This window comes from Trachemys scripta, chromosome 1 (assembly GCF_013100865.1).
Source record: "Trachemys scripta elegans isolate TJP31775 chromosome 1, CAS_Tse_1.0, whole genome shotgun sequence".
Taxonomy (NCBI): domain Eukaryota; kingdom Metazoa; phylum Chordata; order Testudines; family Emydidae; genus Trachemys; species Trachemys scripta.
Genome location: NC_048298.1, coordinates 114,016,783 through 114,072,044, shown reverse-complemented (window position 1 = coordinate 114,072,044; position 55,262 = coordinate 114,016,783). Strand labels below are relative to the sequence as shown.

Here is a 55,262-nt window from a genome sequence, read left to right as displayed (position 1 = left end):
TTGTTTAAATCTTGCCTCCTATTTGGAGTCCTGAAAGCCCTACAAAGGGGGCAGCAGTGAAATTCAGATTCAAATTTCTCCATCGGGGCTAGGATCTGGTGGGTTGGCTCAAGTCCTATCATACTGTATGCATTTTACTACTTAGAACAAACTGGCATTTTTAAAAATCTCGTTTTTCACTTTGTATGGATCTTTCCTTCCTCATGTGGTTTCCACAAGGTACCTCATTCTGAATTTCAGATTCAGAATAGGCTTCCATCATGTCTTTACCCGCAGAAATCTTGTTCAGCTAAAAATGTTAGTAGCTTGCTTTGGAAAATGAGATTCTGCTGAAACACCAGGGTCCCACAGCCTATCCTAAAGAGGCTTTTTGATGTTGAAATCACTGTTTTATTTATATATGCCCCTTCAAAATCAGGTCAGGAAGCTGCATCTACTGTAAATTAGATGCTCTGTTTAATTTTTAATCAAAAAACTCTTAATGTATCATAGTACATGGCAGGCGCTTATGAATCATGAATCTTGCTGAAGGAGTTATGATCTGTATCTCATATAATTCATTACCTCACCACCCCACACATCCTCCTTTCTACTGTATGGTATCTCTTTAACGATCTCTCTTTGCTAAATATACACCTCAATAGGCTGATGTTATTTATAACCACCCAGCAGAGAGTCTGCATTTTAAGGTTATCATATAAAAAGACTCAGTAACACCAGTTACTTCCTCATTACACACACAGCATTCCATGGTCTTAAGCAGCAATAAACATTTTGTAGGATTGGGGTGCAATGTGTACCATGCGTCTCAGTTCTGATGAAAAATAAATCCAAATAAAGTCCCTAAAAGGCCAATAATTTTCTATTTATAAGTACTGTATTATTTTACCACAGTTTGCATAATATCCTCAATATATTAGCTCTTAAAATGAGGTTTTATTCTGAAAATGGACTACAGCGGGTTTTAACTCAACAAAACCATTCTCCAGCATGTCATAGCTGCTTACTATATAGGTAGAAATAAGTTTTTAACACTGTATTGGATGTAAACATCTCCTTTTGCTAGCTAAGTGCCTTCCACCTAAAGTCCAAGAGGTCCTTGAGAGCTACATTTTGTGAGGAGAGTCCTTGTCCTTCCATACAGGGACTACACTCTGTGCCTATGTTGGAACTGCCTCTGTAATCATGTAAGATGTTCCGTGGAAGTTGCAAGGGCAGGAACATCATCAATCCCTGCAGGGTAGAACCAACCAACTATACCTATATGAGGGTGGTGTCAACACTGTACATGAAAATATGATGATTAATAACAGGTGAACTTGTAATGGCTGTAACATATCAGAGATCCCCCTCCGGAGATCACCTGATAGTAAGATGGCAAGTGACAGCAGAACAGCGTTTACAGTTGTATGCTAATCAATAAAACCAAGAAAGGATCTTGCAAGTAAATGGCTCATTCTGGAATATGTACTGTATTTGTAGGAAACAACTTTAATTGTTTCAATAGTAGAACCTGGCCTCCCAGTCCAGAAAAGAGAGGAATGACCAGTCTTGAAAACAGTCTCTCTTTGCTGATGGTCTAACCCCTCAATCTTACTCTCCATTAAAGGAAAGGTAATTCACACTGGAAAGAACTGCATTTTCTAGGTTTACGCCAGTACAAACACAGCACTTCAATAAAAGTAATTTAGACTAGGGTGTGGGGATGGGCAGTGATGGGAAGGAAGAATTATATACATACATATATACACACATACACATATACATACACACACATCTGTATGAAGGATAACAAGATGACAACACTGCAATTTTATGGGGAAGTGACAGACATCACAGCAGCTAGCTAGTCATGGGTGAACCTCTGAAGATCTGATACAAAGAAAACGAAGTCAATAGCAGTCTTTCCACTGGGTCCTTATATGCTCAAAAGTAGTTAGGCTCCGTACTTCCATTGTTTAGGGCTTAGTAAAGATAATTCTGTACTTTACATTTGTATGACATTGTCCATGTAATGATTTGAAAGTACTTCACAAGTCTGCTGTGAATCCTAATTCATTCATATTTTTGAAGTATATTATACATATTGAAGAGAAGAGGAATTAGGTTAAGTGAAGTGTCTATGGTCACACAGTAAGTCAGTGGCAGAGTCAGGAATAGATTCTCTTGATGACTAGCCATCTGTTCTAACCAACAGACATTGCCTTTCTCTCATACTTGAAAGCATGGCCACTTAGCCTATCAACATGAGATTTCCAGAGCCAGAAGGTTTGACTATCTCAAAAGATTTCTGTTACTTCCTGCTTCCAGACTGGCTATGAACAAAAACAGAAACAGCCTCTCTGTTTTGAATTTCTACTTACTGTCCCAGACAGAAGCCTTAAGCACTGAGGCAGGCAAACTTTCAAAACAATGAATTAAAGTTAACATTTTTTATAAACTCCAGAATGGTTTCTTTCAATTTGACATGAGTTCAGGAGCGCTTTTTATTTTATACAAACTGCTTTGCCAATCCCCAAAGCTAACCAACACCCCTAATCTCATCAACACAAACTGCGGTCATATTTCACAATAACCTGGAGGTCAAAATCCTAGGACTATGAATTTGTAATGCAGCATAACGTTGAAAAATAAATGACAAGCTAAGACTAGCTTTTTATCTGCAATTGTTAACAAGGGAAACTTTAATTCTTAGGGGAAAAAAGTGTATGTTTAGGTATATTAGGCCCTACTCCAGCAACACTTATGCTTTGTTACATCAAGTTAAGCATATGCTTTTATGCACATGCTTAACTTAAAGCACTAGTAGTTCCATTAAATTTAACAGGACTGCTCATGTGCTTTAAGTTAAGCATATGCTTAAGCTTTAAGGGATATGTTGCATCAGGACCTTAGTCATCCTTTATGCACAAAACACATACTACAATTTATATTAAAGTTGTGTACATTCTTATTATTCTCCTGGATGTATTTTCACTGGAGACACTTATGTAACCAAAAAAGTAATAAATTCATCACAGTATTTGTATTGAGGTGCCATTTGTTTACAGAATATTAATAAAAAAAAGATCCCAGACCTTGAGTTTTAATGGAATAATACTGCAAGGAGAGGGAAGGGGCAGGGGGGAGAAAGCAGTAGAACTCAGCACCAATGGTCATTTTTCTCTAGAAGGGACAAATCCTCTCTCTAATCTATTTCCCCACCCCCACAGAACAGTCCTACAGAATTGTATAGACATTTGTCCACAATTGTTGGGGTGTTTGGCTGGTATTTTTGTTTGTTTGTTACCATCCTATAGAATGCAATACAGAAATATATCCCTAACTATGATGTTCTATAGGTGGACTAGAACACCCCAAACATTTAAAACTATAGATCCCCATTATATTTCTATAGAACCCTATAGGTTCACTCCATATTAAATTCTAAAGGATTTTTCTTTAAGGGAGCCTCTCACTGCTAGTAGTGGCAAGCCTTTCTGTAATGGATTTAACAACAAACACCTTCCCTGCTCCCTCCACCCCCACAAAAAAAAAATCTACTCTAAGCAGAGTCCCCTATAACCAGAAAAGGGAAAAGACAAGACGACTCTCTGAGGTTGACTAGGGATCTCACTTTGCCAATCTAACTAAAATAGGGAGCAATAAGGATCTTGTATATATAAACACTTAGGCCTGGTCTATAGTTAAAAATTAGGTTGACATAGCTACGGCACTCAGGAGTGTGAATTTTTCACACCCCGAGTGCCATAGTGAAACTAACCTAATCCCTGGTGTAGACATGGCTAGGTCAACAGAAGATTTCTTCCACTGACCTTCCTACTGCCACTCAGGAGGGAGATTATCCACATTGATGGAAAAACCTCTTCTGTTGCTGCAGGAAGCATCTGCATTATGGTGTTACAGCTGTACCGCCCATAGTGTAGACACAGCCTTAGTTCACAGCAAACTAAGGTATAAATCTACCCTGCAAACTAAGGTATAAATCCACCCCACCACGCACTAAGGGCTTAATCCTCACTAGTGCACCAGCATATTGCACACTAACCAACCCACGGGGTCCCTGTGGGAGCACATTAAAAGTTCCCTACTGCCTGTTAATATAGTACTGCTGGAAACAGGATTACATTAACTCACATCAGGGAACTCCATGCACCAACAGGGTCCACATACAAGCCAGTTCGTGCACAACACTCTGGTGCGCATTAGAATTTACACCTCAGCTAGTATGCACTCAGAGTTCTGTAGTGTGCGTTGATCAACCCCTCTTTGAAATTGAAGTAGATTCAATCGCATTATGGACCTTTTAGTGCATGGTAGCAGGGTCCACTTAGTGTGTTAATGAGGGATAGATTTACACCCCAGCTTGCCACAAAGCAAATGCTTATGTAGGCAAGCCCTCAAATACTGCAGCACTGGGCGCTAGTAGAAAACTGATAGAGAAATAAAGGCAGGAAATAGTAGAAGAGCAAGTCAAGGCCTAAGAACCAACAGTGGGCGCCTGACATTTTCCTTTCACCCTCCCTCAAATCTCCCATCCTTAGTAGCAGCAGGGGGGAGAGGGAGACTATGAGCCTTTACGATTATTTGCCTTTCTGTGTTTAATTGACTGTATTAAAACAGGATGGGCAGAACAGCACTCATACAAAGTAGAGTGGCACCATAGCCGAGCTTCCTACCTCAGGGACTCATTTTTTTAAGATTCCAGTTAGCAACGTGAAAACTAGGGGAAAATACCAATATTTGGGGAAGAGTGTCTCTAGACCCATCTTGGCTTATAAACGTAGCCATGGGCAGGAGGCAAAGATGCAAAAACATCCCACTATGGGCCAAAGCAAGAAGAGGAATTAACAGGAACGAGTGGTTCAAGTGATGCTTGTCACAGGATGACCAGGTCTTTTAAGAGGGTTGGGGCTCAGCCAGCTGGAAGATGTAAAGGTCAACTCAAGTTTTGTGGGGAGAGTGCAGGGAGAGATTCAAAGGAGCACTGTATGAGCTACCCTGCACAGGGAGGCTCTCCTTAGCTCCCAGGCAGAGGGCCCGGAAGTGCAGACCTGCAGGGAGCACACAGGCTCCTGCAGGAGGCCCTAGCCTGAGTCAAGGGAAAGGGCCCGCTTATCTGTAGGATTTATGTTGAACTGTTTTGATTTGGAGAAATAAAATTCAACCCTAAAGAAAAAAGCTTGACCCCCTGCTATTGGGAAAGTTATTGGATGCATCACCCAATGTATTGGCCCAGCAGCTTACAGTCTTTAACAAGCCCTAGCAGTAAAAAGAAATTCAGAAGCAGTAATTGAAAGTCTTGATCTTAAAATCACTTTGGCTGCAGACTTGATCCTAAGGCCTCCATTGTCACTTCATCAATAGACAAAATACAAGGAAAACTCAACTGAATGTGTACAGCAACCAGAGTGGACAGAAAGAAGGTTCACTGCCCTAGAGGATGACACACTGCAGGTTCAATGAAAATTACCTCATACCTGGGAGGTGGCAATGTTGGGGAGGCATATGAAAGATACAGAAATAGAAGGAATAATTTGTCTATTTTGTGGAACTCCAGAAAAGAGCTGAATGCCCCCTCTGAGACCATTCCTTGAAAGGTGGCTCTCTGAGGGCTTCAATCACGAATGCAAGCCTAATCACCTAAAAATCTACCTTAATCATTGCGCATTAATTCCGACCCAACCCCAACAACAAAAGGCCAAGAACTGTAAGAGTGCAGCTCTATAGCTCCCCAGATACAGCAAGCTGTCTTAGCAGCATTACAGCAAAGGAAGAAGTGGGACTATGAAAAGAAAAACATTTCATTTAAAGACTTTTCTGTCCACTACAAAAGGAAAGGATGCCATAGAGAAGTCAGAGAGAGATGCTTAAAGTATTCTCTCCTAAACCCCTATGTCCTAAAAGCACATGTTGGTAATGTGCAACATTCATTTTGCGAACCCAGTGCAATGGCACCTTTTTGCCCACCAGAAGATAGCTGAGGCCTTGCAGATTTGCAGAAGCCTGCTATTTGAAAGCAGAGAATGACACTTGAGTAATAGATCATATTAGTAGCAATTCTCAGTTGTGGGGTTCCCCATTTACTGTTCTCCTCACGCCTTGGCTACACTGGCAATTCACAGCGCTGTACTTGCTGCGCTCAGGGGTGTGAAAAAACACCCCCCGAGCGCAGCGCTGTAAAGCGCCAGTGTAATCAGCGCCTGCAGCGCTGCACGCTTGCTCGCAGTGCTGCAAGCTATTCCCCTCGGAGAGGTGGAGTACTTGCAGTGCTGCGAGAGAGCTCTCGCAGCGCTGGCGGCGCGACTACACTCGCGCTTCACAGTGCTGCGAATCCGCGAGTGTAGACCAGGCCTCAGTCTTATGAAGTCATTTACACCAGTGCAAAGTAAGTCTCTGACCTCTCTTTCAGATCTACCTCTATCTGACCTCTTTTTCAGAAGAAACAAAATAATTACTGAGTCATGTTGAATGGGAGCTCTCATACCACACCCCAAATCATCTGTTCTGTTCTTTTGAAATTCTTATTCTCGGAAGGGGGAGGGTGGGTTAATTAATGGGCGGAAGCTGATTCCTGATCGGGTGGTGAAATGTTTGATGGGTGTCTAGATGGAAAATGGGAACTTCTTTTTCTTGGGAGGAGGAGGAAATGTTGGTGGATAAGAGTTTAAACAAAAAACAAAAAAAGGATTAGGCTCCAGATGTAGTTTCACTATTCTAAGGAAGTTCTGGATCCTCTCATTTGCTGTTGATATGCTGCATTATTGTATGTGTTAAAGACTGTTTGAACCCTTTTTTTTAAAAACCATGTCTGTTACCTTATAAAATATAGGGGTTTTTTTTTTTTTTGGTTTTTATTAGTTTCTGAAGGGAGCAGAAAAAACTCCACACACTAAAAAATTCCCCATCAATTAAGCAAAAAGTTGTTGATAGCTGAGGTACCATTAGATTCAAAATAAACTATTATAAAAACTAAAAAGGGCCTTTAATTTTGTATAATCAAAATCTCATATTTTGATTTTCTCTTTTGTGCTATGGCAGTGGCCCTAAACAGTGATAACTGCCCAATACCAAACAACAGGTTTTGGGGGCATTTTCACTGGGTCCTGAGCATCCACCCTACACTTTGGGGATTTCTAAAAGGGATAGGAGTATATACTAACTTGCCAGGATTGTGCGTGATAATTCCCAAGCTCTGTGATTTAATCACACACCAATTTCTACAGTGACTGTTTTCTGGGTATAATTTTGTGACTATGAGTCCGATTCTGCCCTCACTTACATCTGTGTGAATGTGAATAAGAAACAGCTCCATTGAAGACAATGGAGTCAAAAACAGCTTGGGAACAATATCAGGCCCATTGTGTCCCACAGTTTCCATTTTATTTCATTTCCAACAAACACTTTAACTAGACATGTGTAATTTTTACATTTGAAAGCCAAGTTAGGAAATTGCCACTAAAGTTTGTTTATCTTATACATGCTTATTACTGTCTGCCAATGGGTATAGTGGTTTTATTGTATTAGGCAAGCCTACTACCGAGTTAAAGAATGCATTTGGTCAAGAGGCTGCTTCCTTAAACAGAGTTGTGTGGAATTGCATTGGCAAGCTGCAGTATTTATCTGAAAACAGTTGCTATAATGTCTTATTATTTATAACTATTTAAATTTCAACAGATTGCACAGGATTTAGACACACAACTCCCATTGACTTCAACTGAGCTATTGAAGCTTAGCGTTCTCAGCATCTGGATAAAACCTTAAAAACAGTAGGATATTCCTACTCTGATTTACACCAATGTACGTCAAAGTAACTTCAGTAAAGCTAATGTACTTACACTGGCGACCAGTCATTCAGACAGAAGAACAGAGGTTCTGTCTGCCGAGTCCATTATACCGATCTTAAAAGCACAGTATCTCTAAATGTTTTGGGCCAAAATTTCCCTTCCCTATGTTGTTCTGCAACATTCCATGGCTGCACAAAGGCTCCAATGCTGCAGCCGACAGACTCAGTGGTGCTCCACTGAGGCCTACGGGGTCAAGCCTGAATTGTAAATTGCACGATCAAGGCCTGAGATCCCATGATATGTGCTTTGGAAAATATCAGTGAGAGACCAGGCTAATGACAGTGAGACAAGAATCAATGACAGATGTTTCTGAGGTGCTTGAAATTAGGGTGACCTGATGTCCCGATATGATCGGGACTGGCCTGATATTAAGAGGTTTGACTTGTATACACAACTATACCCACCATCTGCGGGGGGGAAAAAAAAAAAGAGTGGCCCAATTTTCATACTTGCTATCTGGTCACCCTATTTGCAATTCAGTTTAGTTGTGAAGTGCTTGGGAATGACAGGAACTCTATACCCGTGTGGTGCTTCCCAGGGGTACCCAGGCTTGTGAGGCACCTAAGCCTTGTCTATACCTGCTATGGATCAGCTCCCTGAAACCATCAGCATCTGGCAACCCAAGCACTGCCTTCCAGGTCTCCACCAGCCTCTCTCTCGGTACAGGTTAGCCATGAGTGGCGGGTGAACGTGCCCTTGGAAGAGGCTAGCCCTCAGCCCCTCCCCCTCTGCCTGAGGCCCCTCCCCTTCTGCCCTCCTTCCCCACTGGAACCCAGAGCACACACACATACCCCGTGGCCACTGGCGCGCCCCGAGCTCCAGCGCTGGGCAGGCAGTGCGACTGGAAAGCCTCCAGCCCTGGAGCACTGGGCAGAAAGTGCAGTTCCAGAGCCAGGAAGACAGGTGGCGCGGCCCCAGCCCGGGGGTCTTGTGCGCACCGTGGCCCCCAGCCTGCCTGTCCCAGCCTCTTGGCCACAGAAGGGAACAGCAGGCAGGATGGGGCTGGAGGTGGAGCATGGGCAGGGCCACGCCAGACTGTTTGGGGAGGCAGAGCCTTCCCCTGCCTATGATACCCACTGCCCATGAGGTTAGCAATAGGCACACACCAACTCCCGAGTCCTCCAAGCATCCCTCTGGAGTGCTCAGCCCATTCCACTGAATACGCACAGAACTCTTAGATCTGCTATTCCCAAAGGAATAGCACACAGCAACTCGACAGAGTCCATTCAGGATCACCCCATTGCTTAACACACAGCATTTTGTGTGTGCGCATATGTGAAATGAGAATACGTTTATTATCAAAGACAGTACTGTATTTACCATGGTTCAAAGGGGCCCCAGCCTGCTCTTCTCTGCCCCCCCGCCCGCTCCTGCGGGCGCAGTGGGCAGAAGCTGGGTCCTGCCGGCTCCTGCTGCAGGGCAGGCTTTGCTGGCAGCCAAGCTCCCTCTGCCCCCGCCTCTTCCCCTAAGCATACTGTGTTCCTGCCCCTTCCCCTCCCAGTGCTTCCCCGGCCGCCGAACAACTGTTCGCTGGCATGAGGGAGGGGGAGAAGTAGGCCGCAGCGTGCTCACTGCTCAGGGGAGGAGACAGAGAAGAAGCAGGGGCGGGGCCTTGGGGGTAGTGGTGGAATCAGGGTATATCCCCTCCAGCCCCTGCCGTGAGCCACTCAGGGCAAGGAGCACTCCCACGACCCCAGCCCACACCCCAGCCCTCTGCCTTGACTCCTGCACACACACCCAACCCTGACTCATGCATCCCCCCCATATCCCCATCCCCACCCCCACCTTGAGCACCAAATGGGAGCTCCTGCACCCTTCGCACCAAATTAGAGCTGCCCCAGGTAAGCGCTCCACACCCCAACCTCCTGCCCCAACCCTGAGCCCCCTCCTTCACCCTAGCTCCTGGCCAGACCCTGCACTCCAACCCCCAGCCTGCTCCTGTACCCTAACTCCCTCCCAGACCCTGCACCCCAAGCCCTATGCTCAGTGCACCCCCACCCTCAGCTAGACAACTTATACACAAAGTTATTCACAGATGCTACAGTGATAGGTATGAATAGAAACCTATAAAGAGATCTCTTAGAGCTTTTATGGAATCATAAATGCATGTTAAAAACCCTCTGGCCTAGAGATATAGGAGCAGTATAACATTTGCATTCATATTACTTTGAATTCTATAGTGGTATAATTCCCCCTTTTCATTCATCTTTTCCCTCCTTATCCTCCAAACATATATCCAAGGAGGGGGCCAAATAACCTGCATAGACACTCTTATGAAATCCCAGCCTTATAAAAGTCAATGAGAGTTTTGCCATTGACTTTAATGGGACAAGAATGTCGCCCTGTATTTCTGTGGCCACAATTCTCAAATACTTAATCATCTGGTCCTTGGTGCAGTGTGCTGTATGGTTAATTTTGTTATGTTCATTATTTGCATCGTGGACTGTTTACCTCTGCTCCTGGACGAGCGTCGGATACATGCTATATGTTAACTATGTCCACGATCTTTATAAATTGAATAAACCCATCAATAGAATTTTATTTAAAAAGATAACTCCCTCGGATGCCTTAGGAAGGTGTCCTGCCTATGAGTACAAATCTGAAAAAACATGGTAAAGGAAAGAGCTGTAATGAGTCTTTATAAGCTGTATAGTTACAGGCTCACCATTTCACAGGGAGGATTATGGAATCAGCTGCCACCCTTCAAACCACAATGATTTATAAATGTATTTTAAACATAACCCCCCCCACATATACACCTATTCTTTTAATATGCCTTCCAAAAGGTATTCAGAACACCATCCCAATACATTCAAAAACACCCTCACAAAAACACAAGGATGAAAAATATTGGTCTTTTATTTTACTTCAATTGTATACACAAGGCTTCAGAAATTTGGCTCTGACAATATTTTCCTTTTTCTATATACATAACATTAATCTCTGCACCGTCTCTGCTTCTCAAACTAATCCTAACATTTAAAGGTAGAACAAAATAAACCATCCCTATATCCCTTTAAATGTCTAGCTAACCTTTACTTTTATTAAAAATCAAGCTTTCAAAAGGCCTCTGTTAAGTCTTCATAAAATAAACTGTGACCAAGTAGACTAGGTAAGTGAAGCATTTATGCCCTGGTCCTTTAATAAGATGCTCGCTGGCAGAACCCTATGCTCACTTGGAGCCCCACTGAATTCAGTGGGACTCTATGAACTCATTGCAAGATCAGGGCATTAGCAGCGCTTAGTATGCATTAACATATACTCACATCTTGCCCAAGAACTACTCTAGTGAACAAGAGAAATGGGGTTGAAGATGCAAATTTTGCATCTGTATTTTCAACTCCTCCTCCCCCCCAGGATTTAAGGGGCTTTTTGATCCCAGGTTTCACATTATCCCTTTATAAAGGTAGAAATTATTTGCAAAATTTGGGTTTGTGGATCTAAGATCTTGCTGTAGGCTTCTCTCTAGATACCACAAATATTTGGCTTGATTAACATAGAAGTAAGGCTGAGAGATGAAGCATTCAAAGTCATAAGGCTCCCACAGCAATGTTATCTTCAGTACACTGCACACAAATAGCATTACATGTTCCTGTTCTCCCTGTTACATGCACACTTGAAAGTACTGCACTATTTATGTAAATTAGCCTATAGCCTTTAACATGCAGGATGGACAGTGGGATCTAATTAATGTTCTGATAGGAACCTAACTATTGAAATGTCCTATTTTTTATATGCTTGATATAATAGTTGCACTCACCGTATATATTTAAAGCCATTAATGGAAATAAAAGCAGCTCTGGACAAAACTTTAATTGCCATGTTTCTTTTTCCACCAACATCTATTCCAATTAAGAACATTCTACTGTACAGCAAAATCCTTGCTCAAAAAATACAAGCTAGCTTAGCTAACATGATCTCTTCTATTAGACAAAATTTGAAACAGGGACATGCAAGCCAAAAAAAGGGCGCCTCTGAATAAGTGAAATATAGATTGTTTGGCTCAAAGATTTCTGGTATTATGAACTGTATGCTGGACTCTATTAAATGAATCCTTGGGTTATAATTGACTGCAGCAGAGTTACTTGATCTGGCCTCATACGTGCTTGCCCCATAGCTCGTCTTCCACTAAACCTAATAATCTCCATTACCTAGCAAGCGAAGCATGAGAAAATGAACAACTGCTGATCAATTAAATATTTTAATGGTTCACAATCTAAATAGATCAGATGAGTCAACCTATAGTCACTCAAACTTTCTTAGTGCAACTCTTTAGCAGGTTTTCTGGTAGACAGTTTGGCTACATGTTTAGTCTCTACAACATTACTATGTAGGCCTGAATTAAAGAATGGACAGTCTCTTAGCCAAACAAACAACAAAAGATTTAAATGATACATTTAAGTCAAAACAACTCTATATGCTGGTGTGTTTGGGGGGGCTTTCTAACCACTAATTTGTTACCTGGGTAACATGAAAGCATTTTACTGTATTGTTCTCTTTGCCTGGAGTGGAGTAAATTCCTACAATTAAATTTACATTCAGCTAGCCTTCATCAAAACCATTTTTTATCCTAAAGATTCCCAAACACTCTAGAGTTTTTAAAACACAGTATAAATAAAGATCACTCACCAAACACTGAAATGCTGCTCCCGTTGAATTGGAACAAAAGCACCCACTCTAAATCAGCAACGATGAAGAAAAGTTTACTACAGAGAAATTATGGGAATGCCAAAATAGCTGCAGTCTCTGGCTGAGGAGAGATGGGGTTATATGCTAACTCTGGAAAACTGTAGTCACTCAGAGTAGGAAACTCTCTGAAGATGTGAAGAAACTGTTAAACCCACTGCAGCAGCTTCTGTGTTACGAGTGGATTTTAAGTGGTAGTTTTCCTGGGGCAACACAGCAACAGGCAATGGCCAGGTTCCCTATGCTGCTGTGCAGACACCTGGGGCTCTGATAAGAAGTTTGCAGGATGCTCTGCTATTGCCCTGTGATGTGTCTATTGGTATGGAACCCTAGCCAAAGGGATTGCAAAAGCTGCAGTGGATGTAGGAGAACTATGACAACAAGGTCTGCAGGTGCAAACTCATCACCATGAAGGTGGGAGCTCCCCCACCCTGTAACAGTCTGGGAACTAAAGTGTTGAGGAAGGTGAAGAACCAGCTGTAGTGCAGGTGTGTGTGTGGGGGGTAATCAAGTATTTGGAAAAGCATTACTACAATTTGCAAAAGGAATTATAAACATGGGGGTAGCATTGGTGAGATCAAAAGCATAGCCACACAAAGCAAAACCCTAACAGTATCTCTGGCCACATTCCCAGTTTGTGGGTTAAATCCTTCCACACACCCCTGAACCACCTATAAACTAAAACAGCAGGAACCTAGCAATTCTCCTATCTCTAGAGCTCTAGGCCTTGGCCTTCTAGACAGTAGCACTTTTCTCTCTTTAAGGTTCTAAATCTATCTAGGCTCAACTACACCTGATTATTCCCAGCTGGAGAAGCCAACCCACGCTAAGGAAAAAATGGCACCTCTTTACTCAAGAGCTCTGTAACCTGTGTATATTCAGTCACCTTCTGGCATTTGTGAACAAGTCATACTTATTCCTGTTAGTACTGCAGAGCTAGTGCAGCTGAGTGAGTGAAGTCTATCCCTTCTGTATCTTTATAAAATTTTAATAAGGTTTGATCAGTTATATCTGGATACCCCTGTTTAAAAACAGGGAGGCTGCACAGATGTCACTGAGGGCAGAATTTGGCCTGCAGGATCTTCATAACTGGTCATGATATATGTGAAATGATAAACCCAGCTTCATTCTCACTTCCCAGGCTGAACTTATAGGACTAGCAAACCAAGAAACAAGAACATTTTTGTGCTTGTAAAACTGAATAGCCTAGCCTATCAAGGTTGGAAGGGACCTCAGGAGGTAATCTAGTCCAACCCCCTGCTCAAAGGGGAACCAATCCCTAGACAGATTTTTATCCCAGTTCCCTAAATGGCCCCCCTCAAGGATTGAACTCACCACCCTGGGTTTAACAGGGCAATGCTCAAACCACTGAGCTATCCCTCCCCCCTTATAATTACTGGAGATATCCCATTTCCTAGAAGTGGAAGGGACCTTGAAAGGTCATTGAGTCCAGCCTCCTGCCTTCACTAGCAGGACCAAGTACTGATTTTGCCCCAGATCTCCAAGTGGCCCCCTCAAGGACTGAACTCACAACCCTGGGTTTAGCAGGCCAAAATACTTTATGATATGAAAACAATTGAGACACAACAAACATCAATCTCCACAATGCCGTTTGGAGAGTGTCACTATCTGCTAACTTCCTCCAAATCAATCCTTAAAACTGCTGACATGCCTCCAAAATACTGAGTAGCAGCCAGACATTTGTTGTGTTGTGACTGCTGCTCATTAAACTTAGAATAGTCTCATTATTACCTTGTGGTCCCTCCATCTGTTTATTGAACCCATCTGTTGTCTCTTACTTACATTGTAAACTCTCTGAGGTCAAGAACCAATAATTTGTTGTGTGCATACACCACTTAGGGTCCCCATTGCTAATTGGGCCTTTAGATACAAGCACAATACAAATAATACTGAAGAACTACCTGTTAAGCACACAAAGCTTGAGGACTATTGATAAAAAAAAAATCTAGACTGATAAGTTATTGCTATACAGAAGGGTTTAAGGCTTCATGTTCAGGAAGGGAAACACAGAACTCAAGAGATCAAGTGTATAAAAGCCTGATGTTAAACAAGAATTCTTTGCTGTTAATACTGTTATTGATCATTTCACTGTTAGAGAAGTACAGAAACAGGAATCTTATATTGCGTAGCAAGTGTGTAAAAGGGAGCACATTAAAACATGAAATTTTTAATATTAATCTGTTGAGACTTGACTAGATAGTCCTTACTCAGGCAAAACTTACATTAATAGAGTTTCGTCTGAGTGAAAACTGTAAGAGTGGGCCCTTGATCTATGACTGAATAAACTAATTTTGAAGAAAAGGTGTTGTAAGAAGCATAGTGATGCCTGCTCATCTAGCAAGAAAGACAATATGGAAAAATTAGTCCAGCATTAGTGATATTTTACCACTTCTGCAGCAAAGATTGCAGGCTTAAAATAAGTTCGTCATCTGGTCTTCAACATCCCATATGTTAACATCTGAGGAACCTTCCATTTTTTTCTACTGTTTGGCACAAGATCTGTTTGCCTGGAGCTGGGCTGTGAATGTTGTGGGCCCAGATCTAGCTGGCATTAGTGAGGAAAGGTTCTATTTATAACTACTGTGGGCAACACTTAATCAGTGAACATTTTGCTGCCCTGATCAGTCTTAAAATGACCTTTTCAGGAATATGCCTTTTCCCCTGTAATGAATTATGAGGCCTTGAGGTTTGTTAGACTGTTTCACTTCTCCTCCCCCAACTACTTCCCCAATTTGTTGGAATTAAACAGGGCAAAAGAGTGAAAAACATTAGTGACAACAGCTGCTAAATGAAAATCTGACTGATTTGAAGCAATAAGGAGGATTCATTCAGGTATTTATGAACTCATTCCACTGACTGCTAAATTTAAATTAAACCCAGCAGATTCTTGAGTGCCCTCAGCCTTCAGTTTAGTCTAATAGTTTCTCCTCAATCTCTAACCGCTGTGCCCATGTCTGTTATGGGAGATATTTTTTCCTACAAAGAATGAAATCAAAAGTTAGTGACTAAAGGCAGTCTTAAGATGCTTAAGGGGAAGCTTGCAGGACCCTGTGGCCATGAGGAGAAAGTAGTAGGTTAGAATCTCTGGTTGGAGTCAATTCTGAAGTGTTTTTAATCCGTGTGTCTAACCCTTTTGCTTAATGCCCTATTCTCCTGTTCACTGTTCCTTGTGTGGAAGCAGCATGGAGCAAGGCAGCTGGATATACTCCCGATTTGGAGCCAAGAAGTAGCTGCATACTGAAAAGGAAAGGTGAATGTGGAGCAGAAGACTTGACACAGGCTGGAAGGGATTGTCTATTTGTTGGTGCTTTGTGTGGGGGAGAAGGGGTGGATTTGAGGGAACTAGAAAAATTAATTGGATAACAATCAAGATGTGTGTGGGGGAAACCAAGAGACTGGTAGGGTAGTTGGAAGAGGGAAGATAGATTCAAAGAGAGGGAGGAGAGCTAAGAAGGGAATCTTAGAATTCCAGAGATAAATGTTTGTTCTTATAATTCTAAGAACAATTCAGCAAATGCCCATCCCCTAGATGTCCTTAGGGGTTGAATTCGGAACTGTTAGGTTGATTTCTTTGTTGTATCAGTTGAAGTCCTTGTGCCTAGGAGTATTTGCACCCTTTATTTTTGCAAGTCCTAGTATAGTCATTCTCTATTACTCAAAATGTGTGTTTATTGGAATCCTCTGAGGGCTAGAGCCTATAGAGACTAGTGCTTTCCTCTTATCTTATGTTACAGTCTAAATAGAGCAGGCTATAAGATAGTAAGGCTAGTCTACACTAGAGTGGGAGGTGCAATTTCCAGCTCAGGTAACATAGTCTCACTAGCTCTGATTGAGCTAGGAGGCTAAAACTAGAAGTCTAGTCACAGTGTGCAAGCAGCAGGAGGGATTAACTTCCCTAAATACAATCCCATCTGAAAGGTATGTACTCAGGGCAGACTTCCCCACCTGCTACTCACACCCCACAACTACATTTCTATTTTTAGCATGCTAGTGCTGATGGAGCTAGTGTGGGTATGTCTCCTCAAGCTGGAAATTACACATCCAGCTCAAGTGTAGATAGACCTTTAGAGATGACTGGTATACCAGAGCACTCCCGGTGATATCCTGCAATGCTGTCAGTTATAGGACTGGCTCATTGTGTTTGTGCCCATTTTCTGTTTGTTTTAATCAAGCATATTAGTGAATGGATTTAGAGCAAATGTGAATTTTGAGTTAATCAGTGTGCATATTCATACCAGAAACCTCATTCTAAGAGTTATACATACCTTGTCAGGGAACAGAAACAACATCATTGGACAAATAAGTCCTAGCATAACTGATCAATAATTTTCATTTGAATATTAAAAAAAATCCCTTCTTGAGACAGGTTTATCCTTTAAAAGCAAACAATGAACTGTAATATAGTTTTCCATCTGGACAAAGCAATGTTTGGTTGGTGTTCTACCATTTTGTTTAAAGAACAACATTTTGCATTAAATACTTATCACCTAGTATAACTGCAGTCGCACAGTTGTGCATTGACCTTCATTTCTTCAAATTTCACCCTTAAAGTAGTAGGTGCAGCAAAAGTATATAACATAGTTACACTGATATAATGAGCGCTATAGGACCTAATGAAATATCATTATGGCCCTTTGTGATATTAATCAACCACGGGGTTTCCAATTTGGTCCTTATGTAACCCACACACATCCTGGGTGTGGTGTGCTGTCCCCTCTAGTGGCACTGAGGCTACTTAGAGATATTAATGAGTCCACAGTCTTAGCTAAGAGCCATATGGCTTTTAGCTCATGCAGTAGAGTTGCTTGCATTTAGCTCCAGAGGTCCCAGCTTCAATCCCAGCTGCTGACCACTAGAGTCTGTCACTGTTACGCTCATATGTTTTGAAATCCCTTCCTATCAGAAATCACATGACCTATTTTTTGTAGCATGGTCAAACAGTGGCTGAATAATATGAGCCAGATGCTCTGCTTATACACGTCTGTAAATCAGCATAGCCCCATGAAGTTAATGGCTCTTCCTCAGTTTGCACCAGACGAGGACTTGAGCCATATGTGTTGCAATGCATAGGCACAATGGAGGTTAAAGATGTAGTTTCATCTTTAAATATGCACTTCGTTTGGAGAGTTTAAGAGGAAACTTTGAATGAGTTAATTCTGTTGTTGGTAGAATAAATGACTAACTCTTGCCAAGACATCCTTGTAAAAACAGCTGTTGAAAACAAGTGGATCTTTCCTGCATATTTTTTAAATAACTAAAATAAACAATATTTAATCAACAAAGTAGCTTAATTTGAGAATATTGTGACTAAGCTGAAACAAGCTAAAGACTGAAGTCAATTTAAAAAAAAAAAAGATTGGTTCCAGAAGGATTAGAGAAATACCATATGGTGAAGTGGGCAACTCAGCTCTCACTCTCTGTTTACCAAGCTAAATACTGTTTACAATGACAATATTCTGATCATAAATCCATGTTAAATATTGGCCAATAACTATACTTTGTACTTATCCAGGGCCTTTCATCTGATCTTCTCAAAGCTCTTTACAAACACTAATTTATTTTCATAACACCATGGGAGGTAGCTAAGTGTTATTGCAGATAGCAGATCTTTGGGGCAGGATCAACTTCCTGGTATATATTTGTATGGTACTTAGCACAATGGTGCTGGAGCCTCTGGCACTACTAAAATATAAACAGTAAATATATCTAGTTCATAGATCAATGAATTGCTGTATGGAAACAAGATTTAGAAAAGATCAGTCATCGGTGTCAGAACTAAGAAGAGAATCCAGGAGTCCTGATTCCTAGTCCCTGCGTTTTATTTACTGCTTCCATTGGAACAAAAAAAATATGAAGTTCCTATTTCACTCAAATATAACTTGGGTCTTTCAGGGTTTAAAAAAATTTGACCTGGTCTTTCTTTGGTCATAAAGTGGAATTAAAATCTAAGATACTTTCAATGGACCTTTACTCAGTTTTCTGCTCCATTCTTTTGCAGGCAACAGCAAACTCAGTGGTAGCAGTGTAAGTGAGGGCAGTATGTGACTTTATAGAGTTGTGCTATCTTGTGTATTTTTGAAGGTAAGCACCTTGAAGCAAAAGGTATGTTTTGTGCCGGGCTGAGAACTGTCAGTTTCAACAAATAAATATTTGTTCCTCATAAGCAGGTGCCAGATCCTTCAACCTTTATTCTCTTGAGCCAGGAATTCAGGATCAAACCATCCCTGTCCTTTTCCATCAGAGAAATAGTCAAAGCCAAAAGGTATGAAGGTCAGTGACTTATCTTATTCTGGAAAAACTGTTTGGCAATTAATTAATAAAGGCCTTTATTGTTTCATATGATTTATTCCGGTATACGCCACATTGGATTTAAAAACTAACAATGTTGTCACTACAGCTTAGGCATTTGGCATGTAAACACTTTATGTAACTGGTTTTTCCAAAGTTATTTTGGTTAAAATTGAACATAATGAGAATGCAGCAGCTGTGGCAAAGACAGCGCCTATGTACACTGGAATAAACAAAAGAGCCCAGAGGTGTTTATTGAGCGTAAAACATAAATTGCACATCAACCATTATGTGAATAGTAACATGAAAGTAGTAGTTCTCCAATTTATCAGTAGGACTAGCAGATGGCCCAGGCTCAAGTTCATTAAAAGGCCTCATGTGAGATTCCAGATAAGGATTTCCCTTTAACTGAGTCTCTGCAGCACTGGTAAAATGAGGGCATAAAATAAGTATGTGTGTGTGTGTGTGTAAGCATAGCCCCTCCCACAAGATGTGGCTCAAGCCTCCTCCTTGGTGACTGCTGTTTGGAGTGGCTCTCCCCTATCTTTGCATAGGTTGCATCCTGGGCTCTTTTTTTGTGACAGCTGATGCTTCTACCCAAGGTGACTCCTCACTGGTGCCAGAGACCTAATGAGTGTGTTTTGGGGAAATGAATAATGCTACTATGGCTGGAAAGGAGAAGAAAACCTAGTACACATGAAACAGTGAAGAGCATCAATACAAACCTCAGGAAAGAAATGACGCACCCCAAACCAACCTTATAACAAAGGGGAACTTTACTGGGAGCAGGAAAATAGGAGCTGGGAAATGAAAGGGTTAGGATAAATGAATAAGTAATAAAACTTACGAATCAACGAATTCCCTATCTCTTCATAACCACCAGCTCCTTCCCTGGAACCTCCCCAGGCAGATGGTATGCTAAGGTTGAGTCTGGATATATGAGTACTCTATAGCACTGTAAACGTTGGCCAGTTTAAACAAAAGAAAAAGGAGTTCCCTTACTGTGTCTTCCTCTCCAGGCTTCCTGGGTCGAATCCTGTAGGGGTCTATGCTGAGAAATGGTGCCTCCAGGCTATGGTAGCCATTACTGTTGTCATCCATAGGGTAGGACCCTATAGGGTTTGTCTACATGGCAACTGGGAGCAAGCCTTCCAACCCGGGTAGACTGACTTGCACTAGCAGGGGGTCAAGCTAGCATGCTAAAAACAGTAGTGTGGATATTGAGCTGGATTATAGCTCAGGGTCTTGAGCCCACTGAGGCGCGAGAGCCTGAGGTGCAGCACCACACTGTTATATTTAGCATGCTAGCTTGAGTGCCACTTGTAGGAGTCTGTCCGCATGGGCTGCAAGGCTCGCTCCCAGCTGGAGTGTAGACATGCCCCAAGAAGCTCAGTCCAGAGTTCCAGAAGCCGGAAAATGCCAAGAAAGGGTTATGTAAGCAAAATCTGCACAATGCTGAGGTACTCCTAATTGTTCATGTCACATGGGCCAGGAAGTTTTATCTGACAGGCATAGAAACCAATGTGTTTACACTTTAATAGCGAGTCCCATTCAGTTGCATCACATGAAGGCAGACTTTTTGAAACTCAGATTGTCAAAAAGGTTGCAAGTTCCCCAGAATTACTTAGAAGCACACCGCTGACTTGCCTGTCTTTTTCCATAGCAAAACAGACAGGCTAAGATCCTCTGTTGAACTGCAGGTAGCAAAGGTGCCTTTCAGCTACTTTTGTGCTCCCCTAATCCTGGGCTGGCTACATGCTGGTCAGTCCCTCAGAGTCAATTAAAGCAGTTTAAGGCCAACCGCCCCAAGGAGTTCATCCAGCAGCCAGGAACCATGCAGGCATGGGGGGAGAAGCATAGGAATGCCACACCCACCTGCAGGGAAAAAGATGTGGGATGCTGGAAACTTCCAAAAGTCTGTCATCCAACTGGAGTAGACCCCCAGTAAAGAAACTAACCTTTACTGGCAAAACTATTAATAAGCCAGTAGAATTGCTGTAGAGCAGTTTAACCAGGGACTGTTGGATGCCGACTATGGCTATATCTACACTGATCTGCAGCACAGACTCCAGGGGTGAGACCAGCAGTGCACATCACAGTGCTGTGCTGTAACTCTCCTAGCATGGGCATAAACAAAAAGGTTCCTAGTTCTCACTAGCGTAGTCCTGCTCCAAGAGGACTATGTTAACACGAACTAGCAACCTTTTAGCTTGCATCCACAGCGTTCACACGGGGGAGTTACAGCACAACGCTGTGGTATGCACTGCTATTCACACCCCCGGAGTCTGAACTGCAGGGCAGTATAGACAAGCCCTTAGTGCATCAGGAAGCTTTCTAGTTTTCAGGCTGTGCCCATTGGTTGTTTACTCCACCTCCTCCTTCAGTGTCTCTTCACTTCAGCCTCACACCTTCCTTCCCTCCCTCTTCTCCCCTTTCCCCATCACCCTCATGCCATTCCCTTCAGTGACCCTTCTCCCTTCCCTTTTAGCTAATCCCCTCCTAACTAAATCTCACCCAAAGGATTTAAAACAAACAAATTTTGGAACTAACATGGCATTCACTCTGCTTGTGTGTTATACATACCCCTTTTCCCCAACTCTCTTTATTTAGAGACTAAGGGCTTTGGGGCAGGGACTGCCTCTTATTTGGTTTGCATGCCACCTAGCACAGCGAGACCCTGTTCTTAGCTGACCTCTAGGCATTACAATTGATAAAAATAATAAACTAATAAGTCATGTTGAACCGGTCTGTGACATGCCTAGGCAGATATATTAGATGGCAAAAAAGGTAAAAACACAAAATCAAAAACCATATGAACAGTCAGAGCACAGCAATTGATTGAAAATGTATTTTAAACAAAAATTCTAAAAACTATCACAAAAAGTTCTTTTCTCAGAAACTTCCCATCCAAAACATTATAAATTACGCCTGCTATTGAGCTGAAGTTCCAAGAACTTCAAATCAGTTTCACATCTTCCAGCAGCTAATGAAGATTGGCTGGGCGTAGACAAAACATTCTGCCGTTATCTCAGTGGACAGAAAAAACAAACAATTTTTTATTGCCTAATAATATCCCTACAAAACAATGTTTTTCTTTTTTGGGGAAAAAAAAAAAAAGACCGTGAGACTGTGGTACAGGAAATAGATCAAGTCATTTTGTCATTCCTATTTGAGATATGTGGGTAAAAAAATATCCCTAACACTGTATCCAAACAATTAAACTTGCTTTTCATGGATTATACAGCCAGCTGGGTATGTGCATACCCAATAGCAACTAAACTTGATCTGCACCATTGTTGAAACGGCAGTATAAATAATAAAGACTATGAACTTGGTTTCTCATCAGTATCTAAAGTAATTGTTAAAATACAGTAAATGGCTTACGCAAAAACCACTGGAATGAAATCACCCGGGACGAGGGGGGAGCGGTGCACGGGTTGGCCAGGTGGAGACAGGGCCATGCACCAATTCCCATCAACCATGGATGCTAACCTGAGGGTAGGGTTGGGAGTCCACTGCCCCAGACCCCCTAAAGAATTTTGCTTTGCTTTGCCTCCAGTGATGCAATGTCCTTCTATAATCCACTCCCATAATTAGTCTTTAAAGGCTCAATTTAAATCCTGTTTCAATGTGCCAATTCATTTATTTTCAAAGGGAGGTGTTCATGAACCTGTAACAGATAAAATGGGGGTGTGGAAATCATCAAAAGCACTTAAGAGCTCAAATCCTATTGACTTTCAGGCACTGAAGATGAAGTCTCGCTGACTTATTTTTGAAAATGGAATGTAGGCTCTTAAGTGACTTAGGCATTTTTGAAAATGTTACCCGTAGAACACAGTTTTCAGACGGCCTGAGCCATCTAGCTCCCCATTGAAGACATTAGGCCCAGATCCTGAAAGGTATATAGGCATCTAACTCCCTGGTTATAATGCATCTAAATACCCTGAGGATTTGGGCCTTTGTGCTTAGTTTTCTCTATACATCAAGGAATGATATAACAATAGTGCTATTCTTTTCATGTGGATCACACAGTTACAAAGAACACATTAAAGAATGTCATGACATCATTCAGAATTATAACATGACCTCTGACAGACTATAGGCTCATAAACCCACAGTAAGACATTAAAACATGAGCTGAGTAAACACAAGTGGATCAGAGAGACAAAATATTATTGTAACAAGGTGCCCTCGCCTCTCACAAGCACCCTCTGGCCAAGTGTGTGTGCCTGCATTCTCTCTCTCACATACTTTGTGGTAGGTCTTTGGTGACTCAACCCTCCGGCCAAGTCAGACACCGTCTATGTGTGAAATAAAATCAAAGCTAACCCCATTCTGGGGTATAAGTTCAACAGGTGACCTATCGCGGCACACTTTATAAGGGCCCTCAATCGGCAGCCCTATCTCTTAGCTTGCTCCTCAATCAGTCCAGCATGGCCTATCATAGTACCCTGGCTTGAATTGTCTCAGCCCCTTCTAGGCTCTTTCAAATTGTCCCTGCTTTTTGAGCAGTCCCGGCCCTGCTACAGAGCACATCCCCGCAGGGCTCCCTCCATGGAGATTCTTTACCTCTCTGGCCCATATTATTCAGCTTGGCCACTAAAAAAATAGTTTTCTTCTGGGGTGTATCAAAGTCCAGACCACTTTCACAGCGGCTGGTGGGGGGACTCAGGCCCAGGGACCCCATAGATAGCAGCCATCTACCATGTCCATTTAAATAAACTGTGTTGCTGCTACAATTCCCCAGGTCACTTCCTCATAGCTCCAGTACCTTCTTCATCCTTACCTCAGGGCCTGTGTCCTGGTGGAGTCCCAGCCCAGGGAACCCACTCTCCTCCAGCTCTAGCAAGAAACTTCACATGTTCTGGCCTTGCAACTTTTCTTATGCAAGCCTGCTGGGCTAGGGTTACCATACATCCATTTTTTCCCAGACATGTCCGGCTTTTTGGTAATCAAACCCCCTCCCGCGGCTGCTGTGCTCCCTACCTTGACTCTTCTGCTCTGTTTAAAGCCGAGCTGCCTGAGCACTACCGGCTTCGGGCAGCCCCCATGCTTCTGGACTCTGAGCCGCCGGCCGGGCACTTCCCCTCCTGGGCTCCGGGGGCACAGGGTCCAGAGGCACGGGGGCTGCCCGAAGCCGGTAGCACTCGGGCAGCTTGGTGCTTACAGAGCCCAGGAGTTCAGAAAGCACAGCAGCCGCCGGAGCCCAGGAGGGGAAGTGCCTGGCTGGGGGCGCAGGGTCCGGAGGCATGGGGGCTGCCCGAAGCCCGAGTGCTACCGGCTTCCTGGTTTGCCGGGCAGCCTCCAGACCCTGCGCCCCCGGCTGGGCGCTTCCGCTCCCGGGCTCCAGCTGTGCTGGGGAAGCGCTGGCCAGGGGCACAGTGTCTGGGGGCTGCCCGGCAAACCGTGAAGCCGGTAGCGCTCGGGCAGCCCTTTTCGCGTGGCTGGGAGGGAGAAGGGGGAATGCGGGGTGCTCAGGGGAGGGGGCGGAGTTAGGGCGGGGACTTTGGGGAAGGGGCAGAGTTGGAACAGGGCCGGGGGTGGGAAAGGGGCAGGGCCCCGTGGAGTGTCCTCTTTTTTTATTTTTTAAATATGGTAACCCTATGCTGGGCCCTGATTGGCTGCTTCCCACACCGCTGCTATAGGCAGCTTGGAGGACCTCTTTTCTGCCCTTTTCTGAGGCAGGGTGTGGGAGGGCCACAGGGCCTCCAGCAGGGGGCCTCGGGGCTTAGTCCACCCCATCACAATTATATTTGTTAATTCTATCTTTAAATATCAGATAATAAAAGTGTGGACCTTTCTAAATTTTCTTAAGAGTTAATGGCTCTCCAAACCATTTAGACATGCACAAGACAACAATATTTCTGCTTCTTCCAACAATGCCCTTTCTCCCAGGCAGCTGTTGAGACAAATCTTACATACCTATTCAGCCCCCATTACTGTAGTATCAGAGAGTCTCAATCTTCAGTGTATTTGTATCACTTCTGTGAAGTAGGGCATTACTATTTTCCCCATTTGACGGATGGGAAACTGAGTCAGAGAAGGATGTACCCATGGTCACACAGAAACAGGGAATTGTGGTGAAGCAGGGAACTGAGCCTAGGTCTCTCAAGATGCAGGCCAATGCTCTAATCCCTGCACCATCCTTCCTTTCTTCTACTGAGCCTACTACACCACAAATGTAGGGCTGGGAGATATAGGCAGCATTAAAGCCTCTTTGAGTGGGATGGTTATTAACAGAAATGAACAACAGAGAAAGCATAGCATAGCCCCACTCAGAAAAAACATGTATCATGTTTCCTTAGACCATTTTACTTACTGCTTCTTGGTTATTGTGTCGATTACCATAGCTAAATGCTGAATGTTTATGTTTGTACTTGTAGTTGACACTGCTGCTGGTCCAAGCACAGCAAACTGCATTTTTCTTTTTTAAACTTCCTGTGTGTGTGGGCTTGTTCTTGTCACAATGGTCTCCTCTTTCTTCTCACTCCACTATCCCACATTGTGTCCCTGGGGATGGGGCCACTACTTGGTAGCTATTCACCCCCTCCTTCCAAGTCCTTTCCCAAGAATTCCATAGGACATGCTTGCTCACTCGCTCTGTTGGTGGTTTCCCATCTTCTTTGTGCAGCTCCAGTTCTGCAGTGTATCTGGAGGGCTTTTAGTAGGGCTGCAGAGGTTCCCTGTGTGTGTAACTCAGTGGGAACCTGAGAGATGTGTTAGCGTGTGTCTGCTAAATTAATCATGCCTGTGGCTCTTATTTGTATGTGTGTGTGTGCTGGGGACAGGAGCGGCACCAGGGTTTTTGGCGCCCTAGGCGGGGGTCCTTCTGCACTCCTGGTCGTCGTCGGCAATTCTGCGGCAGGGGGGTCCTTCCGTGCTCCCGGTCTTTGGAGCACTTTGGCGTCGGGTCCCGGTGCGAGTGAAGGACCCGCCACAGAATTGCCGCTGAAGACCCGGAGCACAGAAGGACCCCCCACCGCCGAATTGCCGCCAAAGGTGGCAAAATGCCACCCACCCCCCAAATCCTGATGCCCTAGGCGACTGCCTAGGTCACCTAAATGGAAGCGCCGGCTCTGGTTGGGGGAGGTGAAAGAGTGGTTTGCTATGGGGTAAGTCCTTCTGGAAGTGCAAAGATTCAGTCTTTGATTTCCAGGCACTCTTCTTGCTGGGGCAGAAACAAAGAAGCCGAGGACAAAGAAGTAACAAGCTGCAGCTATAAAGAGTAGTAGGACATTTGGTTACCTCATTTCTGTGCATAGTTCTGCTCAGAATACAGAATTTATCTGGACGCTAATGTGCTCATCAGCAAGATACTACATGGTACCAGACGTAGAAGGTACAGTGTACTGGATGAGAGAGGTAACATTGCAATGGTTGCTACAGAGCTTGCGCAACTACAAGTAACTTCTCTACCAGCCCTGAGAACCAGGGGAAATGCTGAATATGCCTGGAAAATGTTCAAACAGCAATTCAAACTGTATATGAAAGCCACATGGGCAAATAAACTGGAAAATGAGCAAAAGATTACTCTGCTCCTAATAGCGGCAGGCACAGAAGCCCTAGATGTCTACAATACATTCCATAAGGGTGATGGAGGGGAAAGAAAGGAAAGCTTTACAGAAATAATGAAAATGTTTGAGGATTATTGTGTCCCTAGAAAAAATGTTACTTATGAAAAATACACATTCATGGGAACACAGAGTGAAGGGGAAAGAGAGGACATTGTCACAGACTTAAAACTAAAAAGGCAGTCCTGCAAATATGGAATACTAGAAGACTCTCTCATTAAAGACCAGAATATCCTGGGGTGTAAAAATCAAAAAAGACCAAGAACAGTTATTAAGGGAGATAGATCTGACACCAGAAGGCCAATATGTATGTAACAAGCAGCAGAACAGACAGGAAAACATAATCCTAACTTTGGAAAACATAATCCTAACTATACATATACAATGATGGGGTCTAAATTAGCTGTTACCACTCAAGAAAGAGATCTTGGAGTCATTGTGGATAGTTCTCTGAAATCATCCACTCAATGTGCAGTGGCAGTCAAAAAAGCAAACCCAGAATGTTGGGAATCATCAAGAAAGGGATAGATAATAAGACAGAAAATATCATATTGCCTCTATATAAATGCCCATATCTTGAATACTGCATGCAGATGTGGTTGCCCCATCTCAAAAAAGATATATTGGAATTGGAAAAGATTCAGAAAAGGGCAACAAAAATGATTAGGAGTATAGAACGGCTTCTGTATGAGGAGAGATTAATAAAACTGGGACTTTTCAGCTTGGAAAAGAGGCGACTAAGGAGGGACATGATAGAGGTCTATAAAATCATGAGTGCTATAGAGAAAGTAAATAAGGAAGTGTTATTTACTCCTTCTCATAATACAAGAACAAGAGGCCAACAAATGAAATTAATAGGTAGCAAGTTTAAAACAAACACAAGAAAGTATTTTTTCATGCAATGCACTGTCAACCTCTGGAATTCCTTGCCAGAGGGTGTTGTGAGAGCCAATACTATAACAGGGTTCAAAAGGGAGCTAGCTCGATTCATGGAAGATAGGTCCATCAATGGCTATTAGCCAGGATGAGCAGGAATGGTGTCCCTAGCCTCTGTTTGTGAGAAGCTGGGATTGGGTGATAGGGTATGGATCACTTGATGATAACCTGTCTGTTCATTCCTTTTGGGGCACCTGCCATTGGCCACTGTCAGAGGACAGGATACTGGGCTTGATGGACCTTTGGTCTGATCCAGTATGGCCGTTCTTATGTTCTATGTTCTAACACAAATAAAAAGCCTAGATAAAGGCACAGAGTACATGACTCTGAGTACTATAGCTGCACCATCAATGGAAAAGTTCACAGAAATTAAATTGTCCGAGGACAGAAACATGGAAAAACAGGACACCATGCCAGTGATCTGGCAACCAGCATGAGTATAGGAAATGCCCAATGTGACGCTGTGTGGAATCTGGGGGACACTTGAGGATATTATGAATATCAATATTGTAAAATTGTAATGAGTTATGCCAAATAGGCCATGTAAGATATCTGCAAAAATATTATAATTTGCCAGATATGATAATCTCATGTATGTGTTTGTATTACCTTTGTATTATGCATTATAGATATGTATGTATGTCTGTATTTGAAACTTGTTCTATGCTTCTGGGTGACACCCCCAGACAGTTTGGCATCAGCACTGCCTAGCCTGCTTGATGGCCCATTAAGGACCATCAGCTATACAAATGATCCATTGAGAGAAGGCAGATACACCTTTTGACTCAGCTAGGCATGCAGGGGCATGCCTATGCACAGAACTCTAAGGCTTTCAAGCCATGTGCTTGGCAGCTTGTGTTTGAAAAAAAGGAAGCACAGGCCATCTGGCAAAAGACTATAAAAGGCAGCTGCATCTTCTCCATTTTGTCTTCAATCCTGCTTCTTACCTCTGGCGGAACTTTGCTACAACTGAAGCTCTGATCAAAGGACTAAATGACCCATCCAAGCTGTGGATGTGTTCCAGAGAGACTTTCAAGCCAGCAAACTCACCAATTCTGCTAGGAACCTGATATATGGACTTTGAAGTCTTTGTATGTATGTGACTGTTTTACCATTTAACATCTCTCTTCTTGTTCTTTCTTTTTTCTTTATAATAAACCTTTAGTTTTAGACACTAACAGATTGGGTGGCAGCATGGTATTTTCGGTGAGATCCAAACCTATACTGATCAAGTAACGTGGCTGACCCTTTGGGGCCAGAAGAACATTTTGTATATGTGAGCAGAGTTTTTTAAATAACTTCTCACTGTACTGGACCCAGGTGCTGATTGGGAGCCAGAGAACTGGAATGCAATAAAGGGGGCTTTGTGATTTTTTGCTTCTCGATAACCAGTGTGGGGGGATCAGAAGCACAGTTTCTGACTGGTTGGGGAGTTTAACTTCAATGTTACCCACCATTCTTGGGAGAGTTACTCTCCCTTTTGCAGGCTTGGCATTTCCAGTGAGGGCTGCCCCGGGCACCACCGGTCACATCCAGCATTCAGGCAAATATGTAGAAACTGTAATAAACCCAACCATTATGCTAAAATGTGCAGAGAAAGCAAAAAAAGTGCATGTATTAAGTGCAGAAAGGAATTCCTCCGGTGAAAAGAAATAGCTGTTCTTAAGCATAATAATGGCGGTGGCTGAAAACTCAAAAGATGGGCTAATTAAAATGGGAGATATGTGACATACAAGACAGACACAGGGGCACAAGTGAAACTGAAATAGAGTGATGTAACTGAACAGAAACTGAAAAAGAGAGATATAAGGAGCATATAAAAGTGCCCATGAATGACTATAATGGAGGAATAATTGCAGTGTTGGGAGAACGCACACTGACATTTAAATACAAAGGGAAAATGATAAAACAAAAGTTTGTGATGGTACACAGAAGCAAGCAACCAGTCTTGTGCCTACAGACATGTGAGGTGCTTGGTCTTGTTAAGAGGATGTATGCCATGGAGAGACAGAAAGACAACACAGAACAAGATAAGAAAGTATTAACAACATCACATGAAGACATATTCACAAGATGTCTCCCAGAAACATAGAAGATACAGTTAAAAGAAGATACAGAACCTGTGGTGTATGTGACAAAGGAAGTTCCATGAGCCTTAAGAAAGAGGCTAGAAGAGCTGAAAAATATGACCGCAAATGGTATCATTCGGAGAACAGACGAACCAACAGATTGGCTTCACTCCTTATTAATCTTAGAGAAAAAAGAAGGGGGACAATAGATGTGTATGGACCCTAAGGAGCTAGAGAAAAACAAAAAACAGAACACTGCCACTTGCCTGCAAGAAGAAAACTGTTGTCTGAAATGTAAGGAGCCAAATTCTTCAACAAATTAGATGCATCAATTGGATTTTGGCAGATCCCCTTGAACAGTGAGACCTCTAAGATCTGCACTTTCAAAACACCACTTGGCAGATACGTGCTTCCTTAGACAGCCTTTTGGAATATGTTGAGCTCCAGAAATTTCACTGTACAAGCCAGATGCTAGGGGGATTATGAGGTGTGAAAGTGTACTTTGATGACATCATAATTTGGGGCAGTGCTGTTATTGAAAATCAGGAGCAACTGAGGAAAATACTGGAAATTGTGAGAGCTAATAACCTTAAACTGAATAAGGCCAAATGTAATTTTCAAACAATGGAAATTGCATACTTGGGAGAGAGAATGACCTCCAAGGAAATCTTGCACAATGAATCAAAGATTCAAGCAATACTGAACATGCCAAGACCTGAAGATAAAAAGGGAATTCAAAGGCTGCTAGTCAAGTTGAATTACATCAGCAAATTCAGACCTAACTATATACCATTTGCACAACTCACTTAAGACATCTCCTCCATGAGGTCACTGAATGGGCATGGATGCTGGAGCATAAAAGAGAGTTCAGTGACTTCAAGGACATTCTGTCATCATCTCCAGTGCTGCTATTTTTTGACCAACATTGCTAGTCTCATATGCATCTAGGGCTAGGACAGCTGCAGAGATGTTGTATGCACAAATTGAAAATGAGACCAAGGTCTGGCATATGGATATACAATTTTTATGACTTTCTCTATGGTCATAGCTTCAAAGCAGAACACAAATCACGGATTGCAATACACAGAAAGGGACTTGGAGAAGCACCACACAGGACACAGAAACTACTTTTGAAAATACAGAAGTATTACATGACCCTGGAGTTCCAACCTGGATGCCGCTTAGTAAAGGCCGACATACTCTCAAGACCATATGCTCCATCTAACAATACACAGCCTGATGATCTGGAACAAGCAGTAAACATACATGTGAGCATGATAATGTCACATGTTGTATATCTCTAGGCATATGGGACGAATTGGAGACAGAAACAGCTAAAGATGAAATGCTGCAAGCACTGATACAAGTGATAGGTAAAGGAGGGGAGGAATCAACACTTCCCATCAGCTTATTCCCATTATAAAAATGAACTTTCAGTGATCTTAGGAGTGCTCTTGAAGGGAACACAGATCATGGTTCCCACAGTGATAAAAAGGAAAATATTGAAACAAATATACGCAGAGCACCTGGAAACGACCACATCAAAAAGAAGAGCTGGAGAATTTGTATTCTGGCAACTGATGAATAGTGACATCAAAGAAATGATGAGCAAGCATGGAAGATGTCAGAAGTACAGATTCCCAGCAGAAAGAACCAATGAGACCACATGAACAGTTTGCAATTCCATGGGACAAAGTCAGAACTGAGATGTTCGGTCTGGGAAGACACAATCACCTGATTAGAGTGGACGACTTTACCAATTTCCCAGAAGTAGGAGGGGACAGGGAGAAAGAGACTGGGAAAATACAATCAAACCAAATATTACAATAAAAAAGCAAGACTTATTTCACAGATTAAAATATATATATATATATGGTGAGAATATGGTAAGATGGACAATGAGTAGTCAAAGTCAGAGAAGACTTGCCTTGCTCACCTTCAGTGATCAGAGAGGAAGGTAAAATCTAAGCATCTGCTCAAGATACCCTGACAACTTGGCCAAGAGAAGTGATAGCAGATATACAAGTTGAAAAAAATTCACAAACTGACCCTGTTATTGACCAGGAGACTGAACAGTCTGTACCAGACAAGGATTTGACTAAAGAGGGTTTGCAATACAGCCGATCAGGAAGATTGCGGAAATGCCCTAAGAGATTGATCAAGACACATTAGGGTGGTGTTTAAGAAACTTGAAGAGTTAAGTCAGTTTTTGTATTTTTAATAGTTTGATAGTTTAATTTAATAGCATTTTAGTTCAGTCAAAAAATTTATAAAAGGGAAGATGTGCTATGGAATAAGTCCTCCCATACACGTAGAGATGCCATGCTTCCTATACACTCTAAATGCAGTCTTTGGTTTCTGGGAACACTTCCATCCTGCTGGGGCAGAAACAAAGAAGCCCAGGACAGGGCAATTGCAGGCTGCAGCTACACTGAGTAGGATGTTTTATTACTGTACCTCATTTCCTCACATAGTTCTGGTCATAATACAGAGTTTATCATGACACCAGTGTGCTCATCATTAAGATATTACAACTGGTATCTCTGAGCCCTTTTGACAATGTCAGATGTGTGATCAGGCCCTTGACCATCTCTGTGTTGCCCCCTTTCCCCCCCCCCCCACTCACCTGGGTTCACAGAACCCTAAGGAGTCAGTTATCGGGGGGAGGCACAAACTCCTCATTTAGTCATTTTTAGCAGCATGGGATTTTGGATTTTTTTTGGCTTTCGTGTTTTAAAGCCTTAGGGTGGAGCACCTTAAATAAGGTGCGTGAAAGCAAAAGTTCTGTGTGCATCAAATTATTTGGCAAGCCTTCCCAATTGCTGTAAATGTGATTCTGTTTCCATTGATCCATTTATATAACACATACTTTTAAGTTGTTTTATTTCCTGCTTGTTCAGCTCTGGCTTTAATGCAGGGATATAGACATCTAATGAGAGCATACTTCGAACAAACCCAAGACAGCAACCTTTCTGGTAACTCTGTGGGAACAAAACACCCAAATGATACTTATCGGGATACCAGAGAAATGGGTTACTCATGCACATTTTGGTAGCATCTGTGCACCAAGGCCATGCATATTGTTTCATTTGCCATGCTTTAGTCAGCCAGCAGTTTCACCTATGGACAAAGTTCTGTGGGAGCATGAATGAATTAAAGCTAGAGTATAACATTCCCCTGCAATGATTGTGTGGGTGGGTGGAGAGCAGAGCTGTATTTTTCTCTCTCCAGTATTTCTAAGATACTTAAGTGTGCAGTGGCTGAGTGGAGGTTCCCCACTTCATTCCGCCTGCACACAGGAGATGCAAGCTGAATAGCTCAGACAGCTGAGTAGAAGCACACCCAGCAGGGACAGTTTTATAAACAAGCAACATATGCTTCCCTCAGAGCCTTGTGGAGGACACCAGTGGGTGTTGAGGCCCTCACAAAACATTTTTAATGCAATAGAACATGATGATGACCTTTCTGTAGGGAATTTAAAAAAATCATCCTATAAAACATGATAGAAAATTACATCCCTGCAATAGACCTCTATAGAAAGATCATTCACGATTAAATTCTATAGTTTTTAAAGAATAATTTCTGTTGGAATCCAGTAAATTTCTATAGAATCCTATTGGTTTAATTCCTATTCAGTTCTATAGGACTTTGCCATAAAGGGGTGAGGAGGATCTGGCTCTACCCCCCTGGAGCTGATCCCACCCCTTTGAGCTGGCAGAGTTCCACCTGGTATGCTACCCACCATCCACCCCATACCCAGGGAATGCTAGTTGCAGCATTCTACCAGTATACACAAAGGGCAGGGGGGAGAAAAAGTCTCCCATCGCCTTCTTTCCCCCACCGTACTCTAACAATGTCAAGCCTGAATTTACTCAAAACGGTTTCAAAAAGACAATTGTCATGGAAATTATTTAATAGAGGGGACCATTGGGATCATCTAGTTTGACCTTCTGCATAACACAGGCAATGGAATGTCATGCAGTAATTTCTATACCAAGCCTCTCTAAGGCCTGGTCTATACTACCCGCCTGAATCGGCGGGTAGAAATCGACCTCTCGGGGATCGATTTATCGCGTCCCGTCGGGACGCGACAATCGATCCCCGAATCGGCGCTCTAACTCCACCAGCGGAGGTGGTAGTAAGCGCCGCCGACAAAAAGCGGCAGAAGTCGATTTTGCCGCCGTCCTCACAACGGGGTAAGTCGGCTGTAATACGTCGAATTCAGCTACGCTATTCACGTAGCTGAATTTGCGTATCTTAAATCGACTCCCCGCTGTAGTGTAGATGTACCCTCAGCAGTGTTTTACTGAGCATTTTATTGCCAGAGCGTTTCATGAGATAGCTGGAAACAAAGAACAAACATTAAAGGAATATTTACACCAGAACTGATCACAGCAGCGTTGGGTCTTCACATTGCAGGGCTGTAGCTAACAGCCACAAGAGAGCCCTTCATAGAGATGGGCCTGACCTGAAAAATTCTGATCTGGATATCACAAGTCTCCAAGTTCGGGATGCTTTGGATCTAGAATTTCAGTTCAGCGTATTCAAGAGATGGGAGTCAGCTGCAAAACTAAGACCCTGGTTTGGATATTGAACCTTTTCAAGGGGTTCAGGTTTAGCCCCCTTTCTAATATCTAAAAATGATCTGTATTTCCCACCTTAGGCAAACTCTGAGTTGGGCAAGAGAGGGATTTTCACAAATACATTAAAAAAAATCCAATCTTTATCTCTAATTCACGTTCTGGATAAGTAAGTTAAATTATTTAAGGATCTCAGTGTAGCTCTTCAGTATGGAAATTGTGTGTGTTCAAGTAATAGGTATTTGTTTTTCATTGAATGCTTATCTTGTTCAAAATGATGGATTTGTGCAAAGGGCAGCTGCAATGGCTGCTGGATGGGTTTTCTGCCCTTAACTCATTTCTGTCTAACTTCCGCAACTTTAATTATGATTAACTATGTGATTTATGCCTTACTTAAGTACATAAATCTCTTCTGACAGTTTCACGATCAGCTGCAGGATCAAGAAGGAACCTCATCTGTTGGCTTATTGTGAGTAAAATAAATCATGAATGGTCTAAAGGTTTGATTTAAAATAGTGGGAGCCAACTCATGCTGGGCAGAAACATAAAAACTCCACAATGTTTTAAAAGGTAGCTGGTTATTTCAAAACAAAAATCAAATGAAAGGGTTTACAAAACAAAAGGACCCTGGTAACTGACATCATGTAACAGCTCGACATGTTCAGATACCATGCTACTGTTTGGATTCCAGTACAAATGAAACAGAATAGTTTGATTCTTGATGTATAATGAGTTGGAGAGGGGGAATGAAAAATACTGTACTTTATACGTCTTTGTGCAGTACATAAGATGGTTAATGGCATCATGTGAAAATTAACAGGCACATACACTTTTGGAAAGATGGTCCCCCAGAATGCAGAAAACAGTGGAGCATAAAGATAGCTAGAAAAGAATTATTGTCTTGTTTAAGACAATATCCTGAAACACAAGAGATCTGGGTTCAACTCTTGGCTCTGCCACAGACATCCTGTGCACATTAGAAAGATACTTACATGCTGATTCAGTATGATTACAGAGTGATCACATATAAGAAATGCATAGGAAAATAGAATGTGCGAGTGAGGCTAGATCAAAGGAAGAATTCATGAGATAAGTGGATTTTGAGAGAGAGAGAGAGAGAGAGAGGATGCTAGTTGAACAAGTAGTGAGGGATATGTGCCAAACAAAGCTCTCAGACCTGCAAGCTGCTCTGCACAGAATGATCCCTGCATCCATGCAGAGCCCCATTGAAATTAAACTCCAACATGTGGACTTGAGGTCTGCCTGTGCCTAAGAGAATGGGTGCCACTGAGGGGAGTGAAATGGGAGTATACTAGCCCTTTAAGGCTAGAGGGGAAGTCTTGGTGTGCAGGGGGAAGGGCAGTCTATCCCACTGCAGGAGTCCCCCTTCTTCCGCCACCCGGCCCCCACCAGCTGCCTTTTCCCCAACGCTCCTTTCCTTTTCTCCCTATGACTGAAGGAGTGTTAACAGGCCACTTCACTTTGAATGGCCTCTTGAAATATGTGTTAACTACTTATGCTAAACAATCTGTTCCATCTTGTATTTAGTTGTTGTATTCTGAGGGGATGCCGCGGCAGCACTTTAACATGGCTCTGTAGTCGCGGTACCAGCTCTGGGAGAGAGCTCTCCCAGCGCTGTAAAAAACCACCCCCACAAGGGGAGTAGCTCCCAGCGCTGGTGCACTGTCTGTCTACACTGCCACTTTACAGCGCTGAAACTTGCAGCACACGGGGGGGGGGGGGGGGGCATTTTTTCACACCCCTGAGTGAGAAAGTTGCAGCATTGTAAAGTGGCAGTGTAGACAAGGCCTAAATAAGTTTGCTAGACCTGAAGAGGAGTTCTGAGTAAACTCAAAGTTTGTCTCTCTCACCAACAGAGAAACTCAGAGAACAACAGACAGAGCTGCTAAGAGAAAGGAAGAGTCCAAGGATAACAGCTGATGTCAAACCAAACCAGACTATTGTTCTCTTTTAGGACTTTGGCCAGGTGAGCCTTGTAAGGTGAGGCAGAGTTGCCTTCATTCCCTTCATCAACCAGGACAAGTTCTGGAAAGGAGGGCAGCACATAATCTGCTTCTTCCCTGATAACAAAGAGTGCAGAGAATACTGGTTGGATGAGGACTCCCTGCTAACCTCTCAGGCCAGGCAGAATGAGCCTGAATTTTGGCCTGCCTCTAAAACTGTGGAGGAGTGTTGGGAAAAGCTCACCCCAGGGACACCTAAGGAGAAAGGGATGTTTTGGTAGTGAGATTTAATTTCAAGTTTCCTGCTAGTCTGGGAAAAACTGGGTGGAAGTAACTTAAAAGGTGAGCAGGGAGAGAATGGTTCAGGTCTGAAGGCTACTACAGACAGCTTTAAATAAGGCATGAAACAGAGACAGAGATGAAGGCTGAGTGAGCAGTGTGAATCTGGTGGGGTAATAGCAAATGATGAAGGATTATATGGAACTGTTATCTGTAAACTGAGTAAGGAACGGGCTGGATTGATTCACTTTTCATTTCCAGATATTTTACACTTTTATTTTTTGCAGGCTGCACTAAAACACACTTTCAGCCTTAAATCTTCTCACGAAGTTGTTGTCTGGGAATATTATACACAATGGAAACTACTATCATATGTCAAGTATCAGAGGGGTAGCCGTGTTAGTCTGGATCTGTAAAAAGCAAACTACAGAAGCAGTTTCTCCTCCCTTGGTGTTCACACCTCAACTGCTAGCAGAGCACCTCACCCTCCCTGATTGAACTAACCTTGTTATCTCCATACTGATTTATACCTGCCTCTGGAGATTTCCATTACTTGCATTTGAAGAAGTGAGGTTCTTACCCCCGAAAGCTTATGCTCCCAATACTTCTGTTAGTCTTAAAGGTGCCACAGGACCCTCTGTTGCTTTTTAGAGAGTCCTGTGGCACCTTTAAGACTAACAGATGTATTGGAGCATAAGCTTTCGTGGGTAATGCATCTGACGAAGTGGGTATTCACCCACGAAAGCTTATGCTCCAATACATCTGTTAGTCTTAGAGCCACAGGACTCTCTGTTGCTATTTACTATCGTATGCATGCTCTCAGAAAGTAATCTGACTGCAGTAGATAGGCACCATTATGTGAGCTTCATTATGATTTCTTGCAATTTTTAATGGGAGCTTAACTTGAAATCTAGTCAATTTCCAGATCATGGCATCCAGCTTCATACTCTGCCCAATGCCAGCTTTGACCACCGTGGATGCACTGAGAATCCTCTGAAGGGGTACAGTTCATTAAAAGAAATGTTACATAGTTTCTTGCCAGGAGTGGTAGAATCACTGCTTCAGTGATTTTCAGCTCCAGGAGAAATGTGAAGCCTTGCAATCCAGGATTAACAATGTAGATGGCAAGACTGTAGCATTAGGCCCTCATGTTTGAAACAAAATCTAATCTATATATGAGTTTACAGAAATGATCCTGAGAGGAGGAAGCATGATATTGTGGGGCTCAAGAGACCTCAATTCTTGACTCTGCCACAGACTTCCTTCTTTGTGACCTTCGGCCCTCAATGTTTCTGCCTCAGTTCCCCCTCTGTAAAATTAAGATGACAGGACTTCTTCTCTGAGGGTAGGCAAGATAGATTTGTTAATTGCAACCACAAGTTATTGGGCTAAATTCCACTGCAGGAGCAAGTGGTAACATTCTACGATAGGAGGGCAGATTGGCACCATTAAAAAATCACCCAATCTAGCTTGATATTCTATGAATTACTACAAGTGAAGTTAGGCTTGAATTTGAAGTAACAACAACTGCACGGCTCTATCTGTGGATGACCAAGCTTTAAGTGACTGAAAACACTGTCCCAAAGTTGGCAGTGAAGCTAGAATTGCAAGTAGAATCCATAGCTGGCTCAGTTTTGCTCTGATAACTGTGTACAGCAAAAGATATTTAATACCACTGACCCATAACTACAGTAGTTCAGGCTGTATACATTTTTATTTGTTTTATTGATACCTGCGGCAGCTGGTATATATTTACAGAGTATTACTTCAAACTTTGTGGCGCCCTAAGATTTATATTGCTTTACACTGAGTTATGTCAGGTTAACCTCTTGAAACATAATTGCATGTGGAGCAATGTGCAAATACCATTGTATTTAAGTTTTTAAAGGGATACCTTTTAAACAAAAAAGCTACCTCTGGGAAATCTTACAAGATATTACCTGCTGAGTAGGTTACTTGCAATTAGCAAACTGACGTAACCCACACAGATATAGCATGAATATAAATTCCGTGAGTAATGCATGTTCTTAGCTAGGACACAGGGGCCTGAGGGGTTCTAAGTGCAGCTGTGTGGAACTCGGTGCTTGTACATACATTACCAGGGTTCATGCAAATATTTTCTTTGTTCTATATTCACCTAGGTTCACCTATGGGCTTCTCTGTAAGGCACAGAGAGCTTGTATTTAACAATGACATTTTTATTTAAACATGATAGAATACAGTAACCACAGCCTGTCACAAGCTGGAGTCTACAGTCCCTGCAGTCCAGAGACCCAGCTTCCAAAATGGAAGATGATCTTTTGTCTCTGCAGCCACACCCCTCACTACTACACAAGTCACATCCTGAGCATTGCTTTGAGATTCCAGTTAATATGAACTGAAACACTGAAATTGAAACCCATTGCTATAAGATGTCCTTGAGGTCAACAGTTAAATAAGACGCACAAAAGGATTAGACATTTATATGAATACTGAGAGCATCCACAGTTACATTAGAAGCATACGATTTTTTAGGGAGATATAAACACTCATGGTTCAGGGGTTTTTGCAACTTTCTGTGAAGCAACTGGTACTTGCCATTGTCAGGATATTAGACTACAGTATCTAGACCACTAGTTTAAGCCAACATGTAATTCTTGCATTAAATATTATGTTGTTGTTTTTTGCTGGTTTCCCATCAAACTCTAAACTGATCTAGGTTGGATCAAAACTATCCACATTCACTTGCAAGTCATCCATAGAGATTAGACTGTGAAATTTTAACAGTCATTTTAAGAGTGAGAAAAAAAGTTGTGCTGGAATTACGTCAACTTTTTTGGCAAATACATTTGCCAAAACAAACCATTTTTGTGGATGTATTAGGAATAGGTTACAAATCAAGTCTGAATCCTCACTGCAAGTCTAGTGAAAGTGACCTTTCCAATGACATATATGGTGCAACTTTTCCTACATGATTTAGTGCTAAAAGTTGAAGTCCAACCTTCATTACATACTGTATATGCAAACGTACATCCTGAAATCCAAAATTATTTTCTAAGATATAATTTGCACTATTTGCTGTAAATCAGTGTAATACATTATACAATACATTTCCTATGCACATTACTGAAATCTAACACATTAGGCATCTTTTAAAAGCTGTTCTGATACCAATATATTTTCATCTTCCTCTCAAGCAAAAGCTATATTATCTTTTGTTGAAAGCTGAATACCACATACTTGACTGATGACTGGGGAGAAATTTGTCTATGTACAGGTTATAAATTCTGTTTAATATTGGGGAATCTCTGTGCAGCTATGTTTACACTGCAAACTCCATTTTTATTATGGGGCACGTTTGCCTTCTGTGTTATCTTTTGCCTCCATATTAACCTAAAACCCACAGGAGAAATTCTTGCACTTGGCACAGGGCTAATAATGGAGTGTCATTAAACCATGATCATCCATTCGAATGGAGCTGCCTTGGATAAAAAGATGGCTACCATCCAGGACAAACCAGTTTTCAAGTGTGAACTCCAGGAGGGAAGTAACTAAGCAATGGATCACTTGATGGGCATCATCTGACAAGAGGACTGGAGGTTATAAAAGAAAGGGTCTCTTACCAGCCATTATAGAGAGGGAGAAGAGACTAGAAGCAGAAAGCTGGTTGCAGAAGTGAGAGGAGACTCCATGTGCAGGAGTGAAGTGGTAGAGGCAGGATCCTGGACTTCTTACAGTACTCTGACCAAAGCCCAAAGAACACTCAAGAGTGGTGAGGAAACTGAGCAGGGAAATGTATACGGGTATTTTATGGTTTTGTCTACATCTGTATGTTTCTCGTGTTAGCTAAAGTAGAGAGTGATTGTATAAGAAACCTTAGCAAAGTCTGTGTCTTGTGTGTTTCAACTATGTTGTGTCCCTGGAGAGTTAAACAGAGGGTTTACAAGGCTGGAGCTCTGGGCAGGCCCACTGATGGGGGAAGGGAGGGCAAAGAGGGCAATTGCCCAGGTGGGCTGCAGGGCTCCTAGGCACATGGGGGTGGTACCGGCGGCGGTGGTGAAGGCAGCTAGACGGGCATGTGGAAGCCCTAGCCGTGCCAGAAGAGTGCACCCAGCAGCACATCCAGGAGCTTGCTGGGCACCAGCCAGCGCAGGCCCAGCACCGCTCAAATGTCAGGCGGACTGCGTCCGCATGGGTGCAGCTTGTGCGTGTGTGTACCAGCCACTGCATGAGGTCCAGCTCCGCACCCATGTTGCAACACCACGCCAGGCCAGCAGCAGCGTGGGGCCCGGCTCCAGCCCGCCGTGCACGATGTGCAGGGGCAGTGGCTCCCCACTCCCCTGCTGTGCACATATCCACCACACACACCACCCCCTGCTGTATTTGGTGCCGTTTTCATATATATATATTAATCTTTTAAATGTTTTATTATTGTATATTTTGACTTTGTTGTTCATATTCAGTTACATCTTGTATATCAGTTTTTTCCTTGTCTTTAGATTAAACACCTGATTGTGATTCATGTGTAATTAGCCTACTTGATACTTTAGGTGTTTTCTTACTTTGTGCTTCTTTAAATGTTTTATATTATTATTTAGTTTAATAGAATCATAGAAGATTAGGGTTGGAAGATCCCTCAGGAGGTCATCTAGTACAACCCCCTGCTCAAAGCAGGACCAACTAAATCATCCCAGCCAGGGCTTTGTCAAGCTGGGCTTTAAAAACCTCTAAGGATGGAGATTCCACCACCTCCCTAGGTAACCCATTCCAGTGCTTCACCACCCCCCTAGTGAAATAGTTTTTCCTAATATCCAGCCTAAACCTCCCCAACTGCAACTTTTGAGACCATTGCTCCGTGTTCTGTCATCTGCCACCACTGAGAACAGCCTAGCTCCATCCTCTTTGGAATCTCCCTTCAGGTAATTGAAGGCTGCTATCAAATCCCCCCTCACTCTTCTTTTCTGCAGACTAAACAAGCCCAGTTCCCTTAGCCTCTCCTCATAAGTCATGTGCCCCAGCCCCCTAATCATTTTCGTTGCCCTCCGCTGGACTCTTGCCAATTTCATTCCATAATATATTTATTTAATTTAAATATCTAATTAAAAATAAGATGTACAGGGGCTCATTGGGGGGGTTCTGGGTGGAGGAACAAGGGGACTCTGCAGGGGATCCAGGTGAAGGTGGTGGGGGCTCAGCAGGGTGGGTCTGGGTGTGGGGAGATGGGGCTCGGTGGGGGGTCTGGGCATGGGAGTCTCAATGGGGGGTCCGGTGCTGGGGGAGTGGGGCTTGATGGGGTGGGGGTCCATGTGCAGCAGCTTGGGGATCAGTGGGGTGGGGGTCTGAGTGTGGGGGGTTCATTGGCGGGGACCAGGTGTAGGGAGGTAGGGCCTGTCAGGGTGAGGGTTCGATGGGCCTGCTTAATGGGGGAGTCCCAGCTGCAGCTGAGGGGATGCCGCATGCTGGGCTCCTGCTTCCCCCTGTGATCCCCCTCTCCCTGCTCCCACATTCCTCTCCCCGTCCTATTCCACCCCTCTTCCTTCACCACTGCCTCTTCCCTCCACCCCTCACGTCCCCTTCCCTCATTTCCCTGACCCCCCTTACCCATCCCCACCGCAGGCACTCACTGTTGCACAGAAAACAGGAAGGCTCCCAACACACAGAAGGGGAGCGCGACTGGCACTAGGACCCAGGAGGTGGCGTTCAGCTGCAGAGTCAGTGGAGCTGGGAGGCAGCTTCCTTCAGCTAGGCAGCTTTGTGTTTTCAGAAATGGGGGTGGGGGAAGGCAGTTGCACGTAACCCCATGTGCCCACCATGCCTCCCCTATGTTTGGGGGGGGGCAATCCTCCCCCAGAACTGCACCTATGGTTGCTCCTCCCCCGCTCCCCCAGCATGCATGGCTTCCCTGCCATTTCTGCAGGGAAGCACAGAAATTCTGCGGGGGGGGGGGAAGGGGATGGTGTTTTTTGTGGATGCACAGTCACGCAGAATCCCTCCCGCCCCCCGGAGTATAAGTTAGAAGATGGCAGGTCATAGAATCAGAAGATCAATTTTGGAGAATTAAATTGGGAGTTTTCCAGATTTCTTTTAGAATAAAATAATTTTAATTTCTAATTTTAATTGCTCTTGATTATTGCAATTATTATGTGTTTATTTTGAGAGACGCCTGAGTGGTGGTTTTGTAGAGATCAAAACGCTAACTATCTTTGTTATGCCTCCCCACTACTAATTATATAGTAATAGAACCTAGCATTATAAACCAATTTAAATGTGACTGAGAGTGAGTGTGAAATTAGTAGTGTCTAGACTACTCAGTACATAACAGCAGTGTAGCAGGGGCCACTCGCTTCTGCCTCTGCTCAAGTTCATTAACAGCTCAGAGATCTTTATGCTGGAAAAAAACCTGGTGCAGTTTATTTACAATGTTGGTTCCCACCTCTCTTGTACACTATACAGCTGTACTCCTACACTCTTAAGGGGCCTTCAGCACCTGAGGCAAGCAGTGAAGAGCAATCTCCCCTTCTCTCCCGTTCCTTTTTGTATCCTCTGCCTAATGCAGTGGTGGATTAATACATGGGGCCACAGAGCCTATGCCCAGGAGTACCCACAGGAGCGCCAGAACCTGTGTAGAAAAGGGGGTGGCCACCGGTGCTGAAACTGTGGCCCCACCAACTGCTCCTCCTCTTCCTCCTGGGGCCTTCCCTCGGCCAGGCCAGAAGCCGGAGCTGGGCCATCGTAAGAGCTGCCCGGGAAGCCCGAGCTGCTGAGGGGAGCCCCAGACTCTTCACCTGCCCTGGGAAACAAAGGAAAGTTTCATGAGAATTAAACAGTGTAGAACAGTATGAAAAACAAACTTTTTCTCAAACTCACCAATAGCATAACAATTTAAGATAATGTGATGACTGTTAGAAGAGAAATGCATCATACGGCTCTTTTTGAGGATTCTTCCATGTTGAATCAACATTTTAAAAGTTTATGAAATTACTGAGCAGTCTTCTAGAAGGGGGAAATTATAAGGAGTTAGGATCAAAAGCAAGCATTGTCTTGGTTTGATCATGAATGTAGTGCCTTGGAAAGAAGTTTGAATAGGTCATTAGAAGAACTGAAGAATCTGTTGGCTACTTCATCTAAAGTTTGATCACTCAAAAAATATATCAAGACCACTGTTTAAAAAGAACCTCATATTCAAGCTATGTGGAAGAAATAATATTTTGCTATCAAAGAGAAAGATGGAAGAACATTTTGAAGATTGGTAATGGGTGGCTGTAGTGAGGGGGTATGGCCTCCCTCAAAGACTGATGGGGAGGAACTTCTGCCCACTGCCTGGTGGGGAGAGCCAGGGAAGCCACATCCACTCTGCTGGAAGCAGAGGGGCAGGATGGGGAATATAAAAGGCAGGCCCTGCAACTCAGTTGGCTGGAGCTGGTGAAGGAGACAGATGCTTCCCACCTGCTGCTGGTGCAGGAGCCCAAAGAGGACCTCTGTGACACTGAGGACTCAGAGGGATTGCTAGGTCCATCACCGACAAGGATGCCAAAGAGCTGCTGGCTGTGTACCCGAGGGAGATGGAGGAACTCCACAGATAAAGGTATGCAGCAAGGAGGTTGTAGGAAGTAGCCCAGGGACACCAGACAATAGTCTGGTTGTGTGGCCAGAATTCCAGTCAGTATGTGTTGGCTGGATCCTTGCTGACCCGGTGACAGAACCATCTGCCACTGTTAGGGCACTACGCTGGGACCCAGAGGGGTAGGGTGGGCCCAGGGTGTACCCCCTGCTGCCAACCTCACCCCAGGGGTGGCAGCCTCCCCATCTTAGGCCGAGAGGCCTGCATTTGTCTGATGTCTGCCAGAGCCAGGCCAACAGGCCCTAGACTGTCACTCTGCTCTGCCTGAGGGCTTGAGCCTCTAGACTGTGTTGTTGCTGTGCCCTGCCTGAGGTCAGAGCCCCGGACTACTTGCTGCTTGGCCCTGCCTAGAAGGACAGGGCCTCAGAGACTAATATCCCGGTATGCCTAATCTTGATAGAGGTGCGGTACTGAGGGGGCGTGGCCTCCCTCCGAGGCTATGGGGGAGGGATGGCTACAATCTCCTCCAGTGGCGTTCATAACCTGGAGTAGTAAAAACAATGAGGAGTCCTTGTGGCACCTTAGATTCTAACAAAGGTATTTGGGTATAAGCTTTCATGGGCTAAAACCCACTTCATCAGATGCATGGAGTGGAACATACAGTAGGGAGGTATAAATACACAGCATATGAAAATATGGGAGTTGCCTTACCAAGTGGGGGGGTCAGTGCTAACTAGCCAATTCAATTAAGGTGGGCTATTCTCAACAGTTGACAAGAAGGGGAGGAAATCACTTTTGTAGTGCTAATGAGGCCAATGTAAACAAGGTGGCCCATTTCAAACAGTTGACAAGAAGGTTCAAGTATCAGCGGGGGGAAATTAATTTTTTGTAGTGACCCATCCACTCTCAGTCTTTATTGAGGCCTAATTTGATGGTGTCCAGTTTGCAAATTAATTCCAGTTCTGCAGTTTCTCATTGGAGTCTGTTTTTGAAGTTTTTGTTGTTGAAGAATTGCCACTTTTAAGTCTATTATTGAGTGTCCAGTGTTATTGCTGATACAGACTAACATGGCTACCACTCTGATACTTGTAGTAGTGTTACCAGATTTCAGTGGGAATATTACTGCCATTTACTTTAATCTCCTCACTCAGGATTGGTAGAACCTTCCTTCGCTAATATTTTGATTGACTTGAATGAAATTATTCATAGAGTCAGATATTATTCTGCATGAATAGGGTTATCATAAAATGGCTCCTTATAATGAACCAGATGGCTATCTTAATGTGCATACTAAACAGTAGTACAGGAGGAGGTTAGAACTCCACAAAGTCAAGAAAAATACTAGAGCACCTTGCCTTGTTTTAAGTGAGTTAGTAAGAGATTTAATAAAATTGTGATTAAATAAAGTGGATATGAATCCAGCAGCAGTGCATACTGAAAAATGGATTAGTGGTCTCTTGCCCTGACTAAACCTTTCACACATATTACAATAGACTTGGACAGGCCTAAAACAGAATCCCAGATCCAAACCAATCTGAACTTTGGATTTGAATCTAAATCAGTGTCCAAATTCCGTGGCTCTCATTCTCTCTAATGGGACCAAACCAGAACCTGAAGCTAAATACCACCAGAGTTTGGGAAGAGTCCAATTCTGTATTCAGTCTTTGAAGCCAAGGCTCATCCTTTAGAAACAGGTAATTATACTGATCTTTGGAAGGGAAATACAATCACATCTCTGTTATTAAGCAATATAACAAGAATATCCTAGAGGCTTATAGATCCATCAGTTTGATTTGTACTTCAGCCAGAATTTCTGCCAGAGATACTCTTGATTGTCTTCAGGCATGGCCTATAAATAGTATGTTTCTGTCTCATACAAGCAGGCTTTCAAGCAAATAATTTTACAATGTGAATCACTAGTCTGTTTTACTATATTTCATAAGACAATATACAAGAGGTGAGAAAAATCCATTATATCCGACTTTCTCAAACATAAGTATTGTTCTCAACTTCATTAATTGTTCCTTACTTTGGAAATAACTGGGCAGAGGGAGAAGTATGGTTCAGTTCCAGTTCTTATTTTGTCCACTCTTTCACTTATCCATAGTTATAAATACAGAGACTGGTCCTAAACAGTTCAAATTCATTTCTGATGTAACTCCATTGAACTCTATTTACATCAGAAATGAATTTGAACCATTAAGGATCTTGAGCCTGCAAGATAATTAGCATTCTCGACTTTTAATGGAAGATGAGGGAGCTGAGCCTCATAGGACCTGGCTCTGCATTTTTAACTAGGGATAAGTGAAAGAGTGGTGACCAAGTAAGAACTGGAACTGAACCAAACTCCTGCCAGAAAAGTCCAAAAAATTGTACAGGTGAACAACTTTGCCATCAACTATACTGTATAGTTTTGGTCTATGGGATATATTAATAACTGCACTTATACAGCCCCTTTCATCTGAGAACCACAACGTGTTTCACAAATATGCACACAAGTCTTAGAAAACGTCTATAAGATATAAGACCCAATTTACAGATGAGTGAAAGGAGTCACAGAATGGATAGGTGTTTTCTTAAGGTCAAGCAGCAAGCCAATGGCAGAACCCAGGAGGCTCTAACTTCCTGTCCCTGACTTTAAGCACTAGACTAACCTCTGCATCTCTGTATGTTGGGTGTATTGGCAATAAGTGAATATTACTATTAGTATTTACTTAATGTGTGTTTATAAAATGCATACCCAATGCTTTTACAATTTGTTTAGCTGTAAATGAATGTAAAAGTTACAAAGACCTCATATATTATAAGATGCTCTCATGCCTTGTGACACATGAAGCAACCCAGTCTTTCCACCTTTGTCTGTCTAATGCCATGTTTCTTGACCAGTTTCCATGACCGCCATATCTTTCTCAACGGTTTTCCTATTTATCATCTGTTGTCCTCTACCAAGTGGTATCCAATCAAGGGCTAGGAATACAGGTTTTGACATCTGTATAACATGTCCAAACCACTTCAGCCTTCTTTCTTGAATCAGTCTCTCTATAGTCTGCCATTGTAATCTAAAGATCAACCTTTCTTCCACTCCTATAGGCAGAAGTCTCTCTCCCAAACTATATTACAAAGTTAATGTATTTCATTTACGATCACCTCCTCCCTTTTTAGCATTGCTTTAAGCATTTCAGCAGTGATTTTTATCTTGACCAGGTGTTTTGCCATTTTTTTAGCTGCTTAATTGTTTCCTCTGCTTCTACTTCTGAAAATTCTAGCAGTGAGGTATTTAATTCTTCACCTTCATCAATTGGAATTTTTGCCTCTGGTTGGTTGAGTACTTAATTAAAATGTTCTCACTATTGTTCCTTCTAGTTCTGCTTCTTTGGTTAACACTCTTCCATCTTTCACTTTTATGACACCACTGTGACTCTGGAACTGTGGTGATAGTTGCTTACACACCTCGAACAGGTTCTTTGAGTCACCCCTGACTGATGCTTCTTTGGCGTCTCACCTTTTTAAAAGTCATTTTCTCTCATCCAGCACAATTTCTTTATTTTTCCTATTGTAGTTCTCCTTGTCATGCCACCCGTGCTTGCCTTTTTTTTAAGGCTTCTGTTTCTTCAGTCAATGTCCATATCCGTGCCTTTCCTTGATTTGCTTGATCCATGTGAAGCTGTGGAGGCTTCCCAGCAGACGTCTCTAAAGTGGGCCCATAATTCTTCTAGAACATCATTCATTATGCACCACTCTTGGAATCCATTTGAGAGCTGGATTTTAAAGTCTGTTGTGATTCCCAGGTCAGACAGTTTCTTCACTCCAAATACCATCTTTCTTTTCTTATTAACTGGTCTTTTAACTTTATTCTAACTGTTCCAGTGTCAAGATAGTTTGCTTTCTACATTGGCACTTGTAAGAGATTGTGTATCCACTAGTGACCTTCTCTACTGTCTACTGCAAGCAATGTGATCCCATTATTTCTCAGTAATTCCATTAGTTGACTTCTGTGTTAGTTTGTGTTTCCTGCAATGAGAAAAAAGTGTCCCCCCCAGTGCACGAGTTATACATACTACACAGCTTAATACATCTTTCACCATTGCTTATGTACTTGTACTTACATACGTTAGCCCCAGGAAGAAAAATCTTTTTGAAAACTCTGTTGCATTTAGGTCAGTACTGAGAATGCTTATTCAAATGATATAAAAAAATGCAATATAACTCATGCTTCTGTGGATATAACATGGTTTAGGACAGTTGATATATTTACTAGGTGATCCTCCTAATAATTCAATATTGTGGTAAGTTTGGTTTGTTTAAGCTATGGAAAGATCATCATATACATTGAAAATCAGAACTATACTATACCAGGTACTGACTTCAAGTACAGTTCCATGGGACTGAAATGTAAATGTTTATTAAAATTATATAAAACTGACACAAAGCCACTCTTTGATAAGAATTCCACAGCTCTAAGCTTTCCTCTCTTAGGGCTGGTCTTCACTATGGGGAGATCGATGCCACTGCAATCGATGCAGCAGGGATCGATTTAGCAGGTCTAAAACAGACCTGCTAAATCGATGGCAGAGTGCTCTACAATCAACCCCGGAACTTCTGCTCCCCGAGAAGAGTAAGGGAAGTTGATTGGAGAGCATCTCCCATCGACGCAGCGCAGTGAAGACACCAGGGTAAGTCGACCCAAGCTACGCCAACTCCAGCTACATTATTCACGTCACTGGAGTAGCATAACTTAGGTTGACTTACCCCCATAATGAAGACAAGCCCTTATCAATGGGAGAAACTGGTTACAGTTCAAATACATGGCTGTTACGGGTTGGGAGTTGACATTTCAACTGTGGGTGCACTGAAGAGTTCTCCTGATAGAGGAGCCATGAGAAAGTAAACCAAACACCAAATGTCCATGTAAAAGGTAGAGTGAATCTACTGATTCAGCAGTGAAAAAACAAAATTTATGTCAAATTATTTCTCCAACGTTTTATTTTTCTGGTATATATATATATATATTAATTATAAAAAAAACAAATGGTTTCACATCACAATGAAATAAGTCTCCCAAGTCCCATGGAAATTTGATTGGTCTGTCAGCCCCAGCCCAGCCTCATTATTCAGCTCTCCACATCTTTCTGAGATCTAAGCAGGGAACTCACTTCCTGAAAAACAAACCTGTCAGAGTTCCATGTTATGTTTATTTAACAGCAGAGATGGGCTCAAAATTTGGATCCAGGTTCGGATTTTGAACACTCACAAAGTTTGAGTGTCTTAGATCCAGGTGGTCACTTTGGGTATGTCTACCCTGCAATTAAACACCTGAGGCTGGCCTGAGTCATCTAACTCGGGCTCCTGAGGCTTGGGCTGTAGATCTGTAAAATTGCAGTGTACCAGTTTGGGGGGGGCGGGGGGGAGAGTGTCCCAGAGCCTCCGCTCTAGCTGGAGCCCAAATGTCTACACAGCAATTTTTAGCCCTGCAGCCCAAGCCCAATTCAGCTGACCCAGGCCAGCCATGGCTGTGCCACAGGTCTTTTATTCCAATATAGACATACACTTTGGGCCCATCATTAATTAGAAAAATTGCATTTTCTGTGTAGCAAGAATCCTGCATAAGAAAGGCCAAGGTCTAGGGATGGGTGAACCAGTGTGGAAAAGAATAAGACCCACACCTCCCCATTCCCAAATCATCAACCATATCTACAACCAAACTTGAACTGAACTTTTGCTATTGTTCTAAAATATTCTATTCAATTGTTTATATCCAATTTTTACATGCCTTTCTATACCACAGGGTATTCTTCTACTATATGGTAGAAAAACCTCAATAAAATTGCCTTCTAGGGCATAAGTAATAGCTTTTCCTTTTGCATCATTAACCTTTTCATAAAGTTGGTTTAGAAGGAAAAGGTTGTTTTCAGTTTATACACTTGGATTGAATTCATGCTGAATGATGTTTACAATGAATGTATAGAAATAAAAGATATTACCTCACTCACCTTCAATCACATACACTGACATCTTGTTTCAGTGAGTACCAGGATTTATTATTACTCAAAGTAAATATTGACTACAGCAAAATCAAGTCAATAAATCTTGATGTTCACCTCAGTGGGCCTGATTCAGTTCTCACACCCAATATAACTCAGGAATCACTCTTGTTCAGGCCCTCATTATTATCGGTGTGTGGGAAAGGGTTTTCCTATCCTATGAGAGTTTGCAAGGTATTTGACATTTTTTCTTGTTCCAAATTAGAATGAAAAGTCAATCTTAAACATTACTCAAACCCATACTCTGAAAAAGTTCAGATTGGCTCAATCAAAATATCTTTCTTTGATTATTTCGAAACTTTTTGTGCTGACTTTTTAATTTTTAACCCCTTTTAGCATAAATTAACTATAATTTTGAAAAAAAAACTGTTTTGAAGCAGAAAAATATATTTTTTCCCTTTAGAAAATGCTGAAAGGGGCCATTTTGAGAACTTTTCCTCATAAATGTTTCAAATCAGGAGATTTGTCAACACAGACCCTTTCCTACAACCAGTTCCAGTTTCAATGAATCTACATTTTCCAATGTAAAATGTTTAGTCAGAATATTCCTGACCAGCCCTACTCAATACCTCATAGCTTGACTGCTGCAACGTCCTCCTTTCTTAACAAATCCTGTCTTTCTCCACTTAAATCCATCAAAATGCTGCTGCAAATATCTTCTTGGCTCGTTGCTTTGACTATTTCCCCTGGCTTTTTTGTATCCCAATTCTCACTTCACCACCACCACCCCGCCCCTTCTGCACTGCACTAGTGACAACCTACTAGTCTTCACTTTTAAAGTACTTCATGGCCTCTCCCCACTCTATCCATCATTTCTTAAATATTATCAAGCTGTTGACTCCTGACTCTGCCCCACTAATAAAAATGCCCTTGATTGCCAATTTATCAAATGTTCCAACAAGCACTATTGGGCATTCTCCCATCTCACTCCATATACCAAGTATATTATTCTCCTTTAAATCCACATATGCCATGATTTCCACAAAACACTAGACAATAATTAGGAGAGCTAGCGTGCTATGACATCTTCTTACTCCAGTGTTCATGCTGTCACTATTCCCTTGTGCTCCCCTCCTCACCTCCTCATTTATCATATCTATCTATTGCCTCTTGTATTAAAGACAATCCTTGCCCAGAAGAGTTTTTGTAATATGTTTGCACAATGCCTAGCACCATGGGTCTCAGACTCTAGTTGCTACTTCAGTGTAAATAATAATAATCACTGTTGAAATCAATAGAAGTGCACTGATATAAAATGCTGTGAGATCAGAATCCATCTCTGGATCTCCTCATAAACCCCATTTCACAGCTGAGGCACTAGAAGTATACATTGCTTCCCCAAGCTCACAAAGTCAGTCCACATCAGAACCGGGAATAAGAGCCCCCACAAGATGGCTAATAAAAATACCTATCTCTTAGCAGAGCAGATGAAAGCTGCTTTGCCTGGAGACACTTTACATATGTTCCAGCCCCAGAAACTGTTCCTGAACTATGTACAAATATTGAGGTGGATCCACATTCAGAAATAAACACCCCATGGAACCAACCTCTCTACACAGCCCAGAGCCATGTATATGTTCCTGCAGCCACATAGTTGCTCTGCAGTAATAATCGTTGAGAATCACACAGACACTGCAACACACAGAGGGAGTTGTGAGAACAAAGAAGAAAACACAAGATGACTGACTGTAGGTCAATCCATAACCTGTTCTTTAGGATTATAAATAGTAGCAGTATCAGTCAAAAATTCCATATAAAATCCCTCTTCAAAAAAATCTCTCTAGAAAGCAAATAAGCAGAAAACACCCCAGTTATATAGGCACAACTACTGTGTGCGGATCACTTCTGATGCAGTTAAAGAACATGCTTTTATCAACTTGGTTTAGCCAATACCAGGTAAAGACAAGAGCAGCTTCAACAGGGGCTACCTGCTTCAATTGGTCTATCCATTTAAGAATGGCCACTCCTTTCCTTCCCCAAAAAAGTTTTTTTTTTTTCTTAATGAACAAGTCACAACCACTTTTGCTTTTGTTAACTTCTGCCCACTCCTACAGGTATAGTTCCTGGGGAAAGCAAAAATACACAGGATGAAGTCTTGGACCCAATGAAGTCAAATTGAGTTTGTTATTGGCTTCAACTGGGCTAGGATAATTCCCTGCACAATATCCCAAGGTTTTAAAAGTCTAATATACCCAACCCATTCAAAAGTTCCCTGTGGTTTCTTTCCCAGGCTTTCCTTTCATATGGTTCAGCACACCTGTTGATCAATAGCTAGTTGGAAAATTATCCCTTAATTATCCCATTACATTCTCAACTGTTAAATCAGTAGACCCTTGAAATTTCAAACTCTATTCAGTGAGAGTATTCTGATACACCTCCCTCCAAGGGAAGTGGGAAAGTAACCTTGTAATTAAGGAATTAACCTGTTGCCTACCAAACATTCAGGTTGTACTCCATCCAATATTAGGCTAAAACGGAAGAAGTTATATTTCCATGTACACTTTGTACACAAAGCACCAAGACATTTTTTTAGCAATTCTTGGAGCAGAGGATTGCTCAGCCTTGCAGCCATTTGACAAGGTAAAAGCTGAACAGACCCATAGCTCCTTCCAGCAGCTGCTCGTGTTTAAGCCTTCTCCTTCCTTCCCTCCCTAGTTATAATTATTATTTATTTGCATTATGGTAGCATCTAGGAACACGTTGATCCCACTGTTGTGATGCCACTATTGAGAATTTTCTTTTTTTACCACCAAATATCAGAAGCGTGGGAGTAGCGAGTATAAAATTGGAGTTATCTATTAGTGTTATTTAAAAAAAAACTTTTAAAAATAGAGTAAATCAGTAATTATACATACAGTTAGTTCAACTACAGTTTTCAACCAAGTTATTGGATACCTTTGTGCACTCATATGTATTCTTTCATTGTCCATTGTTTTAAAGAGGAACAGGACTGTGAGAACTAAGCTGCACAAAACAAGTAGCATTATTTGTACTACTGAAGCACCTAGCTAAGCCCATTGAAAATGAGGGTCCCACTATGCTAGGCACTGTATAAACATATCATAACAGACAGTCCCTGCCCCGCAAAAATTTACAGTCTAAATAGAAAAAGAAAAAATAGAGGCACAGAGCGGTAAAGTGACTTGCCAAAGGTTACACTGCAGGACAGAGCTAGGAACAGAAACCTGACCCCCTATCCACTAAGCCACATTGCCTCTAGGTACCAACTCTTGTAGGTGGACACCTGCATCTCTCTCACTCCTGACTGGGTTTTTTTCCAGGCTGCACAGTACACTGCAAATTCCCCAGCAAGTCAGACTGCCTAAGCAAGCTTGCTTTACTGTTCTCCTTAGAGGTTGTAAACAGCGTAATTGCCCACAGTTATAAAGGTACCACACAACTTTTCCTAAGCAAAAACAATTATTTGTGAAGTGAAAGCATTGCAGAAAAAACATGTTAAAAAGAATCTACATGCATGCTATTAAGCTTACCAGAGACCACGCCAACTCCAACAAGCACTCTGGTAGGAGTCAGTCTTTTGAATCCCACACAGGGGTTTTTCGGTGGTAACAGGTTCATAAGCGCCTAGACTCAAAACAAGAACACCCATGAACCTGAAAGTCACTCCTTTATGCAGTGTGTGGGCCTCTGATCTTGTTCCCATGTGACAGCTGATCAGCAGACAAAGGTCCCCGCTGCAGGGGAAAGATTCAACAAGCTGTGTCTGCATACCCCTTCCCCTAGGGATTTTCTGGGAAACCCACTTAACTTCAAAAATTCATTTTTGTCTGGCCCATTGTTTCAAATACTTCTTTGAAGCTCAGAACACTTCCCAGTATTTACATCATGACTCTCCCTCCCCCCCCAGACCGAGACATTGCATACAATCCCATAATAATACCTAAACATTTACAGTTTTAATGCAATGAATTACTAAGCTACTTAAACTTAATTCAGTAAGGTTTGTCTAGGATCTTGACATCTCCCAGACTTTCCTTGAAAAGTCTGCAAAACCCTTTCCTCTTCCTCCAAGGAAAATAAAAAATTGGACTCTGCATCTCTGGGAAAATCACTTGTCTGCAAAAACAGATCACATTCTCGCAGCTCATTCAACTTGGATCTGTTTCAATGAGCAATGAATTTCTTCCTTGATGAGTGTTTTCGCTGTCCAGAAAAAGTCTCATAAGAAAGGAAAGGATGCACACACAGGTGAAAAAAAAAAGGGGGGGGGTCCCAGTGGTGAGGTTTAACAGCTCAGATATAAACAAAATGCAGTCAGATACCTTGCCTTTTACCGCTTCTTTCTAAATTTACTTCAAGATAAGGGTAAATTATGTTGACAGGACAGCTGGTGGAGAAAATTTCCTATGCAACTATGGAGTAAAAACTCTTTCTTTTCAATCAAGCCAAATCCATTTAGAGATCCTGTGATAAATGAAGGGTGGGGGGGAGCTCCCTTTTATGGGCACCCACCCAGCCATAAAGTCCCTCTTGCTAGTTGTTCTCTACTTACTTTACCTGTAAAGGGTTAAAAAAGTCCAGGTAAAAGGAAGGGAGTGGGCACCTGACCAAAAGAGCCAATGGGAAGGCTAGAACTTTTTAAAATTGAAAAAAAAGCTTTCCCTTTGTGTGTTGTTTTTCTCTGGGAAAGAGGGGAACAGGGAGCAGTTATGCTGTGAGAAGCTGAAGGCCATATATGAAAATCGTCACATCATATTTAGAACTACTTATTTAACAACCCAGATATGTAAGTAGATCAGGAACGTTTAGAACGATGTGATTAGGTTTATTTCTATTTGTTTCTTATTGGCTTGTGGACTCCTCTGTGCTAACCCCAAATGCTTTTTGTTTTGCTTGTAACTTTGAAGCTGGATCTCAAGAAGGTTATTCTTGATGTTTAATTTTTGTAAGTGGGTTTTTTAAATCTAGCAAAAACCGAAGTTCCAGATGTATTTTCTTTCTTTTTGTTTTTAATAAAATTTACCTTTTTTAAGAACAGGATTGGCTTTTTGGTGTCCCAAGAGGTTTGTGCATATGTTGTTTAATGAACTGGGGGCAACAGCTAATTTCCTTTGTTTTCTTTCTCAGCTCTTCCCTGGAGGGGGCATGAAAGGGCTTGAGAGTACCCCACAGGAAGGAATTCCTAAGTGCACTTTCCTGGGTTCCAAAAAGGGAATTTTTGCATTTGGGTAGTGGCAACATCTACACATCCAAGGTCAGAGACATGCTGTAACCTTGGGAATTTAATACAAGCCTGGAGTGGCCAGTATTAATTTTTAGAATCCTTGCAGGCTCCCACCTTCTGCACTCGAAGTGCCAGATTGGGGAATCTGCCTTGACAGATCCCTTAAGAAGAAGCGTGAAAGAATAGGCTTGATAGCTCATATTCTTGGGTTTTGCCAGGTTGTGCTTAGACCAGCACTAGAGGAGTAGGAGACCT

The 55,262-nt window shown here is 42.5% G+C and overlaps 1 long non-coding RNA gene across 2 annotated transcripts; it reads left to right on the top strand.

Moving 5' to 3' along the window:
- Nucleotides 1-15,303: 15,303 nt before the first annotated feature.
- Nucleotides 15,304-36,681, top strand: LOC117870745. 2 transcript variants are annotated; one of them, XR_004644027.1, is made up of 5 exons: nucleotides 15,304-15,386; nucleotides 18,553-18,635; nucleotides 18,722-18,824; nucleotides 34,418-34,467; nucleotides 35,876-36,681. It is a non-coding gene; the product is annotated as an uncharacterized LOC117870745 (long non-coding RNA). The 2 variants fall into 2 exon arrangements; XR_004644028.1 differs by having other exon boundaries at nucleotides 18,719-18,824.
- Nucleotides 36,682-55,262: the final 18,581 nt, after the last annotated feature.